A 72,089-nucleotide genomic window follows, 5' to 3' on the forward strand; every position below is an offset into this window, starting at 1 on the left:
TGACCACTGTCGACACTACCGATCCACTACAGAAACTGCTTGTCCCACCCTACCTGAGGTTTGACAGATGGCCACTGAGTTTCTTGAAGTCCTATGATTAGGCCCTTATATCCACTAATTGCACAAATGGTGCATGCCTTCTTCTAACAGGCATAGTGAACACTACAACACCCAATCGACAATCCTGTAAAAGAGAGGACAAAAAGAGTGCTGCCTGTGGAGCATCTGTATGTAAAGTAAGAATCTTGGAATGTTGATCACTATATGTAATGTCATATTGCACAATAATTTATTTATTTTTATCTTAAAGGAGTTGTCTCACTTTAGCAAATAGCATTTATCATGTTGAGAAAGTTACTACAAGGCACTTACTAATTTGTTGTGATTGTCCATATTGGCTCCTTTGCTGGCTAGATTCATTTTTCCACCACATTAGGCCTCGCGCGCACAAACGTGTTCCAGCCGGGCACATGCTGTGGACCGCAAATTGCCTTGAATGGGGTCCATGATCCACATCCGACGATCCGCATCACAAAAAAGTACCAATTCAAGTGATGCGGGGTGCACATGGCCAGTGCCTGTGTATTGCGGACCAGCTGTTTGCGGGCCGCATTACAGCCATGGCCAGGCAACGGCCATGTGCATGAGTCCTTATACACTGCTCGTTTGCATGGTTATGACCATCCTACATTCCAGCAGTGGTGGCCGTTCTTGCACACTATAGGAAAAAACCCTGACCTCTCTGTATGGTGGCCTAGACTGCAGGAGTGCGCATAGCCTGAAGTTTTTTGCTATAATGTGCAAGCACGAGCACCGCTGCTGGATTGCAGAGAGGTCATAACTATGGAAGCGGGCAGCGTATAAGGACTCATGTGATGGAAAAATGATTCAAGCCAGCAAAGGAGGCAATATGGACGATCACAATACATTAGTAAGTGCCTTGTATTAACTTTGTGTACATAATAAATGCCATTTGCTGAAGTCAGATAACCATCTTTTTTATTTTCTAGTAGTGTAATTTATTCCTTAAAATCTTTGCTCTTTCTGAGCTCAATTGCCCAACAGGCCAGTCTTATCAGTGACAAAGTCTTCCATCTGTATTTATGTATACAGAGATACATGTCAGTCACTGATCAGACCACCCACTTGGCTACGGAGCACAGATTTTAAGGAGTGGAAAAATGAAAAGAAGAACCAAGGGTAAAAAGTAATTGCATCAGGCATATGAGAAGGTAAGGCTCCATTAATTCCTGCATTGGAGGCTTTGCAGTGCTATTTTTCCTGGGTGAAAAGATTGACACCTTGATGGAACCCACTGGACCCCCAATATAAGTCACTGGGGTCCAACAGGCTTCATCTGTGTCAGATCCATCTTAGCAGGAATTCCATTCTTCTCCCTGAACAGATAGATCATCAGTATCTGATCAGTGGGGGTCCGATACCCAGCATCAAGGCGAGCAGCACCCCAGGCAATCAGCCTAGTCAAACAGCTGATTGGCAGGGGTTCGAGGAGTGGACCCCCAGCAATCAGATATTGATGACCTATCCTGACGATAGGCTATCAATATTGAACTCTGGAAAGGCTCTTTCATAATGCAGATGTGAACTCAGGCTGACATTGGTGAGTGTCCAACTAGAAGTAAAGGGAAACCACAGAATAAAGAGGGCAGCATGGTGCTACAATGATGATAACCTAATTATATACCAAATACTAATGCAAATGCTAAAATTTTGCACACCTAAATAACAAACATATATCAATCCTTTGAGCACATGGTCTTTTAAAAAAGATGTAAAACAGGCCATAAAATTTAGGAGGACCCATTATAGCACTACAGCAAAATGCAAAATAATCTTATAAAAATGATAGGAAAATATATATGCCACACACATACAGGTGAAACTCGAAAATTTAGAATATCGTGTAAAGTTCATTTATTTCAGTAATGCAACTTAAAATGTGAAACTAACATATGAGACTCATTACATGCAAAGCGAGATATTTCAAGACTTTATTTGTTATAATTTGGATGATTATGGCTTACAGCTTATGAAACCCCAAAGTCTCAATTTTGAGGTCCCCTTTGCTCAGGAGGTACCGTATATACTCGAGTATAAGACGAGTTTTTTGGCACATATTTTTGTGCTCAAAAAGCCCCCTCGTCTTATACTCGAGTCTAGGTCTGTATTATGGCAACTTACATTGCCATAATACAGACCATGACATGTTGGGGGCCGGAGAAGCTGTTACTTACCTTTACAGCTGCTCCGGTCAGCTCCCAGCACGTCCGCGCGGCACCTCTGTTAAGCTCCCAGTGTAAATCTCGCGAGACACGCGGGCCGCGAGATTTACACTGGGAGCAGACCGCAAGATTTACACCGGCAGTAAGTACCGGCCCCTGCACAGCCTCCCCTCCCCCTGGACAGCCCTCCCTCCCCCTGGACATCCCCCCCTCCCCCTGGACAGCCCCCCTCCCTGGCCAAGTATGAAGTAGGGAGGGGTATTTTCTTGATTGCGAAAATTCACAAAAAAAAAATCACATTCAAATTTTCGCATAAAAATTTGCATGAACTGGTATTTTTCCAAAAATCTAATTTTATTGGTACGGTATCTATTTTTATTTTTGAAATTTACCAGTAGCTGCTGCATTTCCCACCCTAGTCTTATACTCGAGTCAATAATTTTTCCCATTTTTGGGGGGTAAAATTAGGGGCCTTGGCTTATACTCGGGTCGGCTTATACTCGAGTATATACGGTATGTATTAATTAGCTGACTGGAGTGTGACACTTTGAGCCTAGAATATTGAACCTTTTCACAAAACTCTAATTTTAAGCTGCATTACTGCAATTACTTTTAATTTGCATTACTGAAATAAATGGACTTTTGCACAATATTCACATTTTTCGAGTTTCACCTGTATGTGCCTACGGCACATTGGTTGTGTATATTACTTTAAATTGACCATTCACACTTGCCATTATTCTGAACGTGGAACCATTGATGCAATGCAACCTTGGATCTTATGGTCTGTTTTTAATATCCAACGTGCTTTTTCAATAAAAGATTGATATAGTTTTGTCATTTGGGCGTGTGAAGACCATCTACTGTCTGGAACTGTTGTCCATTTTTGTAAACTTCCCTTGCCATCCATCCCCAAAGGTTCTCAATTGGATTTAGATCAGGGGAACACGCAGGATGGGCCAAAAGAGTGATGTTATTCTCCTGGAAGAAGTCCCTTGTCCTGCCGGCATTGTGTACTGTAGCGTTGTCCGGTTGAAAAACCGAGTGTTGAAAAACACAGACGAGGGCCCTCAGTCATGAGGAATGCTCTCTGCAACATCTGGACATAGCCAGCGGCCGTTTGACGCCCCTGCACTTCCTGAAGCTCCATTGTTCCACTGAAGGAAAAAGCACCCCAGACCATTATGGCGCCCCCTCCACTGTGGCGCGTAGAAAACATCTCAGGTGGGATCTGCTTGTCATGCCAGTAACGTTGGAAACCATCAGGACCATCAAGGTTAAATTTTTTCTCCTCAGAGAATAAAACTTTCTTCCACCTTTGAATGTCCCATGTTTGGTGCTCTCTTGCAAAGTCCAAACGAGCAGTTCTGTGGCGTTCAAGGAGACGAGGTCTTTAAAGAAGTTTTTTATTTTTGAAGCCCTTCAGTCTCAGATGCCGTCTGATGGTTATGGGGCTGCAGTCAGCACCAGTAAGGGCCTTAATTTGGGTTGAGGATCCTCCAGTGTCTTGACGGACAGCCAATTGGATCCTCCGGCTCTGTGCTGATGCCATTTTTTGGGGTCTTCCACTTGACTTTTTTGTTCCATAACCCTCAGGATCATTTAAGAAATTCCAAATGACTGTCTTACTGCGTCCCACTTCAGCAGCGATGGCGCGCTGTGAGAGACCCTGCTTATGGAGTTCAACAACCCAACCACGTTCAAAAAGGGAGAGTTTTTTTGCCTTTGCCATTACAACGTGTGACTACCTGACAGAAAATGACAATGAATCCACATCTTTGCACAGATTTGGCCTTTTAAAGGCATGTGGTCTTAAACTTTTGATCAGCTAAAAAACTGCCTGTTTCAGTTTATTCGTTGTTTTCATTAAATTGAATGCTCAAAAAATGTTTTGTCTCACTCCCATTTCTTCTTGTTGCATGTTGAAGCTCTACTTGGAACCTTGTTAAGATCCAGCCATGCTAAATATGATTTTTTGCCATTTTTCAAATGGTCTTAAACTTTTGATCAGGACTGTATATTGTCCATTGCACCTTATGTGTGTCTCGACAACATATAAATATTGTACAACAATATAGGCAATACTAATAATTAGATAGGGAGACATTCATTAGGATTAGAATGCAGGTTTCACAAGCAGCTACATTCTCATGAATAGCCGTCTTACCTTCTAATGTATATATGGTGCTCCGATGAGGGATAAGACATCTTGAGGGGAAGTTTTGCTTGAGTCTGCGTTTGCCATAATTTTGCACTAACATTCCATGTTATTTGATAAATTTGGTGCATCTTTATAAAGAAAATGTTTGTCTAGAGATGTTACTCCACTTTTTCACTCAACTGGAGGTAGATTGTGAGACTTTTTAAAAAGTTGCATTTGATACATTTGGTTTACAACTTCTCACACTTTTCCACAAAAAGAATGGTTTGTGAGCCAAAATTTGCGACTTCATGATGCCAATTTTCTGACGCAAAGGGGATGATAAATTCCTCCCATCATGTCCTCGATTGGTGCAATGGTGAAAGACTTGAGAAACCTCTGTTGCAAACAGGAAGGTTCAATAGCCTCTCACAAGTGCACCAATTGTTGACGTCCAGATCATATTTACGGTTTGGGCCTGGCAACCAATATCTCTAGTGATATTCTCTTCATGCATATATGTTTGCTGTGACCCATCACAACCAGGTGGGTCAAGGTGAGAGTCCAAACTTACTCCATGTTTCTACATATTTTGCTGTGCTCCATCAGTACTATTCTTGCTTTTTTCTGTATCCTTTTAGCACCCAGCATGTCCTGTCTAGTCTACATGGTTTGGCCCTGATATTATGAGATTACACTGTAAGCTGCAGGCTCTCTCTGTCTGACTTGCAGTACAAATGAACAGATTCAAGAGGCTCAACATCTGAGACCAGACAACACTAAATTAAAAAAATGATGCTACAATTTGAAAAGTTTTATTTCCAAATGACCAAATTATTAAAATCAGCCATGGCTAATTGAGAAAGCTCAAGGTCAGTCTACACAAGGTCACATGAGGTTCTTCCTTTCTGAGGATGTGTACTGCAAGAAAATTAAAGAAGGGTTTTAAATTACACCAGGTCAGAACCTCTTGCGCTCTCGGTTTTACACTGCCAATCCCCTTGGGCTATACTTGAGTGCTAACATTGTTTTTACATTTTAGAGAATATAAGCAAGCATGATACCAAATGTACACAAGTAATTATAGGCAGAAGCTTTGCCTCGTTAGCATTAAATACTTTAAACAAAAGTAGAGACACTGGACAACTAGCTACAATTGACATTTTCCATAATAAAGGGGAATACTATAAAGCTTATTAAAGCAAACATTATAATACAGTGATCTTCAATAAACTGTAAGAATTGTTTCCCAGGAAGTTTTTTAAAATTGTGCATCCCTTTAAAAAAAATTATCGCCAAGGGTCCAGTTGCTGAAATCTCGAGCAATAAGCTTTGGTGGGAAGGGGGTCAATGGGAAGCCATCTAATATATGGTCACTTACTGTTGTAGCTGTCTTGCATAACAGAATAGGAACCTACATGAATGAACCCTGTTTTAGCACCAACGACCCTTTAAAGGCGCTTTGTAGTAATGTAAATGTATGTAAAAAGTGTCCAGAAATTAAAGGGTTTGTCCAGTGGTATTCATTTTTTGTACATGGCTCACAGGGGGTTGAAAAAGAAGCCATAGTCAACCTCACTGATTGCCCACCGCTGCCATTCTGATGCTGCTCTCCATGTCTTGGTCATGACTTTACAAGTTGATGATGCCAGGAAAAGGCCCACTTAATTACTGGCTGGAGTAGGTCACCATGGCAGGGACAGTGACAGGGTTCGGTGAGGGTAAGCATGGCTTCTTTATATTTGTACCCCCCTGTGAACCATTTATCAAAATTTAATACTGCTGCATATCCCTCTCAATAGGACCACCTGTTCTTTATCTATATTACATATAGTACAAGCGCCATTTTGACCAGGGAAGGTGAGTACAGCTAGCAATGTGCTGTTCTCACCTTTCGGTGGCTCCTGCATGCTAATTAGCATTTTCACAATATGTTCTGGCAGGGGGCCGGAGGTTCCCCACCCCTGATCTAGATGTTCCTGTGACATAATTTTAGCTCCATCATGTACTATATACTGGTCATCCTCTTTCAGAGAAACCTATATCTAGAAGTTCATTTTTCAAGGCAATTTTGGGAGGTCATCTGGGAGGTTTCACTGTCAACTATTTTAAATCTTCTGACTGAGGGCAGCTACAGGATACACAGTGAGTGCAGTCATCTTGTACAATAGCTGAAGATCATCCTAGTCACCGACTGCATATCAAAATGTAATACTGCTGCATATCCCTCTCAATAGGACCACCTCTTCTTTATCTAGATCAGGGGTGGGGGACCTTTTTGCTGCCGAGGGCCATTTGGATATTTGTAACATCGTTCAGGGGCCATACAAAATTCTCAACTTAAAAATGTGACGGCTATATTTGGTTAAACATGTAAGTGACTTAAGGTGAAGTTAGAGAAATTGCAATTACAAAATCTAGAGCGCTGTATTTTTGCAGCACAAAATGGTGCCTGCTCTATATATTACATATAGTACAGGCGCCATTTTGACCACATACAGCTGTCTAATTTTTAAGTTGAGAATGTCATATATTTAGTTCTTTATTTGGCATTAATAGCAGTCAAACTAAACCCAGAGGGGTCCAGAGAGGGGTTCACCTAGCTTTCACTCTCCACGCCACTGACCCTGCCTCTTTTTTCGCAACTGTCCCTGCCTTTGTCCCTTTCTCAACCTCAGATCTGCCCCCCACCTCCACCAGCCTAAAATCAGCCTCCTATCAGACCCCCCAGCCTACATCAGCCTCAGATCAGACCCTCATCAGACCCTCCCTAGCCTTAGATCAGACCCCCAGCCTCAGATCACACCCCCATCAGACCTCCCAACCTCAGATCAGACCCCCAGCCTCAGATCAGACCCAATCAGACTTCAGATCAGACATTAAATATAAATAAAAAAATAAACTTACCTCTGCAGCTCCGGACGGCGCTGCCACTTGGCAGATTCACTTACCCTCCCTGGTCTTCTTCCTGCCACGCTGTACTGTGACCTGACAGCGCAACACGTCAGGTCATAGTGTGCGTCTACGTGCACTACATACTGACACTGTACATGTCAGGACACAGCGTGGGGCAGGAAGAAGACCAGGGAAGGTAAGTACAACTAGCAATGTGCTGTTCTCACCTTCCTGTGGCTCCCGCATGTTAATTAGCATTTTCACAATATGTTCTGGAGGGGGCCGGAGGTTCCCCACCCCTGATCTAGATGTTCCTGTGACATAATTTCAGTTCCATCATGTACTATATACTGGCCATCCTCTTTCAGAGAAACCTATATCTAGAAGTTCATTTTTCAAAGCAATTTTGGGTGGTCATCTGGGAGGTTTCACTGTCAACTACAGGATACACAGTGAATGCAGTCATCTTGTACAATAGCTGAAGATCATCCTAGTCACTGACTGCATGGATAAGCCTCCTGTCCATAAAAAGGGGGGTTTTCCACTAACAACACTTATCCTGTTCACAGGATAGGAGATAGGGTTTAGGTGTCAGATTGCTGAGGTCCGACCGCTGGGACCTGCAGTGATCACAAGAGGGTAAGTCCTTCAGTTTCCTGGGTGAATGGAGCAGTAGTGTGTGCATGACCACCTCTCCATTCAATTCTAAAGGACTGCAGGAGAGATTAGCCCAGCGGTCTGACACGTGTCCTCTATCTCGTGGATATGGGTTGAGTGTTGTTTGAGGCAGAACTCCTTTAAGCTACAGTATATTAAAACTGTCAAAACACTTCATGTAAAGAAATAAAACTTTGTTGCTCTTATTTAGCAATTGACAAAGATGCCCCTGACGAAGCAGAGACGAAACCCGGGTTGGGTATCTGGCGAAAAGACTGAGTTGTATTTTATGTGACTGAGATTAAATGGCAACTTGCGGGTATAATAAAAGAGTTGAATAAGACAAAGAGTTTGCGGTACTTCTCTCTGTCGGGCTGTTTCTTTTATCATTATAGGGGGCAAGAACACTAACTATTGTGGAAGCTGAGAAAACCAGTAACTGACCATATCACACTGTGTGTGCCTTCAGGGGCGGAACCATCAAGTGCTGAATAAGAGCAGCGCAGTGTGAACGGAACCCACTTCACTAAGAACCGGCAGCGCTCAAAACGGAGCAATGCTTTGGGACATTTTTATTTTGACTTTTGTTTTATAAGTGTATAATTTTCAGGAAACATTTCATGACACAATGTAAGTCCTGTTTTACCTGGACATAATATCCAAGCTTGGATCAATAGAAACAATACAAAAGCTATACAGAAGCCAAAATGTGTCCATAAAAGACAAATGTGTCATAAAAGACACATTTCCATCTTCCGTTTTCGGATTCTTTTCTCCACACACATTACTATGACACTGGTATCATTTTATAAAATGGTTAGTTTATTCACAAATCGAGGTGAAACACTGAGCAGACTCTACTATCTGGGATCAATTTGACGCTTAGATGAGCCCTAATGACCTGGAGAGATGTATCTGGTGCTAGTGCTTAGGGTTGTATCCGGTAACCTCATCCCATCCCTTCCGACAGGTCTGAGTGATCCACTCGTGCTCATCATCATCTGCGGAGACAGAGAAGAAGCAAAGGATTTAATACACAGGACACAACTAGAGCAGAAGGTACAAGTGCATGAGCGTTCACGTGGGCACTGCAGTGACATGTGGGTTCTATGGAGGCACTGTGCCTGCCACTGATAACTGGGCACAGTCCATAGCATCGTTATTGACTCTCTGCAGCTTGCTCTGATACAGGGCACTGTGGTTGTCACATTAATGAATCTTTGCAGTGATGGCAATGTATCTGTCACATTTTTTCATAACCACGGCTCACATTGGTAAGACCTACTGGGCAGGCAATTGCCAGGCTTGAATCAATGCATTCTTCATTGGGGAGATTTACTAATCAAATTCCCCAGAGATCTAGAATAATTTACGCTGAAAGAATGGCATACATGCTTTGCCCCTCGTAGATGAAATGATTTCTACATTTTATTTAAGTCAACTGACAAGAGGCTGTGGTTTGGCCTACCGGAAAGCGGACATGCACCATTGGGTGCCAAGAAGTTACCAAAATGTTGGTGCATAACGTGAGCCAAATAGTGGTTGGTGTAAACTCAGACTAGACAGTGTAAAGATGCATCAGCCGCTGTGATAAATCTGGCACCTCTTTACACCTGTCTGATCAAAGTTTACACTGTCTAAAATTAGACAATATTAGTGATTCGGCATAAAGTCAATTTAGAGAAGAAAGCACCTAAATTCTGCATTCCTACAACCTGTCTTCATCTGCTATGGAGGTTTAACCATGTAGTAGAAATATTCTGTATATTACAGAGTACGGAATAAATGTAGTGTTGTAGTAAAAAGGCAGGTAAACTTGTCATGTGTACTCCTATATGATGAGCCAATTACTCTCAGGAGTCTCTATTACATGTTCAGATTTTGATCAGGTTTCCTGATGTCATTTTTGGACCACAACAGCATCTTTAAAGGCAGGCCCTGTGATATGAGTCAGCCCATTAGTGCCTTCGCCAAGCAGTCCCTATGGAGAGCCCGGTACGTCACCGGATCTCCATAAAAAGCCTTTGCCCTGCGTGATTCAGCACGGGGAAGGAAATGCTCCGATGCTCATACTAGGGGGAGCTGTCCAGGTTCAGCTCGGAACCCCTTTAAGGTAATGGCCACACATTCTAATCTATTAATGCAATTTTGAAGCCAAAAACAGGAGTGAATAATAAAAAAAGAGGACAAATTGTATCTGTCCTTTATACTTTTTCTTCTTTTATGATCCACTCCTGATATTGGCTTCAAAAACTGCATAAAAAACCTGAACAGGTGTCAGCACCAAAACATACAGATTCTATTTCTCCTCTTTTTTGAATCCACTGCCTTAGAGTACGAGTAGTCTGAAAACCTAAAATATTTCCAAGTAACAAATACCAGATACAATAAAGTACATAAAATCTGATGTAGCAGAACACGATGTACGCCATATGAAGGCCCAAACTTAACAGTTCCTGTTTGTATATAGCCGATTGCTTCATAATTACGGCAGCGCTGAGACTATTTCAATCTGTGCAGCTGCAACCTCTTCAGCAGTAACCCATGATACCAGACAAACTGGGCTTATTATACTGAACAAGCCTTAAAGCTCCTCCCTGATTGTCAGTAATTGGCGGCAATGGACTTAACAGCCACTTGACTATCCTTTTCACACTACCTGGCTGTGCAGCCAACAATTTGAATCACAAATGTATGTGCCTCTTACTGCAGCTGCCTGCGAGCCCCGGCACTCCGCTCTCCTGCGTGTGAGACCTCAAGCACCAGGACTAGGCATCAATGTTTAAGATGCAATTATTCCTAGGTATTGATTAGCGCCAGCAATCGCAAGACTAATAATTGCTGCTCTTCCAATAGCAGTCACTTTGAATATGTTAACACAGTGACAGAGACGGTTTTACAACATCTCAAGATCTTAATTTCTATCTATGGTTGATGTCAGGGCGGGCAGTGAGGTCCAGCTGCTGTTTTGGTAGAAAGGGAAAAATAGCTTTAAAAATATATATTTTTGTCTATGTCCGTTCCGTATTTTTTTTGCAAACCAAATGCGGAACCATTCATTTCAATTGGTCCGCCAAAAAAACTATAGTTATTCCTTTTCCGTATGTCTGTTCCGCAAAAAAACAAAACATGTCCTATTATTGTCCGCATCACGGACAAGTATAGGACTTTTCTATTAGGGGACAGCTGTTCCGTTCCGCAAAATACAGAATGCACACAGACGTCATCCATATTTTTTGCAGATCTGTGTTTTGTGGACCGCAAAATACATACGGTCATGTGCATGAGGCCTAAAAGTATAGCAACCATAGCTGCAGACCGCATCTCTCCCCAGGATATTACAGCGGACTTATAGATGCATGTGTTATTGTACACATGAATTACTGCAAAAATGATCAGTGGGTAATAAAACACTTGTCATTACTGGAGGAAATGCAGAAAAAAGAGCAGTTTGGACAGGTTTTATTACATTTTTTACATCATTTATCAATCATATCGTATAAAGATACATTTATTGCACTTGTAGATCCAGTTACAGGCATACTGAATAAGTCTATCTTTGATGGGGTTATCCCATGATTAATGTAAAAAATAAAAATCAGACATCATACAGGACATGACAATCTCTGCCTAATAAAGCTAGAACCAGCCCTGTACGTCACATGGATCTAGAGATCTCCCCATTCATTGCTCCAGATTTATTTCAGGCCGGCAGCTCAGGGTGTGTGTCCTTTATCTGGGGGCATGTCCTTTCTGCTGTAGCTCTATCCCTGTAACTGACACTGCTTATAACAAAAGATATGGTTGGTGGCAGTTGAAGATTTAAACTGAGCGTGTGCGGCCACCTCAGCGAGGTGGACAAGGAATAAGGAAAAGAACAAACAGCAGGTGGCTATACAAATTTTTTTATTACATGCAATTGCATAAGTATTCAGACAGAGTGCTGGAGGCATTCCTTTTTGCTCCGTCCTAAAATATCTCTATGGGCCCATATAACGGTTCCATTTTTTTCCATTATGCATGACGAAGAAAAAAGTCCTAACGACAGGATTTTTTTCCCATTATGCAAAATCCTGTCATTAGGACTTTTTTCTCCGTCATGCATAACGCAAAAAAACTGAACCGTTATATGGGCCCAAAGATATATATTAGGACGGAGCAAAAAGGAATGCCTCTTAAAGGGTTCCGTTTTGCATTTCGTTATAATGGAACACTATAACGGCATTCCTAACGCTGGTGAGAACCCGCCCTTAGCTACATCTAGTGTACCTCTCTGTGTTGGGTTTATGGTGGAGGAGAAAATACTAAAACCATCGGATCAGAAATTAGAGGTATCACTAGTAAAACCTTTAAGGCTAGGACAACTTGACACGCGGCAGCACATATCACCGTGTAGCCCTAGCCTAAAGCCGCTTTCATATTGGCCCACTGGGATTGTCTGTTTGCCATGTGGCCAGTTACCACACTGAAAATGCATGTTTCACCTATAGAAGACTTAACTAAATAAAAAGTGCATAGAAAAACCACTGCAATTTGCAGTTCATATTCTGCACATCTAAATACACCCCTGTGGCTCACTGACAAGCATATGGTATATAACAAGCTTTCAAGAGTACTTAGGTCTCTTCATCAGGCACGGTCTAAAGGGGAATTCCTACCTGGACATATCTGGCATACTTACACTATATACCATATCTGTCAGATAGGTACAGGTCCTACCTCTGGTACCTACTCTTACCTCAGGAACAGGGCCCTGCCGTGAACATGGGGCATCCTCTCCATTCCTCTCTATAGAGCACTTGGCTATTTTCAGAAGTCTCATAGCAGTGAATGGAGAGCAAGTTGTGTATGCTCCGCACCCCTCCAATCACAACTATAAGACCTCCAAAAATACTGAAGCCAGTGATGAATGGAGGGGTGGCCATGCATGAGTGGCTTGCTCCCCCATTCAGGGTCCTGTTCTTCAAATGTCCAGATGGGAATAATGTTTTAAGACAAAGTCTAAAGCATCACGTACAAAGACAAAGAAATCGTGGGGACATTTATCAAACTGGTGTAAAGTAGAACTGGCTTAGTTGCCCATCGCAACCAATCAGATTCCGCCTTTCATTACTGACAGCTCCTTTGGAAAATAAAAGGTAGAATCTGATTGGTTGCTATGGGGCAACTAAGCAAATTCTACTTTACACCAGTGTGCTAAATCTCACCCCAAGTGTGATAAATGAGACAAGTAAAGAGAGGCTGCTTTGAGATGAAATCTTCCTTGACTCAGATGGTTGGAGCCACGTGGCAGTAATATCAGAGCCAGTACTGTGCTTAGTCTGTTTTCTGAACGTGTCAGAGGAGCTGATAACCTTCCTTGCATTGACATCATTTGGCTCCGTCCACAAAATCCTATAAAAGTTAATCTACATCTAGGGACTGGGGTTTGGGCTCAGGTAGTAGGAAAGAAGAATATATTTTTTTTTTACTGAATTGTCTTCGATGTGATCCTTGACCCTAACCACTATTTAAACTGTTCTGTAAAAACAAGCTACATGTGAACTCGGCTGTGATAGACATCCTACAGCGACACTCCCAGACCCCCACATAACTTCTGCTAAACCTGTCTCCTTAAGACACTGCAGCAGAGGACTTCCTGAATGCTTCCTACCATCTGCTTTAGAAGCTTTAGTGGGCTGGCCTGTAGCCTTGGAGTTTTCCTGCTCCTTCCTGCCCGCCCTACACAAGTCGTTCTGGATGGGTTCCCTGTCATTCCAGACCCTTTCCTCATTTTCCTCTGCCTACGACGTGTTTTTTTCTTTTACTCTTCCGTTACTTCGTGGCCTTGTGCCTTCAAGTACCTCCCCAGGGACCTTCTGTTTCATTGCTACTCCACTTATCCTAATGTTATCAATCTACTAAATGTTTTGTAGTATTGTTTCAAACTTTATAATGTGATTTCATCTGAGTGATTCCATACAAAACTCATTTAAGGATCCATACAATTAACACCCATGTACATATACAATACTCCCTTGAGTGTCATGGTCTTGGATCTCGTCCTTTGGGAACATTATAATATTCAGTAGGATACCTTCTACCTGGCTAGACTCCCATGAGAAGAAGAATTATAACCCCTATGTCCCAAAAGCTGTAGACCAGACTTGTGAAAGGGTCCACCATTCCATACAGTCGGCACTCCAAGCATGTACAGAGCATGAGGGATCTGAAGGATCATTTCTCTTCCACCTCCTAATGGTGTCAGCCATCAGCGACATTCGCATCTCCAGTGAACGTTTCTGGCAGGCATTTCTGGCAGAGAATAGTCTGCCGGCGTTCACTAGATCCGGCATTGCCGGATTCAACAGATCACTGCCGGATCCCTAGTAACTATAATGGGATCTGGTGGTGATCCGGCTGCGTTCCAGCTGAAATGCTGGGTTTCAGCCAGACAAATATGGCTGCGTGCGGTGTTTTTTGCCCAGCGGCGGGCATTTATTAAAGGGGTTCTCCCTTTAGGTTAGGCTTACAAGGTTCGGGTTATCTAAGAATTCCCTTTATGGATTCCGCTACCACCGTATGGTCCGTTGTAGTGGAATCCATAACAGAATTCTTAAATAACCCGAACCTTGTACGCCGAACTAGAAAACACAAGTTCGCTCATCCCTACTTAGGGATACTGTGGAGTATTAATTAAAAGGAACATCCTACTAATGTTCTAACACACGTTCAATGTACTATGGAGATACTGTGTAAATACTAAGGGGCATTGTTAGGGCGTTTCTCTGCACGCATGACCAGCAGCCACCAATTCTGTCAAAATGCTGCCTGCACCTAACCTAAGTAAAGGCTCCAGTGTTGCATGCCGTACTAATTGTATGAGTAGGTGTCATATGTCAGTACAATCTCTACAATACCAATCCTCCGTGGAGTAAAGGAAAGGCTCCAATAAAGCGTGGCATGTGTCTAAGAGTCATAGTCGTGTCTGAAGAACTCTCCAGTACATGAGGGCAATTACATGCAGTGTACTCACAAGAGAAGCACTCCAAACAAAAGGGGCCTGCCCTACAATGCAGAATAATAGTACAAGAGCTTCAGGATTCCGTACAAGTGCCGGCCTGATAAAATGTACCCGGATGGAAAACTGACCATCCTGCACATCTTTTCTATATATCTTGGGGGAATTTCTGACTCCAGTCTTAATAAAACTTAGTATAAGATGATTAAGAGCTGCACCCCTCTTAGGGTACTTTCACACTAGTGCTAAACTTTTCTGGTATTGAGTTCCATCCTAGGGGCTCAATACCGGAAAAGAACTGATCAGTTTTATCCTAATGCATTCTGAATGGAGAGCAATCCGTTCAGGATGCATCAGGATGTCTGCAGTTCAGTCACTGTACGGTTTTTGAATGGAGAAAACACTGCAGCATGCTGCAGTATTTTCTCCATACAAAATTCCGGAACACTTGCCGGAATTCCGGATCCGGCATTATTTTCCATTGAAATGCATTAATTCCAGATCCGGCCCCAAGTGTTCTGGAAAAATGGATCCGGTTTTGCGGTCTGCGCATGGGCAGACCTTTAAAAATGTGAAAAAGATAAATACTGGATCCGTTTTTCCGGATGGCAACCGGAGAGACGGATCCAGTATTGCAATGCATTTGTGAGACGGATCCGCATCCAGATCCGTCTACAAATGGTGTCCTTTTGCATACAGATTGCCGGATCCGGTAGGCTGTCCCGGCGACGGAACAGCCTGCCAAAATCCAACAACGCAAGTGTTAAAGTAGCCTTGATTAGTTTGGAGCATCCTCAGGAGGTCCATTAGGCAGAATATGAAAGCTATGCCAGAAAAGAGTGTAATGGCCATCACTTTTCTTTCACATTTATTGTTAAAGGCGTTGTGTGACCAGCAAATGACATTCATTATGTAGAGAAAGTTAATACAAGCCACCTACTAATGTATTGTTATTACCCATATTGCTTCCTTTGCTGGCTGGATTCATTTTTCCATAACATTATACACCGTTCGTTTTCATGGTTACGACCACCCTGCAGTTCATCAGCGTTGGTCGTGCTTGCACACTATAGGAAGAAGTGCCGGCCTCTCTGGTGGCCGCGACCGTGGGAATGCACATAGGCTGGTGCTTTTTTCTATAGTGTTCATGCATGACCACGCTGATGGAGTGAACGGTGGTCGTAACCATCGAAATGAGCAGTGAATAACGTGATAAGCAAAGGAGGCAATATGGATAATAACAATACATTAGTAAGTGCCTGGTGTTAACTTTGTCTACATGATGAATGCCACTTGCTGAAGTGAGACAACCCCTTTAACAAATTCTCCTATGTTTGTGTATACATGACAATACCTAGGATGAAACTCCATAAACAGAAAATAAAAACCTTAATGTAAAATTCAAGAATTTTGATAAATGGCACTTATTGTTAACCCAAACTGCAAAATAATCTGGGATCTCCTATCATCAGGAACAGAAGTCTGAGAAGAGACAACCAGTCGGATTATCTAGGGGGGCATTCACAGGTCCGTGTTTTCAGTCTGCATCCAATCCGTATTTCTAACAAAGGGAGGGACGTGCTGATCTACAAAATGCGGAAAGTACACAGTCGTTACCCGTGAAATATGCGGTCATTGGAATGTCCCCTAAGTTTCATAAAATGTTCCATCGAATAATCCAGCAAAGCAATCACCTCTTGGCTCCTAATTAATGGCACTGCTTAAATAGCAATTTCCTAATTTAGTAATAAATATAGTATAGAATGGATGTATTACAGAAAGTCATTCCCTAAAAGGGGTTGTGTAGTGATTGATGACCTATCCTCAGGATAGGTCATCAATATCTGATTGGCGGGGGTCTGACATCGGGCATACCCGCTGATCATCTGTTTAAAGAGAGGTGGCGGCACACCGTGCAAGCGTCCCTTCCAGGTCATTACACTGCACCTTGTCTCCTGGGGAGCGGCAGTGTAGTGAATGGAGTAAATGGAGCAAGTACTTGTATTACACTGCACTTCCAAGACGACGGGCAGTGTACTGAACAGGAAGCGGCACTTGCATGGAGCGCCATCTCCTCTTCAAACAGTGGATCGGCGGTGGGGCCGTGTTTCAGACCCCCCCTGATATGATATTGATGACCCATCCTGAGGATAGGCCATCAGTATAAATCGCTGCACAACCCCCTTTAATATTGCAGATTTTTTTGTAAAATATGAATTTTATACTTTTTTTTACTCACTTATCTGGAGGACTTTCTTCCCTTTCTGTGGGTGGACAGCAGCTCATCAAGCACCTGCATCTCCCAATAGCTGTTGTTAAACTCTTCCTCCGCTGCATAGAATATAGTCCTTCACATATAGCCCCAAAGTTACATATGGTACATCATGCCCACACAATTTCCTTCTCCACTGTCTAGAGAGAAATAGCTGTATATCTCTATGAATCTGGAAGTAGAGCTGAGAGCATGAACGATGTCTGGACCGCTTCACCTGCTTCTCTATAAGATCACTACACTGGTAATTAGTGGAGGGGAAGAGAGACGGGAATCTACTGAGCATGTTAGTCCACCACTGACTGCAGGAGAAGGTGTCCAGAGGAGAAACAGCAGGGGGCGCTACCAGAGAGGAACATGTAATCTACATAAAAATGTCTATTGCAAAAAGACTTCGTTTGAAATGCCTTATTGATTGCTTTGTAATGCTCATTTAAAGAGTACATTGACATTCCAGAAGTTGGGATTTGTGGGGGTCCAGGCGCTGAGACCGGTAATATTGCTGACAAAATGGAAGCAGAAGTGCCAGAGCATAGGGCGCAAAGATCATTATCAGGCTTTCAGCAGTTGGACCTATTGGGCAGTCTGCTTAGGAACGTGGTCATCCCCTTGGACAACCCCCTTAAATGGGCTGACAAGAAGAAAGCATTTTCTCTAAAAGCAGGAATAGGTTGAACTTAAAAAAAAATGAGAATTACTGACCTCACTGTCCCTCCCTACCACCTGGACCTTGCTCGGCACACACAATAAATGGCTGGAAAGGTCTGCTCAGAAGTGTTGAGCGCGAATATTCTAATCGCTAATTTTTATTGTGAATATCGACACTTTGATAATTTGCGAACATCTTTTTCCGTCAGTAACCTCCCTTCTTGCTTGTGGGCCAATGAGAAGGCTGCAATGTCTTTGTCAGAGTTTAGCAACATCCCTAGCAACCAATAGTAAAGTTGCCCTCCCCTTACTATATAAGAGCCTCCCCAGCAGCCCTTGTATGCAGTATTTTGCAGAGAGAGAGACAGCAGTGTCATTGCTGGGCTCTGTGCTTTGCAGACTCATCTGGATCCTTATTTAATTACATTAGTTAGTTATCTCATATATATAATACAGACAGTTAGTGGGAGATAGTCAGTGTAGGTTAGATAGTGATATAGTGTAGCTGATAGGTTCCAGTGCAGTGTGATAGGAATTACTGTTTCTCTGCTGTCCATACATACAAGCTACAGACAGTGCACCAATCAGTAATATCTACTCAGACCTGATAAAATGTGAAGTTGCATGAATTGCGCCAAAAATATGCGCCTCATTAGTGCTGATTTGCTGAATCGTGAATATATTGGAGCACTCTATCAGGAGTTCTTCCTCACAGTCACGAAAGTTGCTGCCAACCATTTTCTCCAATCTCAGGAAACTTCTAGCAGCTTGACAAATGTAGCAAAAGTGAGCCACGAATGTATTGCGCGCAATACGCACAAACTACATTGCCGCTTTTCACAATCTAGCAAAATCGCAAATTTGCAAATTCATGGTGAATATTGAGCCATAAAATCGCGAAATATCACGAAAAGGAATATTGCCTATGCCGCACATCACTACTGCTCAGCCAATCACTGGCTGATATGGGTCACTGCTGTGGCCAGTGATTGGCTGAGTGCGCAATTATAGCTATTTCCTGTGTGTCAGGCCCAGACCATGAAGTAGAGGGCAGTGGGGACCAAAGCAGCATCAAAATGGCAGTGCTATATTTTTTTTTATATCGTTTTAACACATTTTAGCCTATAAAAAAATAATTGTTAAACCCTTTAAATGTAAGGTTGGGGCACTGCATCTTACAATAGAAGAAAGGGTGGCGCTACTTCTTATAATGTGATAATGAACACTGCATATTATGGTAGATGGTGGTGGACACTACCTGTTATGGTAGATGGTGGTGGACACTGCCTGTTATAGTAGATAGTGGTGGACACTATCTGTCATGGTAGATGGTGGTGGAAACTACCTGTTATGGTAGATGGTGGTGGACACTGCCTATTATGGTAGATGGTGGTGGACACTATCTGTCATGGTAGATGGTGGTGGACACTGCCTGTTATGGTAGATAGTGGTGGACACTACCTGTTATGGTAGATAGTGGTGGACACTACCTGTTATGGTAGATGGTGGTGGACACTGCCTGTTATGGTAGATGGTGGTGGACACTGCCTATTATGGACATTGTGGGTCACTGCATATTATAGTAGGTAGTGGGGGTCACTATATATTATGGTAGATGGTGGTGTATACTGCCTATTAGAGTAGATGGTGGTGGTCACTGCATAATATAGTAAATGTTGGGTGTCACTGCATATTATGGTAGATGATGGTGGACACTGCCTATTATGGTAGATGGTGGTGGACTATGGCATTATTGTACTTTATCTGGTTTGCAGGGTGCTGTTGCATTGTCTTTTTTTCTCTATGTTTTTAGCCATGGCATTGTGCACCTGCACATTGGGAGGTGCTGACTAACCCCCTTTTTATTTGCAGATAGTGGTGGACACCGTCTATTATGGTAGATGGTGGTGGACACCGCCCATTATGGTAGATGGTGGTGGACACCTCCCATTATGGTAGATGGTGGTGGACACTGCCCATTATGGTAGATGGTGGTGGACACTGCCCATTATGGTAGATTGTGGTGGACACTGCCCATTATGGTAGATGGTGATAGGCACTGCCCATTATGGTAGATGGTGGTGGACACTGCCCATTATGGTAGATGGTGGTGGACACTGCCCATTATAGTAGATGGTGGTGGACACTGCCCATTATGGTAGATGGTGGTGGACACTGCCCATTATGGTAGATTGTGGTGGACACTGCCCATTATGGTAGATGGTGGTGGACACTGCCCATTATGGTAGATGGTGGTGGACACTGCCCATTATGGTAGATGGTAATGGACACTGCCCATTATTGTAGATGGTAATGGACACTGCCCATTATGGTAGATGGTGGTGGACACTGCCCATTATGGTATATGGTGGTGGACACTGCCCATTATGGTATATGGTGGTGGACACTGCCCATTATGGTATATGGTGGTGGACACTGCCCATTATGGTAGATGGTGGTGGACACTGCCCATTATGGTAGATGGTGGTGGACACTGCCCATTATGGTAGATGGTGGTGGACACTGCTCATTATGGTAGATGGGGATGGACACTTCCCATTATGGTAGATGGTGATGGACACTGCCCATTATGGTAGATGGTGGTGGACACTGCCCATTATGATAGACATTGGGGGTCACTGCATATTATACGAAATGTTGAGGGTCACTGCATATTATGGTAGATGGGGGATCACAGCATATTATGGTAGATGTTGGGGGTCACTGCATATTATGGTAGAAGTTAGAGGCACAGCATCTTATAGTGAAAGGTTGAGGTGCTCCATTTATACTGGATGGTGGGGACACTGAATTTTATGGGATACTGCTTATAATAAAGAATGGGGGTCACGTCTTATCTTTCCTATACATTTACAAATAAACATACAATGGTCCCCCAGACGTCATAGACATTTTGTAAATGTATTTGTTAGCATCTTTCCATTTCTAGGAGAATCTCTTACTGTGACGTACATTCTGATCTGTTTTAACATTAATTATAAATTGTGAAGCCATTTTCTGCATCAAGGAAACGCTGCACCCCAGTTTACAATGCCGCTGTCATATGACTGGTGTCTAGTTAAACAGTGATTTTGTCACAGACAGGATATCTTCTAAACAACAAGTTCAAAGCCTATGCGAGAACATGGGATGGGTGGGTGTTCCCACCATATTGTTAATCATTACAGGTTCCTGTGTTTTTGGAAAGCATACTGCTTATCTCGACTGATATAATATTTTCTGCATACCAAACTTTTTGGGATGTTCGCCAACTAAAACGACTGAGACAAAGTTATAGGACGGGGTGTCAGACAGGGCAGAAGGACAGCTTGTACAGACACTGCTAGTGGGGATCTATCCTGCAAGCATAAAAACCTATGGACACTATGGAAGTAGACACATTATTTAAAGGGCCATTAAACATAAAACATAATTTAGATTAAACCCAAAGTCATTCTGCACCTTTCACAAATACAGACATTTATGATCTCCATTTACCACTGTATTGTAATGGTAAATTGCACTAGGTAGGGACTGGGGAGTTCAGGATAAACATACCTGTCATGGTGCATTTGTCATCATTTGTAGTGTGAATATGGCCTTTTATTCTGCCAGATTGTGCGCCTTAGGTGCCCTGGAGGCAGAGATTCACTGTAAAGTGCACTCTGCATTGAGCTGCTTCCCACCCCTGCCCTCTGCTTTGAGTGCCAACGGTAGCTGAAGTTGTAGTCTCCTGGTTGGATGCTACAGCTGTCACTCAACGTAGAGGGGAGGGGCTATGAAGCACCTCAATGCAGACAGCAGACAAGCTCCACCTCTTGGGCACTTAAGGCGGTATTTCAGCTTTTTTATATTGATCATCAATCCTCCAGATCGGTCATCAATATCAGATCGGTCTGGGTCCAACCCCACCGATCAGACGTTTTGGGGTAGCTCCAGTTCCAACTTCCATTGTGTACTGGACAGAGCTAGAAACCACAGCACTGCTCCCACCTAAATGAATAGAAGCAACGCTGCAGTTACAAATTCCGTCCAGTGCTTGGAAGTTTGTGCGGGGTGTTGGAACCCCCTCCAATCATACAAATCCTGGAATACCCACCTTTAAAATCTTGGAGAACCCCTTTAATTCAAATTACAGATTCTCTTCTTCTCTCTCTGAGCAGTCAAGGCCTGATATGTATTAAATAACAGCATGGCTTTCTAACAAGGAAGAGTCTTCTATCAAAGGGGTAAGTGAGCATTCCTAAGGAGAGTCTGTCTTCAGTATTTTACTGAGCACTAAAAATGCCTGTGTGTACCAAGTTAGGTATGCAGGTGATGGACAGTGAAAGTTAGTGCAGATGTCCATGGCCACGGACAAGGGTAGTGACGCGAGGCGGCTGGAAGCCTCTGTATGTTACACACAGGAGTCTTCTGCAGACTCATGACTGAAGACAGACTCTCCTTAGTAACGCTGTTAGAGCTTTGCTAGGAAGACTTCTTACACCTTGTTTTCTAAGGCTACTTTCACACTAGTGGCAGGACGGATCCGACAGGCTGTTCACCCTGTCAGATCCGTCCTGCCGCTATTTTGCCTTGCTGCCGAACCGCTGCTCCGTCTCCATTGACTATAATGGGGACGGGGGCGGAGCTCCGGCGCAGCACGGCAGTGCACAGCGAAAGGCCGCCGGACTAAAAGTACTGCATGTCCGACTTTTCAGTCCGGCAGCCTCTCACCGCGAACTGCCCTGCTGCGCCGGAGCTCCACCCCCGTCGCCATTATAGTCAATGGAGAAGGAGCAGCGGTTCGGCGGCACGGCGAAATAGCGGCAGGACGGATCCGACAGGGTAAACAGCCTGTCGGATCCGTCCTGCCGCTAGTGTGAAAGTCTCCTAATAGAAAGAAACATCTTTCCCTAATAAAGTATATTACAAAAATGTTTAACACCCTTGTCCCTAAACGATATTAAAAACAAACCGAAAGTTAAACTTCAATGACTATTTGTGATCAATCAGTTAGTTATGCCATAGCTTTTTGTGGGGCTGGGGGTATTCAAGCTCTTTGTGCTGGTCCAATGTGTCTGCCACGTTATTAAGGGTTGGGGGGAGGTCTGTAGCTATACTTGTTGGGGTCTGGAGGCAGTCAGTGTTATGGGGATCTGTTGCTGCTAATCTGAATGGGACACTAAGGCAAAACTGTTAACAAGACATTCTGATGGTTCTATTAATGGAAGTACTCTGGTATGTGTGTGTATACAGGGAGTGCAGAATTATTAGGCAAATGAGTATTTTGACCACATCATCCTCTTTATGCATGTTGTCTTACTCCAAGCTGTATAGGCTCGAAAGCCTACTACCAATTAAGCATATTAGGTGATGTGCATCTCTGTAATGAGAAGGGGTGTGGTCTAATGACATCAACACCCTATATCAGGTGTGCATAATTATTAGGCAACTTCCTTTCCTTTAGCAAAATGGGTCAAAAGAAGGACTTGACAGGCTCAGAAAAGTCAAAAATAGTGATATATCTTGCAGAGGGATGCAGCACTCTTAAAATTGCAAAGCTTCTGAAGCGTGATCATCGAACAATCAAGCGTTTCATTCAAAATAGTCAACAGGGTCGCAAGAAGCGTGTGGAAAAACCAAGGCGCAAAATAACTGCCCATGAACTGAGGATAGTCAAGCGTGCAGCTGCCAAGATGCCACTTGCCATCAGTTTGGCCATATTTCAGAGCTGCAACATCACTGGAGTGCCCAAAAGCACAAGGTGTGCAATACTCAGAGACATGGCCAAGGTAAGAAAGGCTGAAAGACGACCACCACTGAACAAGACACACAAGCTGAAACGTCAAGACTGGGCCAAGAAATATCTCAAGACTGATTTTTCTAAGGTTTTATGGACTGATGAAATGAGAGTGAGTCTTGATGGGCCAGATGGATGGGCCCGTGGCTGGATTGGTAAAGGGCAGAGAGCTCCAGTCCGACTCAGACGCCAGCAAGGTGGAGGTGGAGTACTGGTTTGGGCTGGTATCATCAAAGATGAGCTTGTGGGGCCTTTTCGGGTTGAGGATGGAGTCAAGCTCAACTCCCAGTCCTACTGCCAGTTTCTGGAAGACACCTTCTTCAAGCAGTGGTACAGGAAGAAGTCTGAATCCTTCAAGAAAAACATGATTTTCATGCAGGACAATGCTCCATCACACGCGTCCAAGTACTCCACAGCGTGGCTGGCAAGAAAGGGTATAAAAGAAGAAAATCTAATGACATGGCCTCCTTGTTCACCTGATCTGAACCCCATTGAGAACCTGTGGTCCATCATCAAATGTGAGATTTACAAGGAGGGAAAACAGTACACCTCTCTGAACAGTGTCTGGGAGGCTGTGGTTGCTGCTGCACGCAATGTTGATGGTGAACAGATCAAAACACTGACAGAATCCATGGATGGCAGGCTTTTGAGTGTCCTTGCAAAGAAAGGTGGCTATATTGGTCACTGATTTGTTTTTGTTTTGTTTTTGAATGTCAGAAATGTATATTTGTGAATGTTGAGATGTTATATTGGTTTCACTGGTAAAAATAAATAATTGAAATGGGTATATATTAGTTTTTTTTTTTTTGTTGCCTAATAATTATGTACAGTAATAGTCACCTGCACACACAGATATCGCCCTAAAATAGCTAAATCTAAAAACAAACTAAAAACTACTTCCAAAAATATTCAGCTTTGATATTAATGAGTTTTTTTGGTTCATTGAGAACATGGTTGTTGTTCAATAATAAAATTAATCTTCAAAAATACAACCTGCCTAATAATTCTGCACTCCCTGTATATATTTTCCGTATTTTTCTCCCTATAAGACGCACCTAGGTTTTAGAGGAGGACAATAAGAAAAAAATATTTTTCATTACACCTCAGGTGAGACTAGCAATCAGACCCCCAATGTTAATCAGACCTCAGCTGACAGCCCCAATGATACCCCAAATGTTAATAAGACCCCGATAAGACCTTAGATGAGACCCCCAATCAGACCTCAGCTCAGACCCCAATGTAAATGACCCCCAATCAGACCTCAGATAGGAGCCCCATGCCTCTCATCAGCCCCATATCAGCCCAATGCCTCTCATCAGCCCCATATCAGCTCCCATGCCTCTCATCAGCCCCATATCAGCTCCCATGCCTCTCATCAGCCCCATATCAGCTCCCATGCCTCTCATCAGCCCCCATAATCATCCCTTTTGCCTCTCATCAGCCCCCATAATCAGCCCTTATGCTTCTCATCAGCCCTGATGCCTCTCATCAGCCCCTATATTCAGCCCTTTTGCCTCTCATCAGCCCCCGTAATCATCCCTTTTGCCTCTTATCAGCCCCCATAATAAGCCCTTATGCCTCTCATTAGCCCCCATTATCAACCCTTATGCCTCTCATCACCCCAATGCCTCAGATCAGCTTCCAGCCTCATGCCAGATAAAATAAATAAACCACTTACCTCTCCTGCTCCCGGACGCTGCCGCTTCTCACCGCCCGCGCTCTGTCTTTATCCTTCCTCTGGCTGTGCTGTGAACTGGTGGTGCGCACAGCGTGAGGAGGTTACAGAGCGCCCTCACGCTGTGCGCAGCCACTGCACAGCCGACTGCAGAGGACCAGGAAGCGGTGAGTACAGAGCCCGGGGAGCACTGCATTCACCGCTTCCTGGTCCTCCTGTACTAATGAGCGCTTCAGTTGGGGGACAAAAATGCGTCTTATGGGGGAAAAAATACGGTAAAAGGGTTTTCTGAGATTTTTATACTCCTCTGGATAGGTCATCAGTATCTGATCGGTGGGGGCCCGACTCCGGAACACCCTGCGAACAGCTGTTTGAGAAGGCACCGTGAGTGCCGCGGCCTTCTCTGTGCTTACCAAGAACAGCGCCGTACATTGTATAGCGGCTGTGCTTAGTATCGCAGCTCAGCCCCATTCACTTCTAGGCCACATGAATGATGAACGTGTCATCACTATTCTAGGAAAAGCTGAGAGGAGACCGTGGCACTACTGCAGGTGCCGCTGCCTTCTCGAACAGCTGATTGAAGGGGGTCCCGGATATCGGACCCCCACCAACCAGATATTGATGACCTATTTAGAGGATAGGTCATCAGTTATAAACATAAACACATGAAAGTGTCACGGCTGGGCTAAATGTCTGGCCTGGTCAATCTTGGGGCAGGTGGACGCTTCTTCACTTGCAGGGACAACCCCCACAGGTTAAGAAGCCCTGCTGTGGAAACAAATTGATATATATTAAAAGTTAAAAATGACAAAATAGTTCCTTTATTAATACATTTTGGACTGACTGGCAGGAAACTGTGTTCATGCCCACCTTTTTATATTTTTGACTGACCAGCAGGAAATTGTTGTGTTCATACCTACCTTTATATTAGCTTTTTTCGTTGGAATTCTATAGATAGATCAGTTAGTTCAAATATGAATTGCGATCATTAATTTGCTTAAAAAGAAAAGCATGTGCGCTATAATCTAAACCACCATTAGCACAATATAACAATTCATTAAGTGACGTAGTGGACGCTTTCATTGAGTTGTGTGGCCGTCCAGAGAGAAAGCCTTCTCCTCCACACAACACAAGAAAGCTGTTGGGTTAATGCTCCCCATCGCGGAGAATGTGTCTTGGCGCTGACAAGTTATATATAACACGCTCTTGAACTAGTCCTTAGAGATGGGTAAGTGTTGCCTGCAGTGCAGTGACTGTTCACAGAAACATTTTCCCGCTAAGATGAGAGCGGTGTCAGGAGAGGGTCTAAATAAGGTTTCCTGCAGAAACCAGGTTCAGTTGAATAATTACGGCAATTACATGCAGTCTGAACCACCCTCTCATAAAAGTCTGTGTTTGCAGCATGTACCGACACTATAAAAAGTATTCGCCCCCCTTGGACTTTTTCATGTCTTACTGTTTATTAGATGTTTTATACACTGATCGCTATTTAGTGTCAATGTGAAAACAAATCTCGACAATTAAGACACACAAAATATGAAAATATACAACTATTCCAGTCAGTACTTAGTGGAAGCACCTTTGATTCACCCTTTAAGGGCTCATGCACACGAACGCATTTTCTTTCTGTGTCTGTTCAATTTTTTTTGCGGACCGCATGCGGAACCATTCACTTCAATGGGTCCGCAAAAAAAAAAACGGAAGTTACTCTGTGTGCTTTCCGTTTCCGTATGTCCGTACTCCGTTCCGCAAAACAATAGAACATGTCCTATTTTTGTCGGCATTACGGACAAGGACAGGACTGTTCTATTAGGGGCCAGCTGTTCCGTTCCGCAAAATGCAGAATGCACACGGACTTCATCCGTATTTTCTGCAGATCCGTTTTTTTTGCAGACTGCAAAATACATACGGTCGTGTGCATGAGCCCTAAGTCTGTCTGAGTAGAGCAATTGCTCCTGTGCTAGAAGAAGTAGAAATCAGTTAATCCTTATGCCAGTATGAATGCAACTGTACACTTAAAGCTTGCTCCTGGCACCTAAGCTCAAGCTTTATGTCATTGGTCATTGTCTTGAAAAAAAAATAAACTATTTTTCCCCAAAATCCCAGTTTCCTTGCAGACAGCAGCAGGTTTTCCTTTCCTGCACTTATTCACCCGCTTAGCCATTACAAGCCTTGCGTGTTCTGATGCAGAGAAACATTCACACAGCCAGATAATTAATGGCGGCGTGAGGTGTCTTTCTTGATGGCCAAAATCTATTTTGCATTCGTATCACAAATGGGTATAAAAACATTGTAAATTTACCGGCATTTCGGAGGAATCGGTGTTGGTAGTCATTCACCACTCTACTGACTGGATCATAGAATCCATCCCCACAATCATAGCAACCTTCTGGGATTTGTCGAGGAGGATCCAAATTTGTAAGTTGTGAGCGACCTAAAGGATCAAAATACAACAGAAAAAAATTTGCGGCTTTATTGTATACTATCAATTGACTGACTTACAAATGGGTCCTGCCAGGTTTCTGAGTTCTGGTACCAGCACTCGTACTGTTAATTTTTGCATCTTAGAATTATCTTAAGTTCAACACTTGATTTATACATATGGCGCAAAGCGATCAACCACGATTCACACCAAGGCCACTTTCACATGAGGGTGTTCGGCCCGAGAAACACACTTCAGGTAGAGGTCACATTTCGCAGACCGAACACTGCTCCTCTGACCTAAACTCAAGGTATCATAATGATTTGCTTTGTGACTGCAGGTCCACTGCACTGTACTCAAGGATTTGTGTGAGTGCGGTGCAGCAGGCCCGTTGTCAGGTAGGAAGTCACTACATCATAGGTTATTAGGGTGCTGTGAGTTTGGATCAGAGGAACAGTGTTCAGTCCGGAAAATGCGATCATCACACAAAGTGTATTTCCTGGACTGACCACGCTTGCATGAAAGAGGCCTCAGGATTTGGAAGCAAATGGAGATGTACCTGCAGGCTTCAGGCCGTTACAAATTTCAGTGTAAAATCTTCTGTCATATCCATCGCAGTAATGCCATTTTTCTTTTTCATACTGGAGTCCATCTGCAAAGGTGTATTTTCCCTATGAAACATCAAAGAGATAAAAAAAAAAACACGAAAGAGTAAGTACCGTATTTTACACTTCATAAGACACATCAGTGCATCTTGTAAAGTGAATACTAGTGAGCGCTTCCCCCATGCAAGCGCTCACTAGTAAGCAGGAGTCACAGGGGGTGAAGAGCTGCTAGCACTGAATGTACTCACCTCTCCCTGATCTTCTCTGGGCACACGATCCACTGTACTGACGGCCTACAGCGCCAGGACAAAGTGCGCGCACTATGATCTGACGATGCACGCAGTCAGGTCACAGTGCAGCCCAGGCCCAGAGAAGATCAGGCAGTGCGACTGCAGCAGAGGAGGAGAGGTAAGTACATTTATTTTATTTCTGATGGGCATCTGATCTGAGGTCTTGGGGTCTGATGTGAGCTCTGATCTAATATGGGGGTCTGATCTGAGGACTGAAATGGGGGTCTGATCTAATTTGGGGGTCTGATCTGAGGTCTGACATGGGGGTCTGATCTGAGGTCTGACATGGGGTCTGATCTGAAATGGGGGACTGATCTGAGGTCTGACATGGGGAGTGATCTGATATGGGGGTCTGATCTGAGTTCTGTCATGGGGGTTTGATCTGATATGCTTGTCTGATCTGATGTCTGACATGGGAGTCTGATCTGATATAGGGGTCTGATTTGAGGTCTGACATGGAGGGTTTGATGTGATGAAGGGGTCCGATCTGAGGTCTGACGTGGAGTCTGATCTGAGGTGTGAAAGGGGGGGTATGATCTGATATAGGGGTCTAATCTGTGAGCATAAGGCTTAAACTGATACAGGGGTTGTATCTGAGGGTCTGACATGGAGGGTCAGATCTGAGGACTGATCTGAGGGTCTGATCTGACATTTAATATGGGGGTCTGATCTGAAGTCTGATGAAGCCTGGGGGTCTGATGAAGCCTGGATGTCTGTTCTGAGGGCTAAAGAAAAATATATTTTTTCTTATTTTCCTCCTCTGAAACCTAGGTGCGTCTTATCATCAGATACATCTTATAAAGCAAAAAATACGTTATTTGGTACTTGTTACAATCCATGACAGGTTAAGTGCCATGAGAATTCTCCCACATTAAAAATGGGGACATGCGGTATTGCATGTTACTGCTTCTACAGGAAAAATACGGCACCATATGGCTACATCTAGCGTGCCTACAGGTCGATAATACAAGCTAAAGTACAGGATATAAGTCTTGTCCATTTTATTACCTCCAGAGCAACACCAGAATCCCACCGAGCTTCATATTTACTCCCATTTGGAAAATAGAGTGCTCCCTGTCCGTGGAACATGCCATCCTTCATATCTCCCTCATAGCGGGTTTCCGTGGGGAGGATATATTCTCCTTTACCCTCCAGTCTACAAGAAAAGCACAAGTAAGATATTAAAGGTATTTTGCTGCATTCTAGATTTCTACTTCTGGCCATGGCAAACACTATAGGGAAGTATTAACAATATGTTGGAAGTTAAAGGGGTTGTCCAGTCATTAATATTGATGACAGGATAGATAATTGATATCAGATCGGCTGGGGTCCCGGGTGTCAGCTGGTTAAAGAGGAGACGGCACTCCATGCGAGTGCCGCTTCCTCTTCATTAGGCCTCCTGCACATAAACGTATGTGTTCCGTTGCAGTATTGCAGACCGCATATGTGGATCCGCAATAAACTGACACCGTTCCGTTGTCACGATCAGTGTGGGGGGCTCTCTGTCTCAGGCCCAGATACAACAACAGGGAATATAACAAACACAAAAAAACGCAATACATATAACTTCTGTAGAGACAGACAAACAGGAACACCAGACGACCTCACACCAGCTCAGCCAAACCCAAATGAAGCTATCTACCGCATAGTCAGAAGGGTGGGGTCAGACTATAAAGGGTAGAAGTGATGACCACTGAGCAACAGCTGAGGAAAAGGGGAAGTGGTCATTAACCCTATCAACACTGAATCAAGAGAAATCAAGGAGGCTGTTAGATTACTCCACGCTCAGCCAATCTCCTTGATTTCCTGACATCAGTCACCTGAGGGACAGTGACACCGATTCACTTGAATGGGTCAGCAAATCCGGAAATACAGAACGGAAGCACGGAACGGAACCCTACGGAAGCACTACGGAGTGCTTCTGTGGGGTTCCCTTCCGTACTTCCGTTCCGCAAAAAGATACAACTTGATATATCTTTTTGCGGAACGGGCGGATCATGGACCCTTTTAAGTTCCCTCATATGTTCGTGTGCAGGAGGGCTTACATTGCACGTCGTCTCAGAAGTGAAATGTAATAAAAGTACTCACTCCATTCAAGTGAATGAAGCAAGTGCTTGTAGGTACATGATGCCACCGCTCCACAGGAGACGTCATGCAGTGTAATGACAAGGAATCGGGGCTCGCATAGAGCCCCACCGATCAGATATTGATGGCATATTCTGACGATAGGTCATCAATATTAATGGCTGGAATGTAATAATATCCGATCTGCTGCTTCATTCTGGACTCAAAGAGAAAAGGAAACTTTTAATCTGTCATGATAGATAGGGAACAGTGTAGCCCTGAACTCCAACCACGCTTCTGCCCCTATCTCCTTGGACTAACCACCCTAAGTGGAGGCCCTCAACTGAGTGACGGTCCCTTCCTAACTAGGTGCATGGGACCTAAAAGGGCAAATAGACAGAACCAGGTCTGAACCAGGATAATACAACAAAGCCCAATTTAGAAGACAAATAAAAAAACTGAAATACTACGTCAATTACCAGGCAGGGTCAGCACCAGGAGCCACATCAAGGCAAAATTGTCCTTCAATCCAAAGTCCAGAATCCAGAATTCCGAGAAAGAGCACAACGGACACATGTGAGGTGATAAGACCAGTCACAGGTGACTGTGGACAGCAGTCGCCTCTTCAAATGGCCCACTGTTAGGAAGCAGGGACGCTGGTGCTGGTCCTGACTTATAGATACATCATTTCCCCCGATGTTAGCACGAACAAGAAGCCATTGCCAAGCCTCAGTGGCCTGGTGTCCCTGCACACGGATAAACCGACCAGCCCTGCTGGTTGCCATAGCGTGTTGTCTGCAGCGCCTCAACAGGGTGGCCGGATTCGCCGCGGGAGCATGGCTAGGTGAGTACATGACATAATGAGCAGAAAATTGCGCCAAGGGCAGGCCCAAGCCACTCTGTGCACCCTTGCTCTTCCTGCTTTTTCTGCTAGCCCCTCACTCTCCTTGATTGACAGGGTCAGGCGAGATGACTATGTAGGAACCTGGCCCTGTCAATCAAGAAGGGCAAGGAGGGGCCTGCATGGGAAGTGGGAGGAGCAAGGGTGCACAGAGTGGCTTGGGCCTGCCCTTGGTGCACTTAATTGCTCATCTGCATATGCAGCAGATTGCTAAGTGACAGGTGTCATTAAACTCAGCGGAGCTACCCCTACAAGGCATTGGAGCTGATTTAACAGTGAATTTACTGGTGACAGGTGAAGTGAGTAATGGCATCACTAATGTGGGATATATTAGACAGCAAGTGATGTGTTAGAAGCAGGAGAGATGGGCAAGTGTAAGGATGTGGGCTACTTTGACTTGGGCCAAACTGTGATGACTAGCTCAGAGTATCACCAAAATGGCAGGTCTTGTGGGACGTTCCCAGTATGCAGTGGTATCCACTAAAAGGGGTCCAAGGAAGGAGAACCAGTGAACTGCCAAAAGGCTCAGTAATGTGCATGGGGAGCAAAGGCCGAAGTCTGTCTGGTCCAAATCCACAGAAGAGCTGCTGTAAGTGAAAACGTTCCTGCTGGTGATGATAGGTGTCAGGGCCCACAGCGCACAGGTGCTGGTGATGCACAGGTGGGTCAGGGCGCCCATGCTGACCCCTGTCCACCGCTAAACGTACATACAATGGACACAGGAGCATCAGAAGAAGGTGGCCTGGTCTGAGGAATCACATTTTCTTTTACATCATGTGGATACTGTAGTTGGGTGCTGTAAGGGATCATTCTCTCCCAAGGAGGTCAGCAACCACAGATTTACACAGACAGCGGGGGTTAACCCTTTCTAACCCAGGCCAGTTTTTGCAAATCTGACATGACATGTGTCACTTTATGTGGTGATAACTTCAGAACGCTTTTACTTATCCAAACCATTTTGAGACTGTTTTCTCCTGACACATTGTACTTCATGATAATCATAAATTTCAGTCAATATATTTCAATATTTATTACTTAACATTCCCCATATGTCTCCATATATGTTTTTGTAAATGTCTTTTTACGCGGTATTAGGGTTGCCACCCGTCCGGGATTGACCCGGACAGTCCGGGTTTGTAATCCTGTGCCCGGGTACAAGCCTTTCTTAGACCCGGGCACAGGATTATTCATTCAAGCTGTGAATCACTGCGGCGGCCGGGTGATCAGCTGAGCGCAGAGCTCCCGAGCCTCCCCGAGTCCCTCCCTCCTCTAGTCTACACTACAGTGATGCCCCCAGGCAGCGCAGCGGCTCACTCACTGTTCAATCAGTCTCTGGTCTCCTCGCTCCGCCCCTGCCTCCCAGTCCCTCCCTCCTTCTCTCTGTTAAAGGGGTTCTGCACTTTCATTTCACTGATGATCTATCCTCTGGATAGATCATCAGCTTCTGATCGGCGGGGGTCCGACACCCGGGACCCCCGCCGATCAGCTGTTTGAGAAGGCAGCGGCGCTCCAGGAGCGCCGCTGCCTTCTCACTGTTTACCGCCGGGCCGCCCGCCCACTGACGTCACGACTTGTATCAACTAGAGTGGGCGCGGCTAAGCTCCATTCAAGTGAACAGAGCTTAGCCGCGCCCCCACTCTAGTTGATACAAGTCGTGACGTCAGTGGGCGGGCGGCCCGGCGGTAAACAGTGAGAAGGCAGCGGCGCTCCTGGAGCGCCGCTGCCTTCTCAAACAGCTGATCGGCGGGGGTCCCGGGTGTCGGACCCCCGCCGATCAGAAGCTGATGATCTATCCAAAGGATAGATCATCAGTGAAATGAAAGTGCAGAACCCCTTTAAGGAAGTCAGGTCCACAGGAAGTGACATCAGAGAGAGAGGCAGGGAGCTCCGTGGGAGAATTGAAATCATTCTTCTTCTCCTCTCCAGTCCAGCTCCAGCAGCCTGCCCATGTAGTGCCCACTGTGCCCTCCCTGCCTGCAGACAGTACAGCAGTGGTTTTTCAACCTGACCAAGACAGTCCTGACTCCTGTCCTCACTTACTTCTAAAAAGGTATAAATATAAAACATTTGAATTGTGTAATTGTATGTAACAGTGTTTAAAGGGCTTCTGTCACCCCACTAAACTCTTTTTTTTTTGTGTGTACTTATAATCCCTATACTGTGATATATGAATACATAATGTTATTAGTCATTTTGGTTCAGTAGATAATGAATAAAACATACTTTTAGAATATGCAAATTACCTTTCTACCAGCAAGTAGGGCGGCTACTTGCTTATAGCAGCCGCATCCTCCTATCATAATGACGCCCCCTCCGCATGTTGATTGACAGGGCCGGGGAACGCGGTCGTCCTCTGCTGGCCCTGTCTGCTATCAAGATCTCGCGCCTGCGCCGTAACGGTATTCAGTCGGCGCAGGCGCACTGAGAGGAGGACGCTCACTCGGCCGCTCCTTCCTCAGTGCGCCGATGACTTCACATCTACACCTGGCGCAGGCGCACTGAGGAAGGAGCGGCCGAGCGAGCGTCCTCCTCTCAGTGCGCCTGCGCCGACTGAAGACAGGTACGGCGCAGGCGCCAGATTTTGAATGCAGACAGTTCCAGCAGAGGACGACCGCGTTCCCTGGCCCTGTCAATCAACATGCGGAGGGGGCGTCTTTATGATAGGAGGATGCGGCTGCTACCAGCAAGTAGCCGCCCTACTTGCTGGTAGAAAGGTAATTTGCATATTATAAAAGTACGTTTTATTCATTATCTACTGAACCAAAATGACTAATAACATTATGTATTCATATATCACAGTATAGGGATTATAAGAAGCCAAAAAAAAAGAGTTTAGTGGGGTGACAGAAGCCCTTTAAACGGGTTTCTGAATCTGTCAATCATCAGAAATAACGTTATGTAGCTGACTGACATTAGCGATGTACATAACAGTGTGTTTTATAACTCCCTGCCCGCCGCTGCCGCCGTTCTATTAAAATAAAGACTTATAATATGCTAATGAGCCTCTAGGTGCTATGAGGGCGTTGCTGCAGCACCTAGAGGCCCCGTCTATTCACCCTTTGGCAGTGGCACGCCCATGTCCAGTTGATTGACGTCCGTGTTCTCCTCTTCGTCCCGTAAATCCCGTGCCTGCGCCGAATACTAAACGGACGGCGCAGGCATGGGATCAGGGGCGTAACGATCGCGGTGTGACAGCGACCAGGGGTGGAGGCGGGACATGGGTGTGGTTGGAGGCGGGGCATGGGTGGGGCCTGGAAGGGGGCCCTCCCTCCATTCTGTTCGGGTTTGGCTTGAAGAAAAGGTGGCAACCCTACGTGGTGTTCTGCGTATTTGTATCATTTTTTTCCCAACGCATACATTAAGTGGATGACAAAAACGTGGTATGAACCCAGCCTCACATACAGGGCTGTGGAGTTGGAGTTGGAGTCGAAGGCAATTTTGGGTACCTGGAGTCGGAAAAAAATTAACCGACTCCGACTAGATTTAAATTGGAATAAAAATTTAAAAAAGCAAGTTTAAATGTCCCAATTCACAAAAAGTTATAATTAATTACCGTATTTTTCGCCCTATAAGACGCACCTAGGTTCTTGAGGAGGAAAATAAGAAAAAAAATATTTTGAACCAAAAGGTGTGCTTTTGGTGGGTTTTGAACTAATGGTGGTCTGTGGATGACACTGTTATGGGGGCATCTGTGGGTGGCACTGTTATGGCGGCATCTGTGGGTGGCACTGTTATGGGGGATCATTGTGGGGGCATCTGTGGATGACACATATATAGCATCTTATCTTATGTGTCATGGTCCCCCCCATAACAGTGTCCCAGTGTAGTGAATGGGGGCCGGCATCTGTTTCTGTAATGGCAGCGGGGCCCGGTGCCTGCTTCATTCATAAAGTGGGCGGAGCAGGTGCGTAACGTACTGAGCTACGCTACGAGCGCCCGCCCGGCCTCCTGACTGCCAAGAAGTTTTTAAGATGATTGGAATACTTTACCAATACCCACAAGTTAGATATGATTACTGTATACTACAGTGAGCGGGACCCGGTGTAGTAGAATACAGTGACTGCACTGGGCCCCGCTGCTATTACAGAAACAGATGCCGGCCCCCACCCCCTCCTCCCTCTCAGCCTATTCACCGGACGGTCGTAGCATTCGCCCCATAAGACGCACTGCTATTTTTCCCCCACTTTTGCGAAAAATACGGTACTTCTCTACTGTAAGAATAAAGGCCAATGCATGCAGTGCGTCACGTTACCGCAAAACGAACACGTTAAGTGACCATGAAGAAGCGTGCTCTTCATATGCTTCACTATATGGCACGCAACGCACAGTTAAGGAGCGGCAATACTTATACTTTCCATTGTGTTGTGTTCTGCTGTTACAGGGAACGCAACGCCCATGGTTAACCTAGCCTCTTACTGATAACCGATTAAGTAAATATGTTTTTTGCAGGACTTGACACTTGTATAAGTGAAGGGAATGGATGGTCAATAGCTCAAGACTGAAGCTGTAAACCATTTGAAAAACGTGTAAACTCGATTGTTAGCTTAAACTTTAAACATGACCATGGGATTCTACTAGGGAAATCAGGTTTTACAATAAATGCCCCTTCCCCTGCCCCTTCCTGGATCCTCCCACTGCCCGATCTTCAGCAGAAGATCAGCACACAAAGGAGAAGACAGCAGCTTCCTAACCAGTAGTTCTGTGGTAATGACATTCGCATATTAAATACAAAGGAGTCGGAGTCGGAGTCGGAAGAACCAAAAACTGAGGAGTCGGAGTCGGACCATTTATCTACCGACTCCACAGCCCTGCTCACATATGCACACATGTGATGCCAGGATGGTCATGGGGGAGGACCCTGTGCAAAAATTTACTGTGGGGCCCAGTCAGTTCTAGCTACGCTCCTGGATCAGTCCCAGCATCCGTCCACTGACGATCCCCGCCCGGCGGTGCTTGTGCGCACTACACGTATATCATTCTGCAACAATCAGGAGGGAACGCTCGATGGTGGGCTGGTTCTCACGATGTACATGGGCTTGGGGCAAAAATGGCAAAAATCAGATAACACAGAAAAAGAATGCGGGCGACATGTGATGTGGAAAAGCTCTGACCTGCCCCAACCACCATGAAGGTAAGGGCCACAAGTCAGAAAGGAACCGCAGGAAGGTGGGGAGGCAATACTGCCGGACGGCTTGCTTCTTAAAGGAACACTCCAGGTTATAGTCATACAGTTTGGGGGGTAAAATTTATCAAAAAGAAGAGTGTTTTTGCTGTCCTCAGCAACCAATCAGGTTGTAGCTTTCATGTTCCAAAGGAGGTTTGGAAAATGTAAGGTGGCATCTGAATTTGCTGCCATGGACAGCTCCTTTTTATGCTTTTATGCTAGAGCATTTGTAATAGCTATCCGCTAATGTACGTCCTTGACTAGGAATACCGGACCCTGCACCGAGTATAACAGAGTATCACTGCTGAGGGCCACATTACCCCTTTCAGGGCCACACCATTTCCTGTCATTTGGTGCTGTGGTGTCACCCTCCTGCATGTCACACATCCCCCGTACCTTCCATTCTGGTGCTCCCCATTATACCGGCTGCCCGTATACTCCATCCCTTGAGACCGGGCGTTCCTATGACAACAGTATAGGAAGCTTCACCATGACGACCGCGGATCACGTGACGACCGCCGCCCAATTAGAAATGGGTTTACGCGAGAGCCCCTAATTTACAACCTGCCCGTCAGTGTCGGAGCTCTAACGCCCGGAACAGCTTTATGTACATCGGCCATTTCTGAATGTGAGCATACCCGCCGTGTATCGGGGGTCACCTTTTCCTTCTAGGGACCATAGGACGCGCTGACGTCATTCCGCCTGCGACAGAAAAAGAAATCCTATCGCGCATGCGCAGTAGGCTGACCTTCCGGGGACAGAAGCAGCCATGCCCGGGACCGTGGATTTACCCACGGCTGATGAGCTGTCAGTGCAGGAGGTAGCTATATCTGTATGGGAATATGCTGTGCGGGGGAGAAAGCAGAAATGACATGTGTGCACGCGTATAACATGCGGTTTTTCCGTTTTTTTACCGTGCAGTGTGGGTGCATGCGGTATTAGCTCGTTATTGGTTGCAGAATACCAGTCTTTATCGTCTCTGGGGTTACAGAGTGACACTGACAGATATTACGCCTGGATACGGTGTGCGCTGCAAAAACGCGCGTGTCTACGGAAACTAAGACTGTATGTCACATGACATATGTAACTGATTAGAGGTAGGTACCTCACACCTCAGGGGGACAGCCTGCCGGAATTCACTGGATGCGGCGTTCAGCGGCAGACTCTATTGACTATAAGGGGACACGGGCGCTTTCTGGTATGACTGCCGGGTTTCAGTCGGACAAAAACCAGTGCGCCAGATCCGGTGAACTCCGGCAGACTGCAGGATCAGTTAAATGGAGGTGTGAACCCACCGTAAACAGACCTGTCATGTGCACCACATAAATAACGGAGAATTCTGTTCTTTCCAGTGTGTAAAAGAGAAAACGGATGATGTGTTGTTAGGCTACATTCACACTTGCGTTGTTAATTCCGGTATTGAGATCCGGAAGAGGATCTCAATAACGGAACTTAAAGGGGTTGTCTCATCATGGACGGGGCCATATCACTAGGACCCACACCTATATCGAGAACGGAGCCCTGCAAGTGAAGGAGGGCGCACTGCGCATGTGCAGCTGCCCTCTATTCATTTTTTATGGGGCTGACGAAAATAGCCGAGCACTGGCTCAACTTTTTCCATCGACCCCATAGAAATGAATGGGAGCAGGGGCCGCGCATGCACGGTACGCTCCCATTCACTTCTATGGGGAGCCAGCTTGGTGGTGGCCGCATCGGAGTCCTCCAGCCACCACCTTCCGGGGTTATGTTTTCTATATAGGTGCAGGTCCCAGCGGTTTTGTGTCCGGTCACAAAGCAGAATGCTGCCGGAACGGAAGACATCCTGATGCATCCGGAACGGATCTGTTTCCATTCAGAATGCATGGGGACTAAACGGAAACATTTAATTCTAGTATTGACATCCTCTGCCGGATCTCGGAGAACAACAACGCAAGTGTGAAACAGGGATTAGAGAATGGAGTAATGCCTTCACGGATCTGGCGCACACTGGAAGGTATTGCATAATTACATTTATCTAGCTCAGGGGTCAGCAACCTCCGTAATTCCGGCTGTTGAGAAACTACAACCCCCAACTTTCTCTGTTCCCTTTTATGGGAATTTTGAAAACAGCCAATCAAGTGTGCATGCTGGGAGTCCATCTCCAGCTGAGATCTACTGTTCCCCTTATAAACTATGGGGGCCTCGTGTCAGTGATAGGATGATGCCGTTGAATTTCAGCATGCCCGCTCCTTTTCTCTCTCGGGCAAGTTAGAGGACCTCTCACCAGTCCTGACATGCCTGTAATAACTGTTCTGGAGCATCTATTCTTATGGCTCTATGCTGTGCCATTCCTTTATTATTTCTACTAGAAGTTATGAATGATTTGCTAGCAGTCTGCAGTAAGGGTACAGAGGGGCGGTAACAAGTTGGGGGGGTGTCCCTGCACAGTCTGGCAAGGGCAGCCCTGATTGGATAGAGGGAGTCTGTGCAGGTACACCCCCCCAACTGGTTACCACCCCTCTGTACCCTTACTGCAGACTGCTAGCAAATCATTTATAACTTTTAGTAGAAATAATAAAGGAACGGCACAACATAGAGACATAGGAATAGATGCTCCAGAATTGCTATTACATGGGGAGTGCATGTAGCCATTAAAACAGGCATGTCAGGACCGGTGACAGGTCCTCTTCAAGTTGTCGTCAGAGGTTTCTACTCACGACCGCTACTGGCCTATTTGGGAACTCAGCTGCATACACGTTGTGAATATCCATTCATACATGTCTACAGGTCAGGTTGTATTTAGTGATGAGCGAACTTCTGTTTTAAGTTCGGCGTCTAAAGTTCGGCTTCCGGTTAGCGGAGAATCCCGATATGGATTCCGAATACCGTTGTGGTCCGTGGTAGCGGAATCAATAATGGCCGATTATTGATTCCGCTACCACGGACCACAACGGAAGTCGGAATCCATATCGGGAACCATATCGGGATTCTCCGCTAACCGGAAGCCGAACTTTAGACGCCGAACTTAAAACAGAAGTTCGCTCATCACTGGTTGTATTGTATGTGCATTTGTGGGGGCGTTTATTAAAGGAAATGTGTCGCCCCCAAAATGTATCTGCCAGTTAAAACCAGATAGTAACACATCATCTTTTTTTCTAATCTGTTTTTACTTTCTGATTGTAAATTTTTTTTATTCTGTTTCTGAACATTATTATGGGGACGGCCATCTTGCCTGAGCTGTTCTTAACAGCATTTACAAAGCATTAAGAAAATTGCTTTACGGCAGCCCCATGGGCCATAGACACAATGGTCTCGGGGGGACCTCATTGACTTCTATGGGAGAGTCTTCTATGCAGCTCTGTGCCCTGTGCAGAGGACATTGTATAAGGGAGGAATAGATAAGCTCGGACAATCGCCTATTGTGAATGGTGGATCATGTCTTATCTATCATTCTAATCCTGCCTATAATGGTACCACCTCTGTGTATAGATAAGCAGATAACTGCAGTAAAGTGATCTGTACAGACCAAGAGGTGGCGCCAATTATTATGCTTAGCGGCCAGTGCAAAAACTGCAGGATTTTATCTTTTTTGTTTAACTATATGGAATACATGGAAAATTAAAAACAGCATCATAATTATAATTTTTTTTAAATATGTTAAATATAAAAAAAAAAGTGATTTAAACAGCAAGTCAATTTCTGATGACACATTCCCTTTAAGATTTGACTATTATATACCAGTCTTAATCTGTCCCCCGCTGGCATCAAATGTGCCACAGTTATTAAGATGGGAACCCCCTTAATATTTGTGGTGCATCTGTGCACCAAAACTGAATTTTACACAGCAAATGAGCTGCTGTAGTTTTCCCCTATAATCTATGTCGGCTTCCTGTGTAGTTTATAATAAATGTGCCAAGGCACCGATCGCCAACTTTTTGGAAAAGTAACAAGCGGGCCTCTAAATCCTCAAAAAGTCCCCACGATTTGTGCAAACTTTGTGACTTTTTAATGCCAGTTTTATGGCGTACAAGGGATATTAAAGGGGCTTTCTGGGCTAGTGATGCTGATAACCTCAGGTCTGAAGGAGAGCTGAGCTACAGGAACCCGGCACTGCCACTACAGCCCTCCGGCTCCATTCTCAGTGGTAGTTCCAGCCGCTGCTCAATGGGGGTGTCAGACTCCTACCATTCTGATACCTATGACCTATTCTGGGGATAGCCCAGAAAAACCCTTCAAAGGGGTTATCTGGGTTGCACTATGATACTGTACAGCGGCCACTTTCGGGATCACATGCCATACATTGGGCATGTGGTCGTAGCCTGGACTTATAACCGGAAGCACATGCATGAGTCTGAATCTCTCACTAGCACCGTGGCTAGGGATTCATTCTAACCCCTGGTTAGGATCAGGTGCCCAGTATACAGCAAGTGGCTGCTACACGGGATCATGGCACAGCCCGGATAACCCCTTTAAGGTTCTGTTCACACTTGTGTTTATGGGGTCCATTGAAATTTTCATTGTAATTTTTGTGAAGTCTGCAGCAATATTCCTGTTCCCAAAAGTACCAGACCCTGTACGCCCCCCAGTTAGCTTGCTGGGGTGTGATGGGAATCACCGGTATCTGTTGTACACTGGTCTGGCCTAGATGTCGTGGATCTGTCTCTAGATTATTTCCCTTTCATGCCTCCTGACTTGTAAGGCTAAATGCACACGATCAGGATTGCGTGCGGAAAATCCGCACTGTAGGACATGTACATTGTATTCTATGAGAATCTGAATTTCCTAGTGCACACGATGCTGATTTTTTTAATTGTCAATTTATTTAATTTTTCCTGACCGGATTTTCTTCATTCACTTAGTAAAATCTGCATGCAAATCTGCACCAATTGATGCGGATTGACCGCACAGATTTGCCTGCGAACACCTGCGGATTTCAGTGCGGATGCTCCACACATGAATCCTGAACGTGTGCATGTACCCTTAAGCAAAATTCATTTCACTTTTCTATTTTTAAACCCTTTAGGTGAATGTCAGCTCCGCTGTGCTGAAGGCTGCGGCCCACCACTATGGGTCCCAGTGTGACAAGCCCAACAAAGATTTCATGCTGTGTCGCTGGGAAGAGAAAGACCCAAGAAAATGTCTGAGTGAAGGCAAAAAAGTGAACGAATGCGCCCTGGACTTTTTCAGGTAATACTTTAGAATTAAATGGGTTTTCCAGGTTTTTAATATTGATGACCTAGCCTCGGAATAGGTCATCAATATAAGATCGGCGGGGGTCCGACACCCCGCCGATCAGCTGTATGAACAGACAGCGCACACAGTGTGCACATCCCGTCTCCCACCTCTCTTCCTGCTGCTGCTATGTCCATGTCTCCTCATACAGCTGATCGGTGGGGGTGCCTTCGATCTGATATTGATGACCTATCCTAAGCCTGGGGAACCCCTTTAATAAAGTGTTACAGTGGGTCTGTCACCCTATGTAAGAGCAGTGCAGCACAGGCCCGGCCTACTACAGCTCACAGAGCCTCCTGAAGAATACAGTGAACTTCTAGACATTTCTGTTCACTAGATATATGAATTAAGTTTGTGTATAGTTAAAAGGAAAAGTTTTGCGTATTAAATTTGATTTATTAGATGGAAAATAAATGTTCTTGTTTGGAGACACCACTTCCATTTTGTATTGTCTGCAGAGACCGTCCAGCAGGGGGTGTGTGCTGTACTGCAGCTGTAAAGAGGTATTCTGGTTACATGAAGTTATCCCCTATCCATGCGCTGTACTATGGAGTAGCTGCATGCATGCTCAAGAGGCTGCCCTATACATTTCAGGGGTCCCATGCGGTACGGAGTCTGCGTTCTTGTGATCGTTGGGGGTCCCAGCAGTAGGACCCCGACTAATCTAATAGTTATGCCCTATTCTGTGGATAGGGGATAACGTCCTATAACCAGAATAACCCTCAAATTATCAGAAAAATAATTCCATGGATTAACAAGGGGATATGCATACAGAGCCTTATCTATGGGTATAGTGTTGGAATACTTTCTTATTTAAGGTCTTGAAGTGCAGTAGTGCTACCATTATATCTGCCACCCTCTGTTCACTCTGTCCTAGTCTACACAGCAAAGCTGACAAGTGAGCTGCAAAAAACAGGAATTATCAGCAGATTGTTTCTACTGTAATGAACTCCAGAGAGAAGTCAGAGACCGGCTCTGTGTATTCACTCACCGGGACGCGGCAGTGCTGCATACTGCTCCTATCCCATTGACTGTGATCACCAGGTGCTGCATGTTCCCAGGAACTGCCGGGTCATCGTAGACACCAGTGATCTCCACAGTCTCAAGAGGCTGTACTCCCCCTCTAACTGGAGCAGTCAGCCCTGATTACAGGGGAACTCTTCAATAAAAAAATCTATGTGCTGATTAAATGTCCCCATAAGTCTCTTATGACCTTATGGGAAGGGGGTGGAGAATGGAACATAAAGACAAAGCAAAATATAAAACTACAAAGCATTCAGTAAGTCTTCAGACTCTTTCACTTTTTTCACATTTTGTTATCTTGTGAGCATGTGCTAAAATGGGGGTTAAAGGGAACCTGTCATCAACTTTATGCTGACCTCACTGAGGGCAGGATAAAATAGTGACAGAAATGCTGATTTCAGCGGTGTGTCACTCATCAGCTAAAAGTAACTGATTGCCGAGAACCAGCATCATAATCATTGCAGCCCAGGCCTTGAAAAGAGTCAAATCTACCTGAGAAGAGTCCTGGTTATTCCTAATCTCCTGCTCTCCTGTCCATCTGCTGATGATTGGCAGTTCTCTTCTAGAGAGAAAGAGAGAAAACTAGGTAGAAGACTGTCAGCCATCAGCAGGTGGGCGGGAGAGCAGGAATTTATGAATAACTATGACTCTTTTCCAGGCCCAGTCTGCAATGATTATGATGTTGGTTCTCGGCAGCCACTTACTTTTAGCTGAAGAGTGACAAACCGCTGAAATCAGCATTTCTGTCACTACTTTATGCTGACTGCACTGAGGGCAGTATAAAGTTGATGACAGGTTCCCTTTAACTCAAAAATCATGTAATTAGTTTGGCGACTAAACATACTAGAGCGGTTCACTAAGCAAATAAATGTCGCTAAAATGTAACTTTTATTTGGTATGTATTAAAATAATTGGGAGGGGGGGAAATCTCATAAAATATAAATTTGTCCAATCCCACTTATTCCTCAGGGATAAATAAAGTGGGATTGGACAATCTATATTTTTCCCCCAATTATTTTAATACATACCTAATAAAAGTTACATTTTAGCGAAATTTTTTTTGCTTAGTGAACCGCATATGCTAAAAAAAAAAAAAAAAATTGACAAAGTGAAAACAGAATGTTTGAAATTTTTGCTAATTTATTGAAAAGGAAAAACTAAGATCTTGCACTGACGAAAGTATTCAGACCCTTTAGTTAGAACTTAACTAAAGCATCCTTGAGGATTTTCTGCCTCTTTTCTGCAGATCCTCTCCAGCCCTGTCAGGTTGGATGGGGACTGTTGGTGGACAGCCATTTTCAGGTCCTTCCAGAGACTCAATTGGCTTCGAGTCAGAGCTGGGCCACTCCACGACATTCATAGAATTGCCACCATATGTTGTTATGGCGGTGTGCTTAGGGTCATTGTCTTGTTGGAGGCCCAATCTGAGGTTCAGAATAATCTGGATCAGGTTTTCATTAAGAATATCTCTGTACTATGCTCCATTCAGCTTTCTCTCAACTCTCACCGGTCTCCGTGTCCTCGCTGCTGAAAAACACCCCCACAGCATGATTCTGCCACCACCATGCTTCATTGTAGGGATGATATTGGGCAGGTGTTGAGGATTGCCTGTTTTCCTCCAGACATGATGTTTAGAACTGAGGCAGAAAGTTCAGTCTTGGGCCCCTTGCAGACGAGTGTTTGCGGATTAGGTCCGGATGCGTTCAGTTAAAAATGCGTGATTTTTGCAAGCAAGTCCATTCAGTTTTGTTTGCGATCGCATTCAGCTGTTCAGTTTTTATTGTGCGGGTGCAATGCAATTTAATGCGTTTTGCACAAGCGTAATAAAAAACGGAATGTGTGCAAACAACATCTCTTAGCAACCATCCGTAAAAAACGCATCCGCAAGCAAGCGATGCGTTTTTCACGGATGGTTGCTAAGAGAGCTTTATTCACTTCTATGGGGCCAGCGTTACGTGACAATCGCAGAATATAGAACATGCTGCGATTTTTCACGCAACGCCCAAGTGATGCGTGAAAACCAACGCACATGTACACAGACCCATGGAAATGAATGGGTGCGCGTGCAATGCATTCACATCACGCATTACAGCCGCGTGGAAAACACGCTTGTGTAAAGGAGCCTTAAGCCTCTTGCACATGACCATATTGGTTCCATTCGAAGCATTGGGGAGCGCAATTTGCAGTCCCCAATGCACAGGCAACGTCCGTGCGGCGGCTGGGCCGGATCCAGACCCATTCAACTTGAATGGGTCTGTGATCCGTCTGTTCCTCAAAAAGATAGAACAAGCTCTATTTTTTTTTTGCAAAATGGAAGCACAGATCAGAACCCCTCGGAAGCACTCTGTAGTGCTTCCGAGGGGCTCCGTTCCGTGCTTCCGTTGTGCACCGTACCACATCTCCGGATTGCAAGAGGCCGTGTGCAAGAGGCCTTAATTTCATCAGACCAGAGAATCTTGTTTCTCACAGTCTGAGAGGCTTTTAGATGTGTTTTTCTTTGTGTGCAAACTTTCTTGTGTTTTTTAATGAGGAATGTTTTTCTTTCTGGCCACTCTGCCATGAAACCCAGATTCGTAGAGTGTTGCAGTGATGATTGACCTTCTAGAAGTTTCTCCCATGTGCACACAGGATCTTTGGCGCTCAGCCAGAGTGACCTTTGGGTTCTTGGTCACCTCTCCTACCAATGCCCTTTTTCCCCGATTTACTTAGTTTGGTGGGGCGGCCATCGCTAGGAAGAGTCCTGGTTGATCCAAACTTCTTCCATTTAAGAATTATGGTGACCACTGTGCTCCTGGGAACGCTCAGTGCAGCAGAAATATTTTGTACCCCTCTCCAGAGCTGTTCCTCCACACAATGCTGTCTCTGAGCTGTACAGGCAGTTCTTTCCTCCTCATTGCTTGGTTTTTGCTCGGATATGCATTATCAGCTGTGAGACCTTATACCAGGGGTGGAGAACCTTTTTGATGCCAAGGGCCATTTGGATATTGTAAAATTGTTTGCGGCCATGCAAAATTCTAACTTAAAAATTTGACTGAGGGAAAAGAACATCAATCTTTACACGAGACACTGTCCCTCTGGGTAAGTCGCTCTTTGAAGTATCAGAAGGTCGCATAGATAGTGAAGCACCATCGACAGAATCGCATATAAAGGGTTTTATTTATACTCACAAACGTGGTAAGGTTAAAAGCATATCATCAATAAAATCACCCTCGTATTCCTGCCCGACCTGGGTTTCGCTCACGCTTTGTCAGGGGCGTATATGTACACTGGGTGTACCCCAAAATGGGGCCATTAAAAAAAATCTCATCCTGCAATAAAAGCTTAATACGGCTTTGGAAATATTAAAAATGAATGCTTTTGAAATGTAGAGCAAAATAGGCCTCATCCTTAAATAACGCGATTTGTGTTTCTTTTTACAGGAAAATTAAGACTCACTGTGCTGAGCCTTTTACTGAATATTGGACTTGTCTCGACTATACTGGTTTATTGGAACTCCGTCGCTGTCGTAAACAGCAGCAGGCATTTGATAACTGTGTTCTTGACCAGCTTGGTTGGGTGAGACCAGACCTGGGAGAATTGTCTAAGGTAAGATCGTGGGAGACTGACATGTAAAATGCATCTCTGCCCAGAAGTAAAGCTTGTGGGTGTCAGTTTTCCATAGTTTCAAGTTTTAGTTGTTATAAACGCGGTATGTGCATCTTCTGTCAGATGTAGGGCTGATGTCTATGTACTTTACAGAAAGCTGCTCATGAAAAATAACCCACCTAGGATTATCTGTCCTACAAACCACCACAACCGCCAAACAGCTTACTCTAGTGCCTCACTGACAGGCACTATGGAACGCCTGACAGACTGCCTATTCAATGACTGTTGGGTGAAGATACAGCATGGCATTGCTGGTCATATCCTAGGAACCAGGCAGTCAGTGCACCTTTTAACCACTTAGTGACCACCCATACGCTTTTTTACGGCGGTCACTAAGGGGCCTTAGGCTGGGCCACCGCTTTTTTACGGCGGCCCAGTCTAAGCACTGCACGGGTCCCCCAGACTCCCTCTGTCTCCCTTCAGCATCCTGCAAATGTGATCGCGGGGCGCTGATGTGTGTGTCAAGACTGGCTTGGGTCTCATGTAGGCCCCAGACTAGCCTTGAGTAATTTCCAGCAGGATGCGCTTTTTATTAAGAAGAGATGCTTTGAAAATTATCTTTCAGCTGTTCAGTGCCAGTGAAACACGGAAGCAACACGGGCAACAAAAAACTGACGCACTGACCCAACACGGATCCTTCTCGGACAGCTTCATGGATGCATCACTGACACCACCTACTCATGGATTTGTGCACGGACATGTGAATTAGGCTTTATAGTCCTATTGTGGGACTATTAAGTGGTTAAAAAAAAATATAAATCTCCCCCATATGTTTGGTATTGCTGCGTCCGTAACGACCCAGACTACATAAATATGAACGGCGTAAAGAAAAATAAAAAATTGCTCATTTATTCTTCGTTGCCACCAAAAAAACTTAATTACAAGCGATCAAAAAGCGTAATTTACTCCAAAATTGATGCCAATAAAAAATAGAAGTCGTCCTGCAAAAAGCAAGCCCTCACACAACTCCATAGAAAGAAAAATAAAAGTTATGTGTCTTGGGAAGCAGCAATGCAAAAACATTTTGAAAAAAGGGGTTTTATTGCAAAAAAAAGTAATAAAACGTAAAAAAAAAAAGTGTATGTATTTGGTATCGCTGTAATCGTACTGACCCAGAGAATAAAGCTATTATGTTATTTACACTGAAAAATTGACACCGTAAAATTTATAACGCAGTGGCAGAATTGCTGTTTTTCCCATCTCCCTCCCGGAATGGGTTAATAAAAGTTGATCAGAATGTTATGTGTACCCCAAAATAACTACAACTTTTCCCGCAAAAAACAAGCCCTCATACAGCTATATAGACAGAAAAATAAAAAAGTTAGAGCTCTTGGAACGCGACGGTGAAAAAGGGAAGAAAAATGCTTGGACACTAAGGCCAAAAACAGGCTGGCCACTAAGGGGTTAAATGGCCTCTAAATGTGCAGGGTTTTTTCTGTACAGGTGTATGAAAGGTCTTATTGCCAAGCCATTCTGGAATCTGCGATGGAAGTGTATACAGAGACGTGCTAGATTTGTGACACCGATTTAGGAGTGTCTTATTTATGCATTGTTTATTGAATATCTATGTTGTACTTGGGGATAGTGGTGGTACCGCACTATGACCCATAATTTAGAATGCATGAAGAAAAGCAGATCCAGCAAGTGTTCCCGAAAAAATCCTGGTTTATTGATTCAAGTTCAAATCCAGCCAAAGTGATCAAATATGAACAGGCATATTCTTGCTGCTGATGCGTTTAAAAAATAAAAATAAAAAAAATTATTTTTTTCACTTTTAATCATAGCCCAGTTTAGAATGTTACAACTGAAAAATCAGAATTTCTGGTTGGTTCTGTGGAGCGGTCATCCAGTATTGACTACATGTTTGTCAATAATTTGCTTCATAAGTGCTTGGTATATGAACGATATAGTAACCTACAAATTACTATCACAACAGAGATCAGCAACCTCCGGCACTCCAGCTGTTCTGAAACCACAACTCCCAGCATGCTCCTTTTCTCTTCTATGGTAGATACAAGAACAGCCAAGCAAGTGTGCATGCTGAGAGTTGTAGTTTCACAGCAGCTGGAGTGTCGAAGGTTGCTGAACACAGAATTAGAATACCATTGAAAAGTTAATTTATTTCAGTAATTCAATTCAAAGGTGAAACCCCTATATTCATTACACACAGAGTGATCTACTTCAAGCATTTATTTCTTTTAATGTTGATGATTATGGCTTACAGCTAATGAAAACCCAAAAAGTCAGATCTCAGAAAATCTGAATATTATGAGACCACTTAAAAAATGATTTTTAATACAGAAATGTTTGCCTGCTGAGAAGTATGCACAGTATATGCACTCAATATGTGATCAGGGCTCCTTTTACATGAATTATTGCATCAGTGCGACGTGGCATGGAGGATGAGCCTGTGGCACTGCTGAGGTGTTCAGGGCGGCCAGCTTACATTGTTGGGTCTGGTGTGTCTCCTAGATTTCCGATGGAGTTTAGGTCAGAGTTTGCTATTTAAAGGGGTATGCTCATCTTAATGATCACTCAAATCATTAACAGATTTAACAGTGATCATTTTTCTAAATACATTTTATTACCTAATTCCTACCCTTTTTTTTAGAAAATAAGTCCCCTCTTACCTGATGTTGTCTTTGGTCTCCCCTGGTTACGGCCACCTTTCCTGTCAGATCCCGCCAGGCCGCGCTTGCGCAGAAGACTGAAGATTCTCTCCCGTCCGGGCCGCTCAATGTCTTGAACGCGCACGCCGCCGTGCATGCGCCATGATGACTTCTTTCTGGCCAGTATAGTACAGAGCCGCGAACGGGCACGCCGGCTCTGTACTATACAGGCCAGGAATAAGTCACCATGGTGCATGCACGGCGGCGTGCGCGTTCAGGACATTGCTCGGCCGGAAGAAAATCTTCAGTCTTCTGCGCAAGCGCGGCCCAGCCGGGATAAGAATCCAGGAAGTGAACGTCTCGCTCAAGGAAGGTAAGTATAAAAAGGGAAGATGAGAATACCCCTTTAATTTATAATCTCCATAAAGCTTACCGGCAGAGGGAAGTAGTAAGTGCTCTAACATTTCCTGGTAGACGGCTGCGCTGACCTAATATAACACAGTGAACCAACACCAGCAGATGACATGACTCCCCAAATCATCACTGACTGTGGAAACTTCACACTTGACCTCAAACAACTTGTGTGCCTCTACACTCTTCCTCCAGACTCTGGGATCTGGGTTGCCAAACAAAAAGCTAAATTTACTTTCATCTGAAACAGGACTTGGGACCACTGAGCAACAGTCCAGTCCTTTTACTCCTTAGCCCAGGTAAGACTCTTCTGGGTCATGAGTGGCTTGACGCAAGGAGTGCAGAAGTTGTAGTCCATATCCTGAATACATCTGTGTGTATGTTGGCTCTTGAAGCACTGGCTCCAGCCGTAGTCCACTCCTTGTGAATCTCCCCCAAATTCTTGAATGGCCTTTTCTTGACAATCTTTTCAAGGCTGTGGTTATCCCTGTTGCTTGTGCACTTTTTTCTACCACACTTTTTCCTTCCACTCAACTTTCCATTAATATTCTTGGATACAGCACTCTGTGAACAGCCAGCTTCTTCAGCAGTGACCTTTTTGTAACGTGGCGTCCTTGTGGAAGGTGTCAGTGACTGTCTTCTGGACAACTGTCAAGTCATCAGTCTTCCCCATGATTGTGTAGCCTACTGAACCAAACTGGGACCATTTTTAAAGGATTAGGAAACTTTTGCAGGTGTTTGTTGATTAGCTGATTAGAGTGTGACACCATGAGTCTACAATATTGTCATTTTCTGAGATACTGAGTTTTGGGTTTTCATTAGCTGTAAGCCATAATCGTCAACCTGAAAAGAAATAAACACTTGAAATGGATCATTCTGTTCTGTTTGTAATGCATTTATATAAGAGTTTCACTTTTTAAAATAAATTACTGAAATAAACGACGGTAATTTTTCGATAATATTCTAATTTATTGAGATGCATCTTTATATGGGTTATTCTTATTGACTTTTCATACTAACATTTTCTGTTTTCTTCCATATCAGGTGACAAAAGTGAAAACTGACAGACCTCTCCCAGAAAATGTCTATCACTCAAGACCAAGACCAGAACCAAACCCTCCTGTTGAGGGAGAGTTAAAACCATCCAAATATGGCAGCAAGCTCTTCTTCTGGAACTGGTAGATGTGCACTTCCCAATGCCAAGATCTGGTCTTGCGTCCACACTTCAGTTTTATTATCTATGTGGGAACAGAATAAATTAATGAACTATCTTTTACGGTGTTGTTGTTTGTGTTGTAGTAGTAATGTCAGGTAGGAAGAAAATAATAAAAAAATCATAATAATACAAAAAACACACTACAACCGCATATGCCGCCTCCACCCAGCCTGATCTGAAGTTCTATGTCTAAATGGACAATGATGCATAAAATTTTTTTTTTTTACACAATAAAAAAGTAATTTTGACACAATAAAAACCCAATAATATAAATTAATGTAGGTACTTAAAATGAAAGCCCTTGTATATATAAAAAAAGTCAAAAATCCCTTTTAATAAACGAAAAAATATCTGTGTGATCAACGTGTACAGTGTAAACTGGATATAAAAATAAAAAAAACAGCGTCTGACACAAAGTGTAAGTTTTTAACCCTTGTATCTACCTGAAACTGTCAAATTGTCATCTGATCTTCTGATGCTTTGTTTGACTCTCAAGCACTGTTTGGCTCTTTAACCCACAAAGACACAGGGGCTAGTTTCCTGACTTAAAAACCTCCCACTATTTTATTTTTATTGATCAAGCCCCTATTTATGTAAAAGTTTGCTATATTTTTTGAGGGGTTTGAGCTACCTTTGCCACTTTTTTAAAAATAGAACATTTCAGGGCTGTGCCTCGGTGGCATGGCTCACTTTATTAGAATTTTACACTAGAAAAGTGTCTTCAATTATACATGACATCTACGTCTGCTTCTTGTTCTGGCACAGGTGCTTCGGTCTGCATCTCTCAATAATTGTGCCAGTGGTGCAGAGATTAAAGGGGTTGTGCAGGCTGTACATATTGGTGACATCCTCAGGATAGGTCATCGATATCTGATTGGCGGGATCTAACACCCGACACCCCCGCGGCTGTTTGAGAGGAGGCGGGGCTCTGTGCAAGAGCTGCTTCCTCTTCATTACACTGCCAGTCATCTCTGAAATGCAGTGTAATGGCAAGTACTTGCTCCATTCACTTGAATGGTGCAAGTACAGTACGCCGCTGCTACAGGGGAGACGACATGTAGTGTAATGAAGAGGAAGCATCGCTCACATGGAGTGCCACCTCCTCTTCAAACTGCGGATCAGCAAGGGTGCTGGGTGTCCGACCACCACCAATCAGATTGATGACCTATCCTGAGCATAGGTCATCAATATGTATGGCCTGCACAACCCCTTTAAGACCAGCGTATAAAATGACCCCCATAGCACTTGCAGTGTGTATTCATGTTTTTGAAGTTCTACGCTGAAACTTCACCAGTGTGATGATGTGTTTATAAATTCTGGGATATGTGATCCCAAATCATAAAGGGGTTATCCAGGACTAGAAAAACATGACCGTTTTTTTTTTTTTTCCTTCTACATACAGTATAGTGCAGTTTGTGGTATTGCAGCACAACCACATTCACTTCAGGGGAGCTGAGCTGCAAGGACTACCAGACGCAGATGTGGTGCTTTTTCTGGAATAAAAAAGCGGCTGTGTTTTTCTAATCCTGTACAAGCCCTTTAAATTCATCCATATTTACCACTGTGCGCATCAGGTTGGAAGTAGATAGTGTCATATTTAGATCCATGGAACGTCCTCATCACAACACTGCACAGAAAGCTGGGACATCAGAATCTCTTAGAGCCTACAATAACCCAAAAACCAAACCTCACCCCCCAACCTACTACAACTTGTACAAAAAGAGAGCAAGGATTTGACAAGGTAAAAAAATCTCATTTTATTCAATATAAATCACATGATCATTACAGGTGAGACTCAAAAGGGACAGAACATGGAGAGGGGGCCACAAAAGGGCTCTACAATGTGGAGAATCACAATGGGGGATAATGTGACCATATACAGCAGGTAACAGACAATTGACAGAAGCTGTGAATATTGGAGTAGTTGCGGGTGCAATTGCTGTTCCCTAGTATTGAACAACTACCTAGCTCTTATTCACAGCGTCCAAACAATGGATGCTGTAGGGTATAAATGGACAGTGCAATACCACTCATAAAGATGGCATATAATAACTGCAAGCCACTAGTCCCACCCTAATCCAGATACCATGTTACCTACCCATGTTGCTGCTGAAAAATGGTGACCCGGTTCCCCCACTGCTTCAACCTCAGCCTCAAACTTTAGTCCTGGAACATCAGAAAATCATATCTCAGGATAATATATCATTTTTCACATTTTCAATCTACTCTGAATTGCCATTCTAATTGAATTCTGCAGTAGAACGCTGTTATGAGCTCAAAGTGCGTAATAGTACAGAAAAGGGGTGATTTCACAATATACAATGCAGCATTTTTCTGTTTGCCTTTTGCAGAAAAAAAAAGCCATATACAGATGTAACTTTTTGTCCAGTAGTAAAATGAAAACACCATATACACTCACCTAAAGAATTATTAGGAACACCTGTTCTATTTCTCATTAATGCGATTATCTAGTCAACCAATCACATGGCAGTTGCTTCAATGCATGTAGGGTTGTGGTCCTGGTCAAGACAATCTCCTGAACTCCAAACTGAATGTCAGAATGGGAAGGAAAGGTGGGCTACAACAGCAGAAGACCCCAACTGGGTACCACTCATCTCCACTGCAAATGGGAAAAAGAGGCTACAATTTGCACGAGCTCACCAAAATTGGACTGTTGAAGACTGGAAAAATGTTGCCTGGTCTGATGGGTCTTGATTTCTGTTGAGACATTCAAATGGTAGAGTCTGAATTTGGCGTAAACAGAATGAGAACATGTATCCATCATGCCTTGTTACCACTGTGCAGGCTGGTGGTGGATGTTTTCCCCTCACCCATGACGGCACCCCATGCGACCAGGGACCTCCCATCCGGGACAGGAAACCTGAGAAGATAAAAGGTTCACACCCCCACCAAGCACCAGTTCAGGTTTCCTGTCCTCCGGATAGGAAGTCCCTGGGAAGACTTCACGTCGGTTCTCACCTGCAGTCGGGGGGAGGCCCAGGTTCTTATCCGGTGGGTGGCCTCCCCCAGGTGGCGTTATGCTCTCCGGGGCTGCTGCCTGTAAGTCTGGGCTCCTTCCCCCACATCCCGGCGCTGGCCTGAGGGAGCCGCTATGGCCGTGTTCAGGCGGCTTCCCTCCTTACTTCCGGGGTTGCCCGTCTTCCTGTCGGCGTCGGAGGGGGCGTCTGCGCATGCGCGCCCTCTGACGCGGGGGGGCGGGGCTCGACCCGGAAGTCGGGTTCAGCGCTGATGTGTGCCCCGGCGCGTCCTTAAAATATAAATGGGACAAAGGGGGGGAACCCAGCCGGCTGATGTGGCACACAGTGTGGTGCTGAAGAAGCTCTTGGTTCCAGCAAGGATGTCAGAGCCTGCAGACGGACGTGCCGAACCCCTGGAACCCTCAAGGCCCGCGAGTCCGGTACTAGTCCTGAGGAGTGGGGGCTAAAAGAAAAGGATCTTTGGTGAGATGTACCTTTTTCTTACTAATGGGGTGTTATCTGCTTGATTTGTGTAGGTGGCAAAGACCCCCAAAAAAGCGGCCTCTAAGACGAAGCATAAGGAGTGTGCAGGATGTAAGGCCCCCCTAGCTTCCTCCTATTCTAAACCGTTATGCACCCCATGCATCGATAAATTGGTGGTGGAGGAATCCCAGAGCCTTTCTAGGAATATGCGATCTTTAATAAGATCTGAGGTGAAAGCCTCCTTAAAATCCTTGAGTAAAAATCGCCCGCGGTCTCCGGAAAAATCTCCGGATATTAGGGATTCGGATATAGACCAGTCTGACGTGGAGGAGAGAGAAGCAGGCCAGTTACTCTCTAATGACGCTGCTTCGTCAGCAGAGGAAGAAACAGGGGGTTCCTATTTCTCACCCGAGGATACCCAAAACCTCCTTAAAGCAGTCAGAGCAACTATGCAGTTAGAAGAGGCGAAACAGGCTAAGTCGACAGCAGATATTGCCTTTCAGGGGTTAGGTCCCAGAAAGCAGAGGGTTTTTTCCATTCACGAGAACGTTCAGGCATTAATTAAAAAAGAATGGAAGAATCCTGATAGGAAGTTTTTTATCCCAAGCTCCGTTAAAAGGAAATATCCTTTTGATGAGAAAGTAGCAGCCTGTTGGGACAAGGCCCCTACGGTTGACGCTCCGGTGGCGAAGATTGCTAAAAAATCTGCGCTACCGTTTGATGATCTAGGTAGCCTGTCTGATCCTCTGGATAAAAAAGCGGACTTTTACTTGAAAAAGGCCTGGGAATCATCCTCTACCTGCTTGAGACCAGCGGTTGCAGCGTCATGGGTCTCTAGGTCACTGCATATCTGGCTGGAACAGCTAGAACAGCATCTCAGTGAGAAGAAGCCAAGAGAAGAGGTTTTGGCCTCCCTTCCCACATTTTTTAAGGCCGTCGATTTTTTAGCCGATGCCTCCACGGATATAGTTAGGTTCTCAGCCAGATCATCCGCTATGTCCAATGCGGCTAGAAGAGTTATTTGGCTGAAGTCCTGGAAAGCTGATCAGGGTTCTAAGGCTAGGTTATGCTCTATCCCCTGTGAGGGTGACAGGCTCTTTGGATCTTCCCTCGACGATATACTTGAAAAGGCCTCAGACAAAAATAAGGGTTTTCCAGCTCCTCAACGCCCTCCCTTTTTTCGCAGATACCAAGGTAAAAGGCAAAAGGGTAGGCAGTATGATAGAAGGGAAAAGGATAAATTTCCTAAGAAATCCGGACGTTTCCTTTTTAAATCCCAGGATACAAGACCCAAAGATAAGCAATGACGCCGAACCCCAGGTAGTGTAATGCACCGAGCTGTTTTGCGAGGATCTCAACTGCGGAATCGTGTTGCATTAACCAGTGCCCAAGACCCAGAAGGAAAGTGAGGTTATAGATCAGGTTCAGTAGTGGATTCCCAGGCGGCTCTCTCAAACAACTGAGCGGAGAGTTAGGGATCCTGACATCATACACCTGTTCCCTGCTCTGAATGTATTATTAGCGGCGAGATGCCATACGCCCTACAGGTGGATGTAGTAATTCATTTTGATGTAGGCAACAGTTATAGTCCATGAATCTTGTTTTCCATAACACACACCTCACTTGCATAAGTTATACAGAGAACAGAGTGCCTTGAATATTATTGCTTAGTTGGAAGGTACTGATAGTCCAGGTTATATTCAGCCACTGAATTCATTATATTTGCGGTTTGGTAGAGTCCTCAGTAGCGTCCCGGATTGCCAGGGAGGTTAGCGGAGTGAGGAAATAAGGTTCCCAGGGGTTCCGGGGTCCGGATCCAATGCCTATGAGGGAGGCTTCTGTAGCAGTATGCACGGTGCACACTCCAAATTAGTGGAACACTGTGCATAGCTGCCACAGGGCTTATATGGGGTAGCTCCGCCCAGTGGGAGGAGTCGCTGTGCTGCAGATGGAACCACCCTGCCGATCGTTACAGTACCCCCCTCCCAAGGGAACCCCTCCGGGGTACCCTAGAAGGGGAGGGCCGGTCGGGGAACCTGCGGTGAAACTCCCTTTGCAATTTTGGAGCGTGGACATCAACGGCCTCCTCCCAGGAATCATCTTGGGGACCATAACCCTTCCATCGTATGAGGTACTGGAGTCTCCCCCTCCTCCTTCTGGAATCCAAGAGCTCCTCAACCTCGAACTCTTCATCACCTTGGACAATGACCGGAGGTGACGGGGCAGGGTTCCTGCCCGGGAAAGGGTTAGGACGAAAAGGCTTCAGCAAAGATACGTGAAAGGTGGGGTGTACCTGAAAACGAGGAGGTAGAATGAGTTTCATCGTGTTGGGGTTGACGACCTTCTCGATACGGAATGGTCCCAGGAACTGTTTCCCCAATTTTTTAGAAGGAGTACCCAAGCGGAGGTTTTTGGTGGAGAGCCAGACGGAGTCCCCTGCTTGATATGGGGGACTCGGCCTCCTGCGTCGATCATAATAACATTTTTGTCGATCTCTAGCTCGGATAAGGTTTTCTTTAAGCTCCTTGAGGGTCTTCTGTAATGTGGAGATGTAATCTTCAGTAGCTGGCACGTTAGTAGGGATACTCATCGGAGTGAGAGGAGAAGGGTGAAAACCGTAGTTCGAGAAAAATGGAGAGTGAAGAGTGGAGGCACTTTTGGAATTATTATAAGAGAATTCCGCGAGAGGAAGCAGGCGCTCCCAGTCGTCCTGGAGGTATGAGCAGTGACAGCGAAGGTACTGCTCGAGGCATTGGTTTACTCTCTCAGTTTGTCCGTTTGTCTGCGGGTGGTATGCACTGGACATCCGATGGTCTATCTGGAGTTTCCCACAAAGAGCCTTCCAGAACTTGGAGATGAATTGTGAGCCTCTGTCCGATATCAGTTTAGTAGGCACTCCATGTAGACGGACGATGTTAGTCACAAAAACCTCAGCAGTCTCCTTTGAAGATGGTAATTTTTTCAGGGCCACAAAATGTGCCATTTTTGTTAGTAGATCAACAACAACAAGTACGGTATTATGACCTTGTGAGGGGGGAAGATCAACTATAAAATCCAGTGATACCCACTCCCAGGGTCTAGAGGGTATCGGGAGATTCATTAGTAGGCCGTAAGGTTGCTTACGCTCATGTTTGCAGGTGGCACAAATCTCACATGAGGCGACGTAGTCCTCAATTTCCTGTATCATGTTGGGCCACCAGTAATATCTGCGGACTAAATCCACGGTTTTGGAGATGCCCGGATGACCCGACATGGGAGTATCATGGCATAGTTGAATTACTTGTGTTGTAACGTTTGGTGGTATGTAAAGATGATTTCTCTTATAATAGCAGCCTTCATCATCCTTACGGAGTCCTGGAGGTAGATCGTTTTCATTTAGGGTTAAGCAGTCCTTGAGTCTTTGTCGTAGAACTACAGTGGCGCAAATTTTTTTTGGTGGAATTACCCACGAAGGGAATTCTGCCCCTGGATGGGGATCATTCAAACGAGAGCGCGTCTGCCTTTCCGTTTTTTGAGCCGGGTCTGTATGTGATTTGGAAATCGAAGCGGTCGAAGAAGAAACTCCACCTCACTTGCCGAGAGGATAATGTCTTACCGGTCTTTAGGTATTGGAGGTTGCGGTGGTCTGAGTATATGGTGATTGGGTGTGTCGAGCCTTCCAATATATGTCTCCAATTTTCCAACGCGTTTTTTATTGCCAGAAGTTCCTTTTCCCCTATGGGGTAGTTAACCTCGGCCGGATTGAGTGTCCGGGAGAAAAACCCTACCGGATGTAGGGGCGTCATTAATGATGAACGTTGAGATAAGACAGCTCCTACAGCATGTTGGGAAGCATCCACTTCGAGGACGTACAAGTTGTTAGGGTCAGGTATGGTGAGAATGGGAGCGGATGTAAACCTGTCCTTCAGTAGTTTGAATGCTTCCTGAGCTTCTCTTTTCCATATGAACCTCGTGTGGATGCTTGTAAGTGTGGTGAGCGGTTTTGTAGTTGCAGCGTAATTCTTGATGAATTTCCTGTAGAAATTAGCGAACCCCAAAAACCTTTGAAGTGCCTTTCTGGATCCTGGAGTGGGCCAATTTTGTATACATTCAATCTTTGACTGGTCCATCTGAATCCCCTGGGGGGAGATGATGTAACCCAGGAACGGTAGTGTAGTCGTATCAAATACGCATTTCTCGAATTTTGCGTACAGGCGATGGGCTCTCAAACGTGCTAATACCCAACGCACGTGTCTTCTATGGTCTTGGATGTTGTCTGAATAAACCAATATGTCATCGAGGTAGACAATGACACAAACATCCAGTAGATCTCGAAAAATATCATTTATAAAATTTTGGAATGTTGCAGGTGCATTGCACAGTCCGAACGGCATCACATGGTATTCAAAGAGTCCGTAACGGGTGCGAAAAGCGGTTTTCCACTCGTCTCCTTTTCTGATCCTTATCAAGTTATAAGCTCCTCTAAGGTCCAGTTTGGTATAGACAGTGGCAGTGCTGAGACGTTCAATCAGTTCGTTAATGAGAGGCAGTGGGTACCTGTTCTTTACCGTCACTTTATTTAGGGCTCTATAGTCGATGATAGGACGGAGGCTGGAATCCTTGTTCCGAACAAAGAACATTCCCGATCCTGCGGGTGAAGTAGAGGCCCTAATGAATCCCTTTTTCAGGTTTTCCTCTAGATACTGTTTGAGGTGGTCTAGCTCAGGTTTCGCCAATGGGTAGATTCTCCCCTTAGGTATTTCACTTCCTGGAAGTAGATCTATGGGACAGTCGTATGTCCTGTGAGGCGGAAGCATCTCTGCATTCTTTGAACTGAGCACGTCGGCGAAATCCTGGTAGTGGTCTGGTACCTGGGTGCCGCCAACCAGTAGTATGGAATTTGTAGGATAACAGGTCTCCTGGCAATACCCCGAATCTAACCGTACCCTTCCTTGGTCCCATAGTAGTGTTGGTCTATGTAGTTTTAACCAAGGTAGTCCTAGTATGATAGGGAATAGAGGGGAGGGTATAATGTCAAAGGACATAAATTCAGTGTGGTTGTTTTCACAGGTCACCATTATAGGTAAGGTTTGGTTTTGAACTGGGCCTGAGGCCGAAGTAGTACCGTCAATAAAACTCACGGACAACGGGGAATTCTTTTTGATCAATGGAATTTTATTTCGCTTAATCAACAGCGTATCGATAAAATTTCCGCAGGATCCTGTATCCACCATTGCGTCAACGGTAAGACGATTTTGGTCCCACTGTAGAGTAAGAGAGGTGTATAAGTAACCCGGGGTTCTGATCTGGGGATCTACGATTTTACATAGAGAGTATCGCTTACCTTCGGACTTCTTCCGTATTACCGGGCAATCTTCTACCCCATGGCCTTCGGAAGAGCAATATAGGCAGAGATTCAGGTTGCGTCTTCTGGTTTTCTCTCTTTCTGTTAGAGGGCCCCTGAGGGCAGCTATCTCCATCTTTTCTTCAGGAGGATGCATCTCGGTTTGTCTACTGGGAGGTAGATATCCATAGGACCGCTCTGCTCTGCGTTCACGGAGCCGCCTGTCGAGGATGGTGACACGTTGCATAAGATCTCCTAGGGTGAGGGGCATGTCACCTCTTGCCAACTCATCCTTCAGTGCTTCGGAAAGGCCGAGACGGAACTGGTTCCTAAGACTGAGATCGTTCCACTCAGTCTCCCGAGCCCACCGCGTATATTCCGCGATAAAATCCTCAACAGGTCGTCTGCCTTGTTTAATGCTCCTGATGGCGGATTCCGCCGTCAGCTGCTTGCTATGGTCTTCATACAAGAGGGCCATGATAGTAAGAAATTGGTGGTAGTTGTCTAGGACGGGGTCCTCCCTCTCCAAGTAGGTATTTGCCCAGGCTCTGGGCTCCCCCCTAAGAAAGGAGATCATAGTGAGGACTTTTATCCGGTCAGTAGGGTAGGTCCTAGGACGAAGCTCAAACATTAATTTGGAAGCATTAATGAAATCTCGGAACTGCTTGCGATCGCCTGAGAATAGTTCCGGAGGACTGACCATTGGCTCAGGTCCCTCCCTTGGGGGGTTTGTGTTCTGTGCGACAAGGTCTCGCAATGTCTGGTTCTCTAGTTGCAGGTTCTGAACATCCTCTGAGAGGTTCTCAACCTTTTGTGAGAGGATGACGATGTGTCGTGCTAGTTCCGCTGGATCCATTGAGGTTCCACTAATATGTAATGCACCGAGCTGTTTTGCGAGGATCTCAACTGCGGAATCGTGTTGCATTAACCAGTGCCCAAGACCCAGAAGGAAAGTGAGGTTATAGATCAGGTTCAGTAGTGGATTCCCAGGCGGCTCTCTCAAACAACTGAGCGGAGAGTTAGGGATCCTGACATCATACACCTGTTCCCTGCTCTGAATGTATTATTAGCGGCGAGATGCCATACGCCCTACAGGTGGATGTAGTAATTCATTTTGATGTAGGCAACAGTTATAGTCCATGAATCTTGTTTTCCATAACACACACCTCACTTGCATAAGTTATACAGAGAACAGAGTGCCTTGAATATTATTGCTTAGTTGGAAGGTACTGATAGTCCAGGTTATATTCAGCCACTGAATTCATTATACTTGCGGTTTGGTAGAGTCCTCAGTAGCGTCCCGGATTGCCAGGGAGGTTAGCGGAGTGAGGAAATAAGGTTCCCAGGGGTTCCGGGGTCCGGATCCAATGCCTATGAGGGAGGCTTCTGTAGCAGTATGCACGGTGCACACTCCAAATTAGTGGAACACTGTGCATAGCTGCCACAGGGCTTATATGGGGTAGCTCCGCCCAGTGGGAGGAGTCGCTGTGCTGCAGATGGAACCACCCTGCCGATCGTTACAGGTAGGGGGAAGATTGTCTCTCTTTCTCCCAGCCTGGAAAAACATAACCAAGAACGGCTGGATCTTGGGAGGGATTGGAGAGGGGTTCCGGCTGGAGCTCCTGTCCCATCCCCGGGATTCGTTCATTCTGACAGATTACCCCAAGGATCTAGTCAAAAGACAAGCCTTAGAGTCAGAGATCCTGCTGCTTCTGCAAAAAGGGGTGGTTGTCCCGGTTCCGCAGGCAGAGAAGGGCAGGGGGTTTTACTCCCCTCTTTTTTTAGTGAAAAAACCCAACGGCTCCTTCCGGGTAATCCTAAACCTGAAGAAGTTAAACAGATTCCTCAGCTACAAAAAATGTCGTATGGAGACCATAAGATCGGCCATAGATCTCCTATCAAAGAATTGCTGGATGGCGACTCTGGACTTAGAGGACGCGTACTACCACGTGCCAATTCATGTGTCCTCCCAAAAATATTTGAGGACAGCAGTCTGGGTTCAGGGGGAATGTCTGCACCTGCAATACAGAGCCCTGCCGTTTGGGGTTTCTCATGCCCCCAGAATCTTCACCAAGGTGATTGCGGAAGTTGTCTCCTTTCTAAGGTTGTCAGGGGTTCCGGTGCTGCCATATTTAGACGACTTCCTGTTTATTTCCCAGACCAAGGAAGGCCTGGTCCAAAACATCGAAGTTTCCTGCGCCCTGTTAAAGAGCTTGGGCTGGAAAATAAATTGGGTAAAGTCTTGCCTAACACCATCTCAGAACTGTGTATTTTTAGGCATCCTGTTAGACTCCCGAGTAGAAAAGTCCTTCCTCCCGTCCGCCAGGATATTCTCCATCAGGGAGCATGTTTGGGATCTTTTCAGATCCTACCTCTGCTCGTTCAGGAGGGCAATGGCGGTGCTGGGCCACCTGACAGCAACCTTTCCAGCAGTCCTATATGCGCAGGCCCACACAAGGAAGCTACAATCATGCATCCTGTGCCAATGGGACGGCCGCAAGCAGTCGTTGGACCGGATTTTCCACTTATCCGCAGAGGCGAGAGTGTCTCTCCTTTGGTGGACTGTGACAGAGAATCTCTCAGCTGGAGTACCATGGTCCTTTCAGGATCCGATAGTATTAACAACGGATGCCAGCCTGTGGGGTTGGGGGGCCCACTCGGAGAACAAAGGTTGGCAAGGGAGGTGGGATTTGAAAACCAGGAAAGCCACCTCAAACTTCAAAGAATTAAAAGCAGTAGAGATGGCCCTAAGAGCGATAGCTCCGGACATATCCTTCAGGAACATAATTTTATACTCGGACAACTTAACTACAGTGGCGTACATCAACCATCAAGGCGGAACAAGGGTACCTTCTCTGGCAACACTCTGTCACCAGATCTTTCAGTTAGCGGAACAGAAACATCTATCTCTGTCGGCAGTCCACATAAAAGGAAAAGAGAACATAGTAGCCGATTTTCTGAGTCGCACCCAGCTAAAACAGGGAGACTGGTGCCTAAACCCAGAGGTCTTCTCCCAGGTAACGCAGAAATTCGGCCTCCCCACGGTCGACCTGTTTGCCTCCAGGAAGAACAGGAAAGTGGAAAGGTTCTTCTCCATAAATCGTCTGGACGATCCAACAGCTTTGGACGGTTTGGCACAGAACTGGTCTCAGGAGGAGGGTTACGCCTTCCCTCCTTTTTCCCTAATCCCGCAGGTTCTGAAAAAAGTCCAGAGGGAGAAAACGACAATTACCCTAGTGGCCCCAGTGTGGCCGAAAAGGTCCTGGTACTCCAGCCTCCTAGACCTAGCAATAGCCCCCCCTTGGATACTGCCCCCTCGGGAGGATCTATTATATCAGGGCCCGATCCTGCATCCCAATCCAGAGATTTTGCATCTGGCAGCATGGAGGCTGAGAGGGAGATTTGGTTAGGCTGGGGTCTGTCCCAATCTGTAGTATCCACTATGTTGGGAAGTAGGAAAGCCACCACAGCCAGAAAATATAATAAGATTTGGGAAGTCTTTTCCTCCTTTTTAGGGATCAGTCCTGACCCCTTCTCTCCTCCAAATGTCTCTAGGGTCCTAGACTTTCTACAAGCTGGCTTGGATAAGGGGCTTAGGGCTTCCAGAGAGAAAAACTTAAATCCAGCTCACCTCCCAGTAAGTATAATCCCGATTCTGAAACTCTAGGGGAGTGACCCCGTCGCAAGCTGCAGGTAATTTGGAAGAAGGTCTCAGATTCAAGTAGGGTCCATATTAAAATCGCTTCTTTATTTGGACATCATACAGACATGACAGACTGCCACACAGTACAACAGATTGGCGTTGACGCGTCGTAACGACTAAGGGTCTCAGTACCCGAAACGCGTCAACGCCAATCTGTTGTACTGTGTGGCAGTCTGTCATGTCTGTATGATGTCCAAATAAAGAAGCGATTTTAATATGGACCCTACTTGAATCTGAGACCTTCTTCCAAATTACCTGCAGCTTAGGGCTTCCACCCTAAGAGTACATGTGGCAGCCTTGAGTTACTTCTTCGATTCCCAGTTGGCCCTGCACCCTTGGATTAAAAGGTTTCTGTCAGCAGCTTCCAGGATCCGCCCTTCGATAAGACCCTTGTCCCCTCCTTGGGACCTAAACACGGTCTTGACGGCCCTGTCACAGAAACCTTTTGAGCCCTTGTCTGACATACCCATAGACATGCTCTCCTTTAAGATGTCCTTTTTACTGGCCATTACTTCAGCTAGGAGAATCTCAGAGATACAAGCTTTCTCGGCCTTTCCTCCTTATACCCAGGTCTTGGATGACAAGGTTATTATTAGGCCTCTCCCGTCCTTCCAGCCAAAGGTGGTTTCGGACTTCCATAGAAGTCAGGATGTTATCCTTCCATCCTTTTGCCCTAATCCCTCTAATAGTTTAGAAAGGGAGTATCATTGCCTGGACGTCAAAAGATGTCTGCTTGCCTATTTAGAGTCTACCTCGGCTTGGAGGTTGGAAGAAAACCTCCTTATTCAGTTTTGGGGTAGGAATAAGGGGCGGAAAGTATCCACGGCAGTTATTGCTAGATGGGTGAAAAGGGCCATTTCCGAAGCCTATTTAGCGCAGGGTCTCTCGCCCCCTTCGGGGTTCGGAGCCCACTCCACCCGAGCGGTAGCTACGTCCTGGGCCGAGAAGGCGGATGCCTCCCTGGCTCAAATTTGTAGAGCAGCAACTTGGAGCTCTCAACATACTTTTTTGAAGCATTACAGGCTCCAACTTCATACGGATTCCGCCTTTGGTAGGAAGGTGCTTCAGGCGGTTGTCCCCCCCTAGTTTCTCATTAATAGTCTATCTCGCATGGGGTGCCGTCATGGGTGAGGGGAAAACAACATTGCTTACCGGTAATTGTTTTTCTCGATACCCATGACGGCACCCCCAAAATTTTCCCTTCTCTATATATATATATATAAAAAAAAAAAAAAAAAAAAAAAAAAAGGGAGCTAATGGGCTTAGTTCCCCCTTATTAGGTTATATGCGGAGTAGCCCGCTACTGCCTATAGGTTTCTGAGAGTTCTCTCTTGAGTATTGTAGAGATATAATGTACCATATTGGATCTCTCTCTCTCTCTTTCTTTCTTACGTGTATTCACCTCCGGAGTACTGTTTATTACTATCACTGGTGCTTGGTGGGGGTGTGAACCTTTTATCTTCTCAGGTTTCCTGTCCCGGATGGGAGGTCCCTGGTCGCATGGGGTGCCGTCATGGGTATCGAGAAAAACAATTACCGGTAAGCAATGTTGTTTTCTGGGCACACTTTAGGCCACTTAGTGCCAATTGGCCATCGTTTAAATGCCACGGGCTACCTGAGCATTGTTTCTGACCATGTCCATCCCTTCATGACCACCATGTACCCATCCTCTGATGGCTACTTCCAGCAGGATAATGCACCATGTCACAAAGCTCAAATCATTTCAAATTGGTTTCTTGAACATGACAATGAGTTCACTGTACTAAAATGGCCCCCACAGTCACCAGATCTCAACCCAATAGAGCATCTTTGGGATGTGGTGGAACGGGAGCTTCGTGCCCTGAATGTGAATCCCTCAAATCTCCATCAACTGCAAGATGCTATCCTATCAATATGGGCCAACATTTCTAAAGAATGCTATCAGCACCTTGTTGAATCAATGCCACGTAAAATTAAGGCAGTTCTGAAGGCAAAAGGGGGTCCAACACCGTATTAGTATGGTGTTCCTAATAATTCTTTAGGTGAGTGTGTGTGTGTATGTGTATATATATATATATATATATATATATATAATTTTTTATTTTTTTTGTGGGGTTGGGGGGGTTGTGTCAAAGAGTTTGACACAATTTGTCCGACATTTTCCTACAGACTTCTGTATAACAAAGTGGGGCAGCATGCTAAGGGTATGTACACATGTTCCAAGTTCTGCGGCGATTACGGTACTTTTCATTGTATCACAAAACATGCACTAGGGTTTCTAAAGTGAAGGAAATAAAGATACAGTATATGAATACTGACACCTGCACATTACATCTACAGGAGTTTTTAGGACCTCCCATTCTAAATCCTAATTCATTAAAATGGAGTTGGTTCCCCTGTAGCAACTAAAGCCTCTTTCACTCGTCTGGGAAGGCTTTCTACAGGATTTTGGATTGTGTCTGTGGGAATTTTTGCTTATTCATCCAGAAGGGCATTTGTAAGATCAGACTCTGATGTTGGATAACTGGGTCTGTCTCCATTCTGCTTCATCCCAAAAGTGTTAGATGGGGTTGAGGTCAGGGCTCTTCCACACCAAGCTCTCCCAACCATACCTTTATGGACCTTGCCTTGTGCAATGGGACACAGTCATGCTGGCACAGAAAAGAGCCTTCCCCAAACTGTTCCCACAAATCTGGAATCATACAATTGGTCAAAATATCTTGATATGCTGAAGCATTAAGATCCACCATGTCCTCAGCCTCCACTGCAGGGACAATTCACAGTGCCCCTCCAGCATACCACATGTGCAGGGCACGGCGGTGTCACGCTGTTCTGCACCACGTTTGCCTGGGCGAACTGAGTCACACAGGGGAGGCACTGCTCTGTGTCCTTCATCAAGAAATCGAATCCTGGTGTCGGTGCTGCAAGGAGGACTGAGCCATGCTCCCTGTATGGCTCAGGTGTGCAATCTGGTTGTCAAGCGGTTCCTGAAGTCTTCCACCCATCTACAAGACATCCTAAAAATGGCCAGGAACCTTTGAATGCACTTCAGCCACTCATACACCGCAAGCACACCCTCCTTGAGCTGCAGCGGCAGAACAGCATCCCCCAATATAGGCTGATATGCGAAGTTTCCACCGTTAAAATTCCACCCTCCATATGTTTGACTGACCTATACGAACAGAGAAAGGCCATAAACGATTTCTTGATGATCCAAGTGGACAGGAGTACTCCCCTGTGTAACTTAGATGTCAGCCAGTGGCAGCTCATGCGTGACATCTGCGGTTTGCCCAGGCCCTTTGAGGAGGCCACGTTATTTGTCAACTGCCAGGACTACGGGATGAACAACCTCATTCAACTGCTTCATGTCCTGGAACAGATGCTGGTAAATCGGGACCGGAGATAATGGCGCGTAGATCTCACGGCCACATGAGCCCTGTGGGGGCTGAACTGGAGGAGGAGAGGACATTGGAACACAAGCAATTTTTAGCGAAATGGGTGTTTTTTCTACACAGGTGACAGGGGAGCTACAGGGTGATGAGGAAGACGAGGCAGAGGACCCAGACACACTGTGGCAGTATGCAGTGGAGATAAAGGCAGGGAGTCCATCCGAGTCACTTGCACAAATGGCCTTAAGCATGCTCACTTGCTTGCTAGTGACAGCCAAATTGTCACCATTCGGCAGAGGGATGACTTCTGGCTCTCCACCTTGTTAGGCCCTCACTACCGGTTGAAAATGGGGACCTTTTTTACACCTGCTGAGAGGGAGGACAAACTGAACTACTATAGAGACATCCTATGTAGTCAGCTGGCCACTGCCTATCTGCACCATTGTCCATCATCTCGCAGGTCTCTTCACTCACGTTCCTCTGCCTTGGCTGCTGTGGCAGGGTGGGGTGGGGGGTGTAGGAACAGTTCCACCTCTATCAGCAGCAACTTGAGTCTAGAGTCGCTGGTGAGCAGCTTTCTTCACCCGCCTAGTAAAGAAACTACTCACCAACGAGCAGCTAGACCTGGAGCAGGACCTGAACCAGCAGGTGGTGGCATTATTGGACAGCACCCTGCCACCCCACATTGAAGATCCGCTGGACTACTAGGCAGCCAAACTGGATTTGTGGCTGCAACTGGCAGAGTTTACCCTGGAAAAGCTGTCCTGCGCGGCCAGTAGTGTGGCATCAGAGTGGGTGTTTAGTGTGGCAGGGGCCATAGTTACCCCAAGAAGAGACTTACCTTTGTCAAGATGAATCAGGCAAGGATCAGCCAGGATTTCCACTCACCAATGCCTGATGCAGCAGACTAGATAATCCATGGTGCCACACCAACGCTTTGACAAAAGAGACCGGTTTCTTCTGGCTACCTGCCTCAGCTACTATTCTGATGCTGCCACCCGCCTGATGCCACACATCTGATCCCAAGTGCTCTTTCTTTCACCCACCATCTTCAGCTGGTACTAGTATTGCCACCCACCTCTTTACTTTGTCACCGGGTCACTTTGTGGTCTCCTGATGTTGCTGCCACCTTCACACTATGTCACCTTGCCACTCTGTGGTCTCCTGATGCTGCTGCTGCCACCTCCACACTACGTATGTCACCTTGCCACTCATTGGTCTCCTGATGCTGCTGCTACCTCAACACTATGTCTCTTTCCCACTCTGTGGCTTCCTGATGCTGCTGCCACCTCCACACTGTCTTTGTGCCAACCTGTGGACTCCTGATGATGCTGCTGCCACCACCTCTGCACTCTGTTATTGTGTCACCCTGTGGCCTCCTTTTGATGCTACTGCCACCTCCACACTCTGTCATTGTGCCACTCTGTGACCTCCTCCTGATGCTGTTGCCACCTCACCACTATGTCCTAGGGCCACTCTGTGTACTTCTCATGCTGTTCCCACCCTCCCTTTATGACTGGGCCACTATTTTGCCTTTTGGCCTGGCTGACATCATCATTTATTTGACCCTTCTTCTGATCTGTCAAAAGGAAGGAAAAATGAGAAGCAAAACGGATCCTGTCTATGTAACAGCTGTAAGGCCTCCATGACATGGTCCCTATTTTGTATCAGAATTGGCTTATGATTTAGTAGCCAAAAGCAGGAGTGGGTACAAAACACAGAAGACATGCAAATATTCCATTCATGTGTCATCTCTGTTTTAGATCCACTCCTGTTTTTTTTTGCTTTAGCAATACGGATGGATTACTCCTAAGTGTAATGCTGACCGAGTGAAGGCGGATGCGCCACAGACAGGATCATTTTTTTTGGGGTTATTGTTCTGACGGATCAGAGGAAGGGCAAAATAATCAGTGACGTCAACACAAACTTACTAATGACACCCTCTCCACTGTGTCGGGGAGTCTCTACTTGTATAAGAATAGAATAGGTTCTGTAGACATCTATGTGAAATCAGCTGCCGACGGTGTAAAAGGAGTGCGCTTCTTCTTGACGTACAGCAGACTCCCTATCCGTGTTACTGCAAGGCACAGTGTTCTACACCACTTTAAAGGCTCTCTGCAGCCAGGAAATAGCCATTTTTTTTTTACGTGATTCGCCACAAATAAATTTGGAGAAATTAGCTCAACTCTAGTAGAAACCTTTGGAAAAAATATTCTTTGCATCTTCATATTCTGACTCCTATAACCTTTTTATATTTATGTGTAAATAGCTGTGTGAGGGTTTGTTTCATGCAGGACGAGCTGTAGTTTTTGTCACGACTGTGACTGATCCAGACAGGTCTGGGAGGAGAAGGTCGCAGCGACTTGCTACTCGCGATAGCTTGTGAGTTTGCTCCGTGGTTCAGGGTATGTCATCCGGGTTTTGCCTTGTGAACCTTTTTGTCCTGACTGGGAGTTTGTAGGCATCCTTCTCAGGTGAGTCCTGTCTGCCACTCCCAGCTACTATATTAGTTTCAGTTTCACTTGCAGTCATTGCCAGATATAGTCCTTACTTCCAGTGCTATTCTGACCTTTGAAGGAGATCGTTTGATGGTATTGCTGTGGAGCTCTGGTCTGGTGTGGACTGACGTTATTGGGATCACCTTCTCTGCTCGTGACTGGATAAGTCTATCTATGTTATAGATTGTTTGTTTGTTTGTTTGTTTGTTGCTGTCTTCCCCTGTTGTTCTCCTAGACGTGAGTGATGGTGACTAGTGCTCCCATCTGCCTTTCCCCAGTCTAGTCTTGTTAGGGTGACTGAGGGTTTAGGCATCCTGCTCGCCGCACGGGTTCACACCCCGTCTAGGGTATCAGGGCAGACAGGTGCCAGCTTAGGGTTAGTCAGGGGTGACCGTTCTATTTCCCATCCGTAGATAAGGGTCCCCCTTCCCCTCCGTCTGGTGCGACACGACTGCTGCTGGGATAGCGGTCGTGACAGTACAGTCATGTGAAAAAATTAGGACACCCTTTGAAAGCATGTGGTTTTTTGTAACATTTTTAATAAAAGGTTATTTCATCTCCGTTTCAACAATACAGAGAGATTAAAGTAATCCGACTAAACAAAGAAAACTGAAGAAAAGTCTTTTCAAGATCTTCTGTAAATGTCATTCTACAAAAATGCCTATTCTAACTGAGGAAAAAGATAGGACACCCTTGCCCCTAATAGCGAGTGTTACCTCCTTTGGCTGAAATAACTGCAGTGAGACGGTTCTTGTAGCCATCTACCAGTCTTCGACATCGGTCTGAGGAAATTTTACCCCACTCCTCAATGCAGAACTTTTTCAGCTGTGAGATGTTTGAGGGGTTTCTTGCACGTACAGCCCTTTTCAAGTCACCCCACAGCATCTCAATGGGATTCAAATCTGGACTTTGACTTGGCCATTCCAGGACTCTCCATTTCTTCTTTTTCAGCCAATCTTTGGTTGATTTACTAGTATGTTTTGGGTCATTGTCATGTTGCATGGTCCAGTTCCGCTTCAGCTTTAATTTTCTAACTGATGGTCTCACATGTTCTTCAAGCACCTTCTGATACACAGTAGAATTCATCGTGGATTCTATGATGGTGAGCTGACCAGGTCCTGCTGCAGCAAAGCAGCCCCAAACCATGACACTTCCACCTCCATGCTTCACAGTTGGTATGAGGTTCTTTTCTTGGAATGCTGTGTTTGGTTTACGCCAAACATGTCCTCTGCTGTTGTGTCCAAATAATTCAATTTTGGACTCATCTGTCCAAAGAACATTATTCCAGAAGTCCTGGTCTTTGTCAACTTTATCTCTGGCAAATGTCAGTCTGGCCTCGATGTTTCTCTTGGAAAGCAAAGGTTTCCTCCTTGCACACCTCCCATGCAAGTTAAACTTGTACAGTCTCTTTCTGATTGTAGAGGCATGTACTTCTACATCAACAGTAGCCAGAGCCTGCTGTAGTTCTCGAGATGACACTTTAGGGTTTTTGGAGACCTCTTTTAGCATCTTGCGGTCTGCTCTTGGGGTGAACTTGCTGGGGCGACCAGTCCTGGGCATGTTGGCAGTTGTTTTGAAAGCCCTCCACTTGTAGACTATCTTCCGGACAGTGGAATGGCTGATTTCAAAATCTTTTGAGATCTTTTTAAATCCCTTCCCAGACTCATAGGCTGCTACAATCTTTTTTCTGAAGTCCTCTGACAGCTCTTTTGCTCTCACCATGGTGCTCACTCTCACTTCAACAGTCAGGAGCACACCAAACTAAATGTCTGAGGTTTAAATAGGGCAAGCCTCATTCAACATGCAGAGTAACGATCTACTAATTATGTGCACCTGGTGTGATATACCTGTGTGAGATCTGAGCCAATTTAAGAGGGAATACATGTGAGGGTGTCCTATCTTTTTCCTCAGTTAGAATAGGCATTTTTGTAGAATGACATTTACAGAAGATCTTGAAAAGACTTTTCTTCAGTTTTCTTTGTTTAGTTGGATTACTTTAATCTCTCTGTATTGTTGAAACGGAGATGAAATAACCTTTTATTAAAAATGTTACAAAAAACCACATGCTTTCAAAGGGTGTCCTAATTTTTTCACATGACTGTATATCTGGCCATTTAAAAAAAAAAAAAAAAAGTGACATTTCTTTTTTTTTTTTTTTTGCTTGCTGTTTTGCTTTGTATTTTTCTGTTCCACTATGGATCCGGTTACGGTTTTGGCGAAACAATTACAGGGGTTATCCCTTGAAGTGGCAGGATTAAAAGCAACTGTGCTGCAGCAGCAGCAGCAGCAATCCTTGGGTTCCACCGTTGCTACGGGAAACCAGGGTACTCCTGAGCCAAAAGTGGCTTTACCTGATAGGTTCTCAGGAGGAAGAGACCAATTTGTAACCTTCAGAGAAGCTTGTAAATTGTTCTTCAGGTTACGCCCTAGGTCCTCCGGCGGTGAGGAACAACGGGTGGGCATTGTAATTTCGCTCCTGCAAGGAGATCCGCAGGCTTGGGCTTTCTCCCTACCATCAGACTCTCCGGCCTTGCGATCAGTGGAGGAGTTTTTTAAAGCCCTGGGTCTCGTATATGATGACCCGGACAGGGTCTCACTGGCTGAGTCTAAGCTACGTAGACTTCGGCAAGAGAACCGGTCTGCTGAACTATATTGTTCCGAATTCCGTAGGTGGGCTACTGATACATTATGGAACGACTCGGCCCTTAGGAGTCAGTTCTGCCAGGGGTTGTCTGAAAAATTAAAAGACGCGCTGGCGGTATACGAGGTCCCTGGGTCTTTTGAGGCTGCTATGTCTCTGTCCATAAGAATCGACAGACGACTCAGGGAGAGACTATTAAATTCTACAGAGGCCTCTATAGGG

At 45.2% G+C, this 72,089-nt stretch overlaps 2 protein-coding genes across 3 annotated transcripts; one reads left to right on the forward strand and one right to left on the reverse strand.

Annotated features, from left to right (window-relative positions):
• Nucleotides 1-8,736: 8,736 nt before the first annotated feature.
• Nucleotides 8,737-37,467, reverse strand: MORN5 (MORN repeat containing 5). 2 transcript variants are annotated; one of them, XM_044268704.1, is made up of 5 exons: nucleotides 37,397-37,467; nucleotides 29,638-29,785; nucleotides 28,294-28,405; nucleotides 27,615-27,746; nucleotides 8,737-8,936 (listed from the first exon to the last, which is right to left on the reverse strand). In XM_044268704.1, exons 2-5 carry the CDS (start codon nucleotides 29,728-29,730, stop codon nucleotides 8,857-8,859), a joined length of 417 nt encoding a protein of 138 aa, XP_044124639.1. In that variant the 5' UTR covers nucleotides 29,731-29,785; nucleotides 37,397-37,467; the 3' UTR covers nucleotides 8,737-8,856. The 2 variants fall into 2 exon arrangements, with proteins under 2 accessions (XP_044124639.1, XP_044124638.1); XM_044268703.1 differs by lacking the exon at nucleotides 37,397-37,467 and adding an exon at nucleotides 37,155-37,385.
• Nucleotides 37,423-50,928, forward strand: NDUFA8 (NADH:ubiquinone oxidoreductase subunit A8). Its single transcript, XM_044268702.1, has 4 exons — nucleotides 37,423-37,578; nucleotides 41,761-41,924; nucleotides 46,412-46,577; nucleotides 50,702-50,928. Exons 1-4 carry the CDS (start codon nucleotides 37,528-37,530, stop codon nucleotides 50,837-50,839), a joined length of 519 nt encoding a protein of 172 aa, XP_044124637.1. The 5' UTR covers nucleotides 37,423-37,527; the 3' UTR covers nucleotides 50,840-50,928.
• The last annotated feature ends 21,161 nt before the right edge of the window (nucleotides 50,929-72,089 follow it).

Source organism: Bufo gargarizans, chromosome 9, assembly GCF_014858855.1.
Source record: "Bufo gargarizans isolate SCDJY-AF-19 chromosome 9, ASM1485885v1, whole genome shotgun sequence".
Classification (NCBI taxonomy): Eukaryota; Metazoa; Chordata; class Amphibia; order Anura; family Bufonidae; genus Bufo; species Bufo gargarizans.

Coding starts and splice junctions, on each gene's coding strand:
- MORN5 (XM_044268703.1), bottom strand. CDS start 37,201: ATGGAGTATACGGGCAGCCGGTATAATGGGGAGCACCAGAATGGAAG. Junction 28,406..29,637: donor ATTCTGGTGTTGCTCTGGAG/GTAATAAAATGG, acceptor GATGTTTCATAG/GGAAAATACACCTTTGCAGA. Junction 8,937..27,614: donor CCGATTCCTCCGAAATGCCG/GTAAATTTACAA, acceptor CTGTCTCCGCAG/ATGATGATGAGCACGAGTGG.
- NDUFA8 (XM_044268702.1), top strand. CDS start 37,528: ATGCCCGGGACCGTGGATTTACCCACGGCTGATGAGCTGTCAGTGCAG. Junction 37,579..41,760: donor ATGAGCTGTCAGTGCAGGAG/GTAGCTATATCT, acceptor TAAACCCTTTAG/GTGAATGTCAGCTCCGCTGT. Junction 46,578..50,701: donor ACCTGGGAGAATTGTCTAAG/GTAAGATCGTGG, acceptor CTTCCATATCAG/GTGACAAAAGTGAAAACTGA.